Genomic DNA, 72089 nt, shown 5'->3' on the forward strand with positions numbered 1-72089 from the left:
AATGAAGTGATATTTTTTTTATCCGTTGGCACGAGCTACAATTTACGGTTTAGAGCTGGTCAACACAAGATCATATGACGAGATTCTCTACACAGACAGATGCATCTAAAACTGAGACCGTTGTCGGCTATTTTGTAACAACTTCAAAGTATCATTCAGAAGTTCTGCTTTCCATAATCCACCTCTATCAACACATGAGAGCTGTACGTCATCCTACAAACATTTAAAGGCTTATGTAACCAAACTAAAGCCAAAAACACTAAAATATGTACATATTCGATGTCCCCCATCCACTCGATTAAAAATATATATTCCGAACATCCATTAGTTCATGCCATACATGAAGCATGTACAAACATGAGACAAACTGTCTCACTTCTTCTGAGATAAACATAACGTTTATCTGGATTTCTTCACACGGCATTTTAAGTAATAAGACTGCTGATACTACTGCAACAGAAGCAATTACGACCAAATCAGACATTAAATCTGTTCAACTAGCATCAGATCTAAAACCACTTTTTTGGTCCCAAATGAAAAAGTTCTGGCAAAACCAATGGAAGAATTCAACCTCAAAATTACACAAAATACAACCTATCATCGAAACCTTTTAGCTATCTTACTTAAGTGGAAAAGACAAATTAATCGTTCGCAGGTTAATAATTGGCCACACACGGCTGACACATGGACACCTGATGGCTTCTGAGAAATCACCTGTTTGTGAAAAGTGTAGTGATTCATTAACCGTTTACCATATTCTTACACAGTGCCTCAAATACAAGCAAGAACAAAAAAAAATCTATATACAAGGTCTTACAAATGTTATCCTAAGCCAATTAGAACTTGTTCAGAATGTATTTTTGAACTTTCTGAATTTCCTTCGAGAAACGAACTTGTGTTACACAATTTAGTGTCTTCTTTTTATACTATTTTTTCTTTCACAAATTCTCATTATTGTAAATTATACCTAATGTAATGTAAAATGTATAGTAACAAAATTGACCCAGTGTCAATAACCTTGTAGTTGAGACACAATAAACTAAATAAAAAAATTATAGTTTACATGCTAATATGATATAAATTTCTTTAAATAAATCTTTTTAACATAAAAAACAATAAAAACATGTAACATATCATTTTTATTTTGTTTAGCACTTGACTTTTTTTCAGGAATTTGGTCCTTGTTGATTTGGTCTGTGCTGTTAAGGATCTCTTTGAAGATAGTAGCGATACCGAGTCGTTGGCGTATTTTGGCAAAAAAAGAGCATTTGATAAGTATATGTCTGATTCGGAGAGTCGTATTACAGTGCTGAAATTTTGGATGTGAAAATTATGTCATCATATAGCCATGTTATGTCTTATACGCAATCTCTGTATGATTGCCATATCTTTAAGAGATAAGTTGGGATAGGCAAGTAGGTTCGCTGAGGGTTTAATTTCGTGCAGCGCTGAAGTAACTTTATTCCAGTGAATCTGCCAGGTGAATAAATTAGCATTTAGATTGTTACGTATTTGTATATTGTTGGTGTCCATGATTGATGCGGCTTTTTTGGCAAGGCGATCGGCTTTTTCGTTATAGAATAGAATAGAAATAGATATGTTTTATTGTCACTAAAAATTGTACATCATTATGGACAAAGCTTATAAAAGTTAAAAAAAAGTAATAACAACAATAACAATTAAATTTTACTAAAACTACATAAATCATCAATATCACAGAATAAAACATTATAAAGTATACAATTATAAAGTACAAACATTATAAAGTATCCATTGCAAAATTTCGCTATATTGCAAATTGCATAACAAAACTTTACGAACTAGTTTACGAATAAGTTTAAGCTGCTGCATGTGATACCTAAGTATAAATTAAAATACTTTGTTGCTTGTACCTAAACGTACTGTACTTTCTTAATTATTCGTTAAGAAACTCTTTCACTGAATAATAAGGTCTTTCAGATAGATAGGCTTTTGACAATTTACTAAACTTAAGGAAAGAAGTTGTAGATTTAAGTTGTAAAGGGAGATGATTGTATAATTTTTTTGCCGAATATAATATAGATTTCTTTACTACCTCAGTGAAGGGTATCGGTAAATACACGTCAAAGCTTAAATTTCTCGTGGAGTAGTCATGAATAGGTTTTGCTGGAAAAACATGTAGGTGTTTACGAATTAAGCAAACTGTTTCTAGCATATATAGAGAGCGAAGAGTTAAAATCCCGTGATTTTTTAAGTAGCTTTTGCAATGTGTTATTCTACTGAGGCCAAAAAGATATCGTATTGCTCTTTTTTGTAGTGGCTGAGGCTAGTTTCTTACTTAAAAATCGATATGAAGGGACCATTTAAGGTTGCTATCAATTGCCATTAAGAAGCAAGTGTTGAAGATCTCCGTTATAGGATAATGCTACTGTCTTATCCACGTTAAAAGAGAGTAAATTAGAGTCAGACCAGGTTTTTATTTTAAGTAGATCAGAAGTTATAATTGCATGAAGAGTTGAAATATTAGAGTTCTCCAGGTAATACTTTTATCATTAGCAAAAAGAAAAATTTTTCCATCGATTTTTAAGTTGGTGATGTCATTTATAAAGATCAGGAAAAGTATAGGACCCAGTACTAAACCTTGTGGTACTCCAAATTTAATGCTTTTGTGACTAGAGTCAGTATCATTTGCTCTAACTAGTTTAATATTCCTCAAGTAATATTGGAACCAATTCAAAGAAATACCTTGAATTCCGTAGAAATTTAGTTTTTTTACCAAATTTCGTGATTTACACAATCAAAAGCTTTGGCATTGTCACAAAAAACAGTGGCTGTATAAAGATTACTGCTTAGTGCTTGATAGACCTCATGTAGTACAGAAAACATAGCATCGCTGGTACATTTATTAGATAAAAAGCCGAACTGACTTTGTGATAAAATGTTGTTTTTAACGAGAAAGGACATAAGTCGGGCTTTTATAAGTCTCTTAATAATTTTGGATAGGACAGTTAGTAATGCAATAGGTCTATAGTTGCAGACATTAGATTTATCACCACCCTTATGAAGAGCAACAATAATGGCTGTCTTTAGGCACTCTGGAAATATACCTTTTTCAAAGGAATCGTTAATTAGTGATACCAGGACTTCCAACACATAATTTGTGAGATTTAAGAACATTTTTATGGATAGTCCATTAGTACCACAGAAAGATTTGCTTTTTATACTACTGATTGTTTGGATCAGTTCAGATTTATCAACTGATCTTATAAAGAATGAATTCGAGACCTTTTTTTAAATTGGGAAGATAGAAAATAGGATCTTGTTGTGGCAAAATAGCTGATGTTATATTTTATTCATATTAACGAAGTATTCAGTTAGATTTTTAGGGTTTGGAAGGGAAAATGTTTGAGCTGTGTTAGTTTTATTTTGAAGATCGTTTATTATGGACCAAGTATCCCTTGCAACATTTTTAGAGCTTTCCAGACCATTCTCATAGTACATTTTTTTAGCTGTTTTAATAAGTTTTAGATAGGTTCCTCTGTACTTGGAGATATATTCAGTGACAAAGAAATTGTAAGTAAAGTTCTTGATGTACCGTAGTGAACGCATATTCTTGGCTGATATGCGGATACCCTTTATAGTCCAGGGTTTGTAATGTTTGGCTTAATTGTTATTAAAGGCAATGCCTTATTGAAAATACAGACAAGCTTATCTAAAAAATTACCAAAATTATAGTCCACGTCCACAGAGGGAAAGTGCCATCCAGAAGTCAAGCACAAATTTTGGAATTTACGAAAGTTCTGGGCTGAAAAAATCATACCTAAACGTTGGGTTTTCGAGGATTATTTGTTAAGAATGTTAAACTTGGTATATACCGCTTCATGGTAAAAGAATTTAAACTATTAATTGTAGAACGGACATCAAGGGGTGAGAAATCTGCGACCATATAATTACATATGGTAGATGCTGTTTTTGTTATTCTTGTAGGAGAATTAATGTGCATTGTAAAACCATACGATTCGAATATTTTGACCAAGGATACTTGGGTAGCACAAGCAACAGCGTAATTAATATTCAAGTCACCGCATGAAATCTTTCTGCTTTTATCGAGCAGATCGTATAACACATTTAACAGGTTCTAAAAAATAGTTCCGTTTAAGAGTTAGGTGATAAATTCAAAGAATGTTAAGATTAATATTCTTGTTATAAACCAATGAAAACTCAAAAAAGGATTCATTCAACAGAAAGTCATTTTGTTATAGAAGAGAAATCATTATTTGTAGAAAGAATTAGGGTGCCACCATGAGCTGAACTTGGACGATCATACCTAGCAATTGTGGTATATTTTTCTACAAAAAAGGCTCGTTAACTTCAAGCGAGTGTTCAGTAACCACAACTATCAGGAGAAATCCTAATTCCTCTAGAAACAAAAATAATTTATCTGTTTTATATCTTATATAAGAATATTAATCAAAACCATGCTAAAGTTGTCATCACTATAAAAATGTAAGGTTTCAAGTCCCACAGAATACGTCATTATTAAAGAGGCAACGAAATAGTAGTTTTGGTGACTTTCCCTTGATTTGTAAAGGTAAATAATTCTTTCCGAAGTGAGTAAGTACCTAAAAGCAGCAAGGTCAGCTTCTACCTCAGTTTTACTAATTCCATAGGCATCGTTAAATTCCAGAAGGATTTTTCGTAGATCGTCAGTCTTAGTAGGAAGTCCTTCGGAAGCCAAAAAGAGGTTAACGCTTGTGCTGGTGAACCCTTCATAACATACTGAACTAGGTTGGTCGTGTAGGAAAGCAAAATCTAGTTTAATGGATTTCAAGATATCCGGTTCCCTTAATCTTGCTAGAAGATATCGACTGTTCGAGTTATTGGTTAATCTAACTATTGGTGGGGTCAAAGGATCCAGATTTATCGATGGTTTCAAAGTATCCTTCTTAATGAAAATCATATGAGAATGAAAAGCATTCTTCGATTTGAAAATTTCGACCACTAATCCCGACATGGGATGGGAACTATATCAGAATGACTGCTGCATTTTGGTTTGCAAGAAGCTAATGTATGTCATGAATACCTTGGACGAGAGGATGGTTGGTGGATATAGCATTAATGGAGAGTATAGAGGAAACTTAATCAGTGCATATGGCTATGTGTCTATTTGGATATTGTTGGGCATATTTAAAAGCACGTGACATAACTAGTAGTTTACCAGTGTGAATATTACACCAACGAGAAATTGTATGTAGTTTGATTGGCTGTACAGTGCTTACAGAATGTCTAATACCACTTTCACTCTTTGACGTCAGTGTAAAAAACTATATTTTTATGTATTTATTTTTGTTTATAAGTTCTAGAAAGAGAATTCTTAATGTATTAACACTGGTATCTTTCTTGTTAAATCTGGTGATGAAAATATCATGATGGGGGCGTATGTTGGTCTGATAGGGATTATTGGAAATTGGTAGAGTTCTAAGTTCCGGTTTCAGACAAATTTATATGTTTTAATACCGGCTGTAGAAGACTAAGAAAGAATGTTTTTTTAAGATACATATGGGGTGGTTATGGGGTTGGTGTGATGATGTAGTTAACGGATATACTGGATTAGAGGGATAACTTCTCGATTTTCCCGGACAACAGTTCTTTTTCTTATTCCTTTTACTGCCTTCTGGATTTCTTTAATTTCATTTTTTGTTTCGACCTTATCCTTTTGTAAAGTTCTCTCCAGTTTCCATTCCACCTTCTCTATTCCTTCTTGTATTTCTTTGCGTGTCTGATCTTCCGCAGTTTTTATTTCCTTCCTCTGACTCTCTAGTTTCATTTTTGTTTCTTCCGCTATTTTATCCACTACTTTTTGTATTTGTTGTTGATAGCCCTTCATTTCATATTCGTATTTCTCCAATTTGTTTTTTTATTTAAAAAAAAATGCTGCTCTTGTTTTTATTTAAATTTTCTATTTTCCTCTTGTAGGCTTATCATCAACTTTTTATTTTTTTCTCTATTTTCTTGTTGTAATTTCATTATTGATTGCTGTGTATTTATCATTGTTTTCTGCTGTGCTTGTATTAATGTTTTATTTCTTCCTGTTGGACCTCCATTACCATCATTAATTTTTTTGTTTCTTGTTGGTCCTCAACTACAGTATCATTCTGTTCACTATCTGATCCTTCTTCCAAATTTACTTCTTCAACTTTGTTATCTTTCTTTCTTTCCTGCATAGAAGTGAAAGCAAACCTTTCACTTCGATTCAAGTTTTCTCAAATGTTATCAAATATTTGTAAGCATACTAACTCCCTTTAAATAAATCTGTAGAATACTGTTGTAAATTTACCTGTATGACTTGTTTTAAAATATAGAGAAAAAAAACATATTAAATTATAATATAATGCTTCTACTTCTGTTTTATCTTAGACTATTTTCTAGGTATTTCTTCCCAACCCTCTACGTTGGGAGACAATTTATTATGGTAACTTAATTTTGAAATTCCATACACAAAATCAAATTAAGTGTAATCTAATTAGCAAATTAAAACAAAACAATTTATTTAACCTTTGTATTGTCTGTGGGTACGCCTGGACCCAGTAGTAAAATTCAAATGTTTTTATATTTATTATGTTTAAATTATGTATTATATTTAGTAAATTTGAAACGTGATGTTTCAAGATATCCTTAAGATAAGGTTTATCTACAATTTAAGGCTATTTTATCGGTGCACCAAAACCTAGGGACAGTGTTTTCTCTGTTATTTACCGACAAAATATCTCGAAATTTGGACACGTTATTCGAAATTATGTTGCCTTTCAAATGATGGTTTTACTTTTTTTTTATTTTTTTGAAACTTCTGTTGAGAAATTGGATTATACTGTTTAACGTTCTATTATAACCAAACTTTTTAGGCCCATCACGTGATAGAGTTTGTTTTTATGTAGTTGTTGATTTTTTTTTTTTTCACATTACCGTGTCCAGTAATAATCAAGAAAAGGGTGTTCCAACTTTGAAGAAAATTGCTAAAAAATACTAAAATCTAATAGTGAAACGTGTTACTCATCATTGGCCCTAAGTTTCATATAGTCCTAAAAAGGGTAAATCTGTTATTCTTTTGTCCTCGATGCATTTAGATGACCAGGTGTCATTGCAAGAACATAAGAAACCAGACATTATTTTAAAATACAATAGAACCAACAACAACCAATAGATACAACAGATAAATTTGCTTATACCTGCAAAAGAGGAACTAGAAGGTGGCCACTTTGCTTATTTTATAAAATTTTAGATTTTGTGGTGATAAAATGACATAAAAGAAGGCTTTTTATAAAAGAATTGGCATATAATGAATGACAACAAACATTCCACAAAAAATCCAAATAAATTTACATGCAGTAGCTGGAACAAGTGGAAATCCAAATGAAAGTCCAAAACGTGTAAGGTGTAAAGACTGCGGATGGGAAAAAGACAGAAAATCTCGTACAAGATGTCAAGCATGTAAGAGGTTTATTTGTCCTGATCATTCAAATATCTTTTGTAAAAGTTGCATTGAATAAATATATAATTTTAATTGAATATAAAGTTTTATTATATTTTTTATTACAAAAAAAATGTTTTTAGTTTTGATACATCGATAACATGAAACTACAAAAGCTTCTACAAATTAATAAAAAAAATTGGAATTTAATTCACAACAAGTATGAATTTTATCCACAGGGTCCATCCGTACCCATAGACAAAGAATGTAACATTTACTTTGGGAGAGTAGGAAGGTTAATGAATTTTAATGTAGACACCAGATTAATAAATCTATGTTTTTCTTATCTCAGGGTTCTTAATTGAGTTTAAAGACATTACCTTTTCTTTTAATAGTGGTTGACAAAAAAGGTAAGTAGAAGGAAATAAATAAAAGAAATCAATTGGTCCAATAAATTCAAAATATATTGACCAAATACCTTTGTAGATTTTCATACCCTAAATAAATATGTTATAAATAAATATTTCCATAAATTATTCTGTTGTATATACAATTAACCACAAAACAATTCAAATTAAATATAGTTCAATCAATGTCTCGTTTCCACAATTTAACTCTGTATTTTTCTAAACGGATTTACTTTAATTAGTTCCCTATCGAACAAACACTTTCCGGGTTCTGCTTATAAAAAAAAACTGTCGACAAACTCCTAACAATGTTTATTTCTTCTATTGGAAGACCAAAATTCTCCTTAGCTATGCTTCTCTCCAAGAATAGTAAATTATTGTACTTACAAATACTGCAACTACAGCTTTCAATACTTTCTTTGCACTACCTTTTGCCACAATAATTTTTCTTTCACGGTTTAAAAAAACAAACTATCATTTCATTTTGTCTTCACTCGCTTCAAGTCTAACAGCAGATGATCCTCCTTGCTCTTGACGTGACAACGTCTTAAATTAGGTTGTGGCTCGGAGTCATTTAAGAAAAAGTGTAACGCCCGCTCACGTCTGTTACAGTGAGTCACCGAACGAGAGAGAGGCCCGCCGGACCGGCGAATGCCTTGCGTCTGTCTCCCACTCAAACATGATCGGTCCGCTGCGCGCGGCACTAGAGAATTAGGCGCGTTGAATCGCTAAAGTTGAAAATCGTTGAAAGTATCGTCAGCTGTGTCTGTAGTGAAAATGTGGAGTGCTTAGTGCTTAGATTCGTTATTTACAACAACTACAACAATAAAGGTAAATAATTGTACACTAATATTTCATTATCGTAAACTATGATTGATTGATTAATTGTTAGATTGACACAAAAGTTGAGAAACTGAGTTTATAGGTTATGTCATACTATTGACAAATGTTGATAGTGTTAAGTAAATTATTAGTTTAAATCACTCTGCAATCAATCGTAATTCAGTCGATTGAGAAGAAACAGCGCGTATTGCTAGTCAAACATTTAAAATAACAAATTATAACTTCTAACCTGTCAAAACAGGGCGACCAAACAAACGAACTAAACCGACCAATCACCACGCGCGGAGTTAGAATTTAACTGTGTTTAGCAAGAATTTCAAATTCCAATTTTAGTAAATGTTTTAATTTTCAACTTTACCATTTACATTTACAAATTTTAATTAATTTCAAATTTATTTAGCAAAAATTTGAACCTTCGATCTGAATAAGTGTTTTGATTTTCAAATTGATTCTTTAAAATTAAAAATATTAAAATATATATAATCAGAAGTGAACGTCACATAACATTATCTGTACTTATTATTATTTAATATGTAGGCAAATACATGTGACCATACTTGGTAGACACAATTGGAAATAGTAATTTTTTATAACTGAAAAAAGACGTTGTCACGTAAAATCTTCGCCCGTAAAACCGACTTTACAGGCAACCGATTTTTTTTCAATCTAATTCCCTTCTGTCTATCCCTTTCATAATTACTTCTAACCAATCAAAACATTCTTTCTTTGCATTTAACAAAATTCCAAAACTCTCCAAATTCTTAAAACTCAACTAATTTCAAATTTCCGTAATTATGTACAAATCATACAAGACAATAACTTTCTACTTTCTCTTTTATCGTTAATGACCGCTTTTAAGATAACAGAAATGAATCCCTAAAAACGGCAGGTAGATATCATATTTCAATGCAACCTATTATTTACAAACTACTCTTAAATCTATTGATTTCCATAATTTAAAAAGGCCCAGTTCAAACATAAATCTAAAATTGATAAATTCTTCATTTTAGCATTTTACCAATACTATAAAATTAAAACCGTATATCTAGAATATGCTATAACATAATTTTACAAATTTGCTTGTCTTCTTTTTTTTCCCTATAAATTTTTACATATAATGCGTATAATATTATGTAATAACACCAATATAATTTTTTAGTTGTATTAATTATATTTAATTTTGGAATTACCGTATGCACTACTATTTATATCAAGCAAGTTTTCAGACCATGTATATATCGCCGCCTTATTTAAATATTTATATGCGTGATTGATATCATTACATTAAAATTTGCGGCACACGTTATTTGCATTATCTTTGGCCATAAGTTTTACGCTGTACTCGGCTCTGACGCTAGAACGGCCAATGTTAATGTTTAAGGAACATCATTAAAGTTCGTTTAAGCTTAAATATGACGCAATCAGCTACATAGTATCACCAACATGATCAAAACCGACCTAAAAGAGATAATGATACCGTAAACTTTGAAACTTTCAAGAAACTTTCATGATTACTCATTAAAAAGTTAATTAAGATGCAACTTTGTGATGGTGTGCAGACATGGGTCTTCACTGAGGAACCATTCAAAAAACTTTATCCAAAAAGTATGGAGTATTTACCTAAATATTTTAACGCTTGCATGCAGAAACGGCACCTTAGTTTAACCCTATAAAAAGTTAAAAATTCTAATTATTCAATAATTTTTGCACTTTTCGCATATATATGAACATATTTTATATGCTAACGACTTTCCACTACAAAACTAATTTAAAAAGGGATAACAGTGCTTGGAAAATGTAAATTATAAAACACGTTATAGTGTATGAATTTTATACAAACAAACTCAAAGTACAAAGAAACTAACGAAAATTAATATTACTAGAATATCTATTGACTCAAGATTGTACGATAAATTATATTTATTGTTTTAAATATAATAATTTTAAGTTATCCCTAGTTCTGACAATAATCGTAGTTTGGTAAATAGGTACAGGTTTGACAGAGTTTGCTTATCAAATTTATATATCTGTACCTCGGAAGGATGCAACACTAAGTTAATTTTTTTCAAGTTTGACATTTTTACACAATAATAATCAACTTTTATTACTTTATTTAACCCTGCTGTCGGTCTGTAAAAAATTGCAAAACTTTTGACTATTCTTTCAATAAGCAATATCATTTTTTGTTAGAATCTTTTAATACATTAGAATTGGAATTTGCCTTAAAAAATCGAAATAGTACTAGTCCAGGTTTAGATAACATTAAATATCCAATGTTACTATATCTTCCCAAAAGTGCCAAAATTTTACTATTGGAAATATTTAATAATATAATCATGAATAATTCAGTAATAGCTCAATTTCAAGATGTAATCATTAGCCCTATACTCAAACAAGGGAAAGATCCTAATTCCATTCACTCATATAGAACTATCTCACTTATGTCTTATGTACTGAAAACTTTGGAACGGATGATTAAACATAGATTGGAATGGTGGTTGGATAAAAAGAAGTTACTTCCAGATTTGCAGTTTGGGTACAAAAAGGGTTGTGGTACCATAGATGCACTTGCCACATTGGTAACGGACATTCAGAACTCCTTCTCAAGTAATATTTATTTACCGACAATAGTATTAGATATAGAAGGAGCATATGATAGTGTTTGTCTCGATATTTTAATGGAAAAATTATTAAAAAAATTTCATATACCACCACAATTGGTAAACACTATTCTTAACTTTTATTCGTGCAGAAAAATTTACCTGAGAACAAACAATAATAAACTTATAGGTCCTCGTTATAATAAACAGGGACTACCGCAGGGATAATATACAGTATGCTGATGACTTTCTTATGTATTCTTCTACCAAAAAATACAAAAACTGCATTCAAACTTTATAAAAAATACATGATAGATCCAAAAATTGGTTCAAACACAATGGGTTTGAAATTGCATCAAGTAAATCAAGTATTACTATTTTCACTCAGCACAATATCCCAAAACTAAATCAGATAAAATTGAATGATTATGATTTTAATTTCAGTTCTTCAATTAAATATTTGGGAATGATTCTCGATCGCAAGTTAACTTGGAAACTTCACGTTGAGTTTATGTTGGATAGATGTAAAAAGGGTCTAAATTTCCTCAAATCAATTACAAAAACATGGTGGGGTGCAGATGTGGAAACTTCTTTGCTTTTCTTCCGATCTTATATTAGATCAATTATCGATTATGGATGCATATTATATGGTTCAGCAAGTAAACATATTCTGAAAACAATATATGTGTTTCAAAATGCAGCATTTCGTATTTGTTTGGGTGCCATGAAATCGACGCCTATTAATGCTCTACATGTTGAAGCTCTAGAAAATCCCTTGGGCTATAGAAGAGAATACCTCAGTCAAAAGTTTGTTATTAATATACAATATCGTAACACTACTCTCTACTCAAATATCAGAAAACTGAACGAAGAAGATTTAACTAATCGATATTGGAGACTTAAGAACTCACCTCCACTTTGTGAGGCTTTTAGAAGCCTGACAAATTTTGATTATGACTTTAAATCAGAGGATAATCTTAACATCGAACATTTTTATTCGTACTTGCAACCCATTATTGTGATACAATCGATATACCATGTAAATTCTTCTGTTAGCTCGAATATTTTGAGGTCCTGTTTATCTAGCCTGTCAGACTCTTTAGTTATTTATACGGATGCCTCAAAGTCTATTGTTGGTACTGGGTGTGCTTTCTACATTTCATCAACTAATACAGAAAAACTTTGTCGACTAAATCCTAGTTTTTAAATCTTTAGTGCTGAAGCTGTAGCAATATATGAAGCATTAAGATACTTTGAAAACACTCAGAATACATCTGTTACAATAGTATCTGACTCATTGTCTGTTATGTTAGCCATTGAATCTTTAAATTTTCCTAGTTATAACTCAAATATTAATCTTTATATAGTCTTTCAAATTAAAAAACTTGTTTATGACCTTTATAAAAACCGAAGAGTTGTTCATTTTTTGTGGGTTAAAGCACCTATAGGTCTTAAATACAACGAACATGTTGACCTATTAGCTAAAAAGGCCATTGATACCGGAACGCAAGCTGATCACCAAATCTGTAGACAAGACGCATTAACAATAATTAAAAATAATATCAATAGTAAATGAAAACAATCTTGGCATATATATAGTAGGCAGTCTTCCTCGCAATATGCTTCTATACAGCCTTTAATCCCAAGTGATTATTGGTTTAAAAATTATTCTGTTCCACGAAGGTATTAAACATCCATAATTAGAATAAAATTTGGACACGCCTGCTATCCTAGTCATCTGTCCAAACTAAAAATCGTAAATTCAAATTTATGTCCAGACTGTCAAAAAGAAAGTGATCTAGATTACATTTTCTTTGAATGTAAAAAATACACAAAACAAACTGAAGATCTAATAAAAAATTTAGTCAATATCAAAATTTTTCCTCCGTACAATATGTGCTATCTGCTATCTCTAAATATAAGAGTTGTAAATGAATGTTTGATGGAGTTTATTTGCAAAAGTAAGCTTAATATTTAACTGTAATTAGAATCCTAACCTCTGTTTTACCCCATTTGTTATTACCTTTTATCCGTGACCCAATCTAGTTTGTCTTAAAAGCAATGTCTTGATGGGTCCCTAGACGAGAAACGAGTGTCCATGTTTTATCTCGATCCTATCCTTAATAATAATTTTAATGCTTAAAATTTGTAATGCTACTTAAGTTTGAAATTTATATTATCTTTTTATTCTTTCTGGGTAGAAAATTTTCATGTTGTGACTGGCTGTATGGCACTTGCCTATGCCACTAAAACAAAAAACAAAAAAACAAAAAACAACCCTGCTGTCGTCCTGTTCGGGTCTATTTGACCCAAAAAAAAAATTTATTTCTTATTTTGCAAATTATTACGCAGCGTAACGTTTTGGTGTTTCGTGTCTTTATTAACTAATATCGTCGGCTTGTAAATGTAACTACATTTTTTTCCGTTTTGAGATATCTATACCATTGAACTTACCTTAGTGAGTTCTATTGAGTGACACAAAACTTTTAGTGTCACAGAAATGTAAGTGCTGTTACATTTCTGTGATACTATGTTTTCGTACTATAAATAAGCTGATATTGAGTTACATTTTTGTGGCATAAATTTTATTATGAATATAAAACTGGTAGTTGGATTTGATAATTTGTTGATTATGTTTAGCAGGGTGGTCCGTTGTATTTGCAGGTCTGTTACAGCTATGAAACACGTGAATCAGTTGATAATTTTTTTATTATATTTAGCAGGGTGTTCCGTTGCATTTCCAGTTCTGTTACAACTGTGAGACGTAAACAAAGACGTAAACACGTGAATCAGTTTTAAGTTAATTGTTGTAGAGATTGTTATAATAATCGTTATAATACTGTTTTATAATTTTTTTATTACACAATAATGGATTCAAGAGGGAAAAAGTTTTTTATTTACCGCTTCACCTCTCTCATCACAAGTGACATATTCAGATAATGTTTCTACCAGTGAACCTACTATATTAGGCTATGAAAAATATGGGGATATATTTTTTGGTGACGATTCTGATGAAACACATATTGATAATTTACCGCTCTCATGACAATAAGTGATACATTCAAATAGTGTTTCGCATGTTTCTACCAGTGAACCTAATGAATCAGGATATGAACAATATGAAGATATATTTTTTGGTGACGATTCCATTGGTGACCCTCATTACATATCGTCAACTCCTGAATCTTCATCTGGGGAGTCTTTTATTTCTTCGTTTCAAAAACCGACAGCTAAGACAGAAATGAGGAATCAAGGAAGCATTGTGTTTGAGCCGAATGTGAGTGCAGTGGGTACCAGTGATGGTAGCGCAGTGGGTACCAGTGATGGTAGTGCACTGGGTAACAGTGATGGTAGTGCCAGTTCGCAATATAAAAGAGAAAGGAAAGCTTATCCGAGTAAGTGGAAGAACAATATACGCAAGAGGTTGACGTAAGTCCTATATTTCTATACGAGGCAACGAAGTTAGTGCAAGAAGTGTAAAACCAAAGGATTGTTCTAAATGCCCCAAAAAATGTAATAGTAAATTTAATGAAGATATAGGCAGCGCTGTCACTCTTCATTTTGGAATGAACTTAAAAACATTGAAAAGAAAAAACAGTATATTTGTTCTTTAGTTGAAGTAAAACCAAAAAGTTTAGTTGGATCAAAAGCTAAGAATCCACGACATTCAAATACCAGAGAATATTATTTAGTGAAAAAGGGTAACAATCCTATCTATTTTTCAAAATACTGACAAATAGATCGAATTGTCATGTTGTTCAGACTAGTAAAAGAAGTCGCCATCCCCCTGTAGTCGTAAGACCTGAAGACGCTAAGGAATTTATCAAAAGCATATTAGATCTTTTCCTACAGTCCCTTCACATTATTGTAGAAAGTCTTTAACCTATGAATATCTGCCACAGGACCTTAACGTAGTTGAGGAATGTGGAAGTTAACTTTTAGTCAACAGTTTATTTTTATTTAAAGGACAAAAGGTCTCAACAAAGTGGTATTGAAAATGAATTCTGGGAGTAGTAGTACCAATATCCATATTCAACAATATAAAACTAATATTTGTGACTTACCCTCTACAAGTAAAATTATTGTTAAACATGAATTGTTGGGTAATTTTTTAACTTCTTTTACTGTACCGGAAAGAAAAAATAAACGTAAGACGGAACGACTTCTTTTTGCTAGTACATCTGCACGATATCAAAAAATGTTACGAAAAAATGAGGAGTTGGAAGTAGAGCAAGAAAAACAAAAACAAGAAAGGAAACGGAAAAGAGAAGAAAAATTAACCAAAAACTAGTGTAGCCACAAAAAGAATTCAAAAAAAGTTAAATGTTCTATTTGTTCAAATGATATTCAATCGAATAAATTAAAATGCGATGACTGTAGTCTTTATTATCACGAATGTTGTATTCCTGTTAAGCATAGACAGCATATACCTAACAATGGTGATCTTTTTATATGTAATAACTGCTTCAATCTGCAGGATAGTGATTCCGATGCTAATAACAGTAACCAAGACAGTGAGGATAAAGACATTGACCAACTTTTCACTCAATACAAAGAAACACAGAAGCATTTGTAAAACTTAATTGTGTTAACTGTATATAGGTACCCTATACCGCACAGAAATCTTTGGTTTTTCTTGTAATTTTCATTTGTTTCTAGTTTTTTATTGTGTTAAAGCAGTTGTCCAATACCTAATTTTGAGTGTCCTGCAACTAAATAAACTGTCCAATAACTAATTTTTGTAACTATTTTTAATAAATATATATTGACAAAAAAGATTTAACACTATCTTTAAATCCTTTTAGCCATATTGTAATATTTACTGTTTAACTGTTATTTATAACTGTTTATTGTAAAGACTACGTTTTGTTAAATTTTAATTCAATCTGCAAAAAACAATGTGAATTGCGAATTTTTAAAGTTGAAATTTTTTTAAGTGTCCAATAACTGTATTGTTTACCCTATCCCATCTTATAAATTTCTTTATAATTTTTTTGTGTTTGTATTGATCCACAAAAACAGTGGTAGGGGTTTTTTGTAGTTCTTTGTCGTATATTCGTTATATGTAGAATAATATGTCCTTGGCTCTCTATTTTTTTTAATTTCTTGTATATTTACTGTGGAATAAATATGACAAATCACTACTCTAAAGAGTTTGTTTTGCTTTTTGTAATAAATAAGCATTAAATCATCAGCAATTTGACAAAATGCTTTACGTATATTAAAATTTTATTTGTCTTTGGTATACCTATGATATAAATAAATTATTTGTATATAATAAATAAAAAACATATTTCTTTACCAATTCCATTATAGAAAGAACGCTTACGGAAAATTCCTACATATATTTTCTATAAAAATATGCATTGAACACATCCCTAAAAAACTGAAAGTATCTCTTAACCGCACCGCAGCAACGAAATTATATTTTCTTGCCGCTGAGCACTGAGTGGAAAGATGGAAAATGTAGGAAAAGCATTTATTTTTTTGGAAAAGCAATTATCGGAAAAATCCTTAACATCATTAAAGTAACAAAGTAGGAGAAGGTTTTTATCGAGATCGAGTCTGGTATTGTATAAGAAGATAACGCAAGCTCATCCCATGTGTTGGAATCAAAGTGGGCGCATTAGGGAGCTCTCTGTAACGTTCATAGATTACATGTGTGTTGGGGGAGATAGGGATGTTACCGCTAAAGATGTCTTTCTAATTTTTGCGGTTTTTTGGCACTTTTAAAGAAAAAGTACGTGGAAAATTATTTTGCTCTTTTTGACAGTAAAATTGAAATAAACTAAAAGATTTTTTTGTCTTTTAGTGCTCCTCCAGTAACGAAAAGTAATATAAATTATGTCTCTTTATTTTTAGTTATTCTTATTTGTGTATCAGTCAAGATACCAATTTTAAGCAATTATGTTTGATGTCTTCAACAAAAACTTAGGTAATAACGATAGTAGGGTCGGGATCTGTTTTGAATTGGGCATTCTCCATAGGAGCCTATTTTTTTACAGGAATCATATCAGGATGTACCTTGTATTAATCATCACGATTATTAGTTACGATATGCGCTAAAGTCCTTTTACACCATGACGGCTGATATGCAATTATGATCAGTGGGCCTTAAACAGTGGGACGTTAATATTTAATTCCGATCGCTTGAAAAGTAAAAATATTTAATTTCCTGTATTTTATGTTCAGTAATAATATTGGATCTTACTGTATCAAAGGCAAATACAATAAATATTATATGTATATACAGGGCTTGTTAAAAGAAGTGGGACAAAATATTTCGAATATTCGAAATTATTTGTCGACATCAAATGTTCATCAAGGTCTCTGTAAGTTTCTATTTTGCGTAGAGTGAAAATTATACGAATGGTTTTGCATGCAGTAAAATTGGAAAATACTTGCCAAGTTGCTGGTATGTCCAAATTTGAATAAAATACATCCAAGACTTTGCTTTCTACACGCACTGTATTAAATATAACGTTGAAACAAATTGGCACTAAATCACTTCCGAATTTTCAGCAAAACAAAAGGTGTAAACACGTATAGTCCAGTAATTAATACCAAAACTATTGAGAGTATGCAGTCCAGTAATTAGACCGAAGGTAATTTATCGTTTAACTAAAACACACCTGTGTTGTGTAAAACACACAATCAAAACTTTTATTTTCTTCCAAAAACTTATTTTACTTTAAAGTACCGCTTTTCTACACTACTGTAAAAAAATAGGTCCTTATGTACAACTACTACACCCTAAAAAGGACGAGGGTTGTACAACAGACAAAACAATCGAACACAAATTATTTAACAGCTAATGCTAAACAAGCATAAACACTGCATTAATTGTGATTGAAAAAACCGTTCGCATGTTTTAAATAAGATTTTGCTGATTATTTATTTTGCTAAATTATTAAATAACACCAGTACAACCCACGACCATCACTTAATTTTTAAAAATAAACAGAAGTGTAATATGATGACACGTTTCAATTTGATCTACTTTGTCGATAGAACTAACAGTGTGGTTAACAGAAAGATATTTTTAAATAGCAGGAATCATTTTTCAATGATTGTGTCGATTTAAGAAATACATTACTAAACAAAGTCTTAAAGTGTGTATAAAGGAGATTACAATTATTATGACACATGCTACTCTTTATTTTTCAAATAATATGTTCGTGTAAAGGCATAACATTGATTATTGGGTCTACATTGTACGATACGTCAAAAGAAATTAAAAAAAAAATAACATGTTATAAATTCACTGTTTAAATAAATATTCCGTACTCGTACTATTGCAATAAAATATTAAAACCAATAAACGACAACTTGTAGAGCAGTGCTGATTGAAACAACAGAGCAGTAAAATGTTATTCATAAAGGTAGTGTAAAATATATTGCCGCTTATCTGGTCCACTAGTAATAAAGTTACCAGCATTTTATTGCAAAGAGGTCTTCTTATGTGAAAATTACTTTAGTCGCAAACCTTGTATTTAATTTTTTATTTTGCAAATGTAAAAAAATAAAAAATAGAGATATTGTTCATAGAAAAATTTTAGAAAGTAAAAATTTTTTTATTTAATTTTACATATGATTTGACTAGATAAAAATTTAAAATTTATTGGCTGTTCTTTAAAAATAGCGATATTCTGGAAAAAAGTGCAAATAACCGTGTTTTCCTTTAAAATTTTTCGACCCCTTCAGCATAACTCACAAGCTTTATATTCCTCCAAAAAAAAAAAACGTTATAATGTCTGAGAGAGATAGTAAATTTTGTTAGGATCGGTTAAAAAGTTTTTGCATTACAATTTTGCAATCCAAAATAAGCACTTTAAATAGTCTAACATTTTTTTCCTAATTAAAAAATGATTGAGTAAGCTTTAAACGCATTTTCAAAAATTAAAATTGATCAACAAGCACTGAATCATATATATAAAATCGTTCGCCCGCTACACAAAAAGGGCGATGAATTATAATGCAGAAACTATAGGGGAATAACCTCTCAAATACCTATATCGACTCCTTTAATTACACCTTTTTTTGTGTAACTAAAAAGTTTAGAATGTATAAGTCATAATTTTTGTCTAATAGGTTTTTACTTTCTATTAAGATATTTGCACTTGTTTAGGAGTTACATTCAATTCTAACTTTATTTTTACCTATGACGCTAATATTAACTATATTATGTGTTTTATTGTAGGTTCTGTATTTAGTATTAAACGTGCTGTTGCAATTTTGTGTAACTTACCAATGTTTACATCTTTATCTTGTAAATAAACAAAATATGGCCCTTGATCGCCTTGTGTATATTTATTTTTGTTATGTGTAGTTAACTACTGATTTACATTAATACTATTATTAGAACTATACTACATTAGTACTATTAGTACTAGATTTATATTAGTACTCCAATTAGTACTATACTATATATACTATAAGTTTCCTTAAGTAAAGATTAACTCGGTAAATTAGACCATTTTTCCAACCAGTATTGACAGCAGTACAATCAGATTCTATGACAATTAGATTTTCAAGAGAAATACTACGCTGAGACAAGTAATAAATTAGAGACTTACAGACAACATCTATAGAGCTTCCAGAATTTGAAGTAACGTAGTCTGCGTAGAGTGAGGTTCTCCTAACTGCTGCTGCTTAATTATTCTAGGAAACCTTTTTGAATGGACTTGCTCTATGACCAACATGTCGTTTATTATCTCACTGAACTTGATCAATTCTTGTAAAAATATATTACAGATAGAAGATTTAAATACTAATTATTTATCAAACATCAAAAATGCATAGAAATGTGAGATTTTGAATGTGAATGAAAACGGAATATTTATAGATTGTATTTTAGGACATAATAAACATTACGAAAATATCTAATTTAAAAATTTCAAATAATAAAATCACAAAAATGATGTTTTTTCATGTTTTGTCAAAATTTAAGGCCTATAAGAGATTGTAAGATGTTTTTGAATGATAATTTTTATATATATTTTTTTCTTTTTGTTTGTCTATAGAATTCATAACTTTTTTGCACTATTAAAACTTCGATATAAAAAAGGGTTTTTTTTGCCTACCGCATTATATATGTTATTTATACGTAGAACACAGGTTTTTTTGATAGACGGCGGATTATCACGCTGTTCAAAAAATTCAACGTTTTATCCATATCTCTAAGCACTACTTACTCTTTCACATTGAAGGTGGTAACTTTCCCATCCTATTTTTGCGGGATCGTACATAAAGACAAAAGCGTTAATAGCGGTTTTACCGCCGCCGATAAGAATGAAATGTGCGACACCTAGGGGCCATTCAGATAGAGATAAACCTGTTAAGACGTTGAAACCAATGAATTGAGATAGCGATACTGCCACAGCCACTGGCTAAGAGGATATACGGGTAAAATCTTTAGGAAAAATCGGAAAAGGGCTGTAAAAACGGGCACATAAAAACGCGGTAACTCAAAGCAACAGTCGAGGTAAAAATTAGGGAAGTGAAATAGTACAATAATGACAAGGGATTCCACAAAAAAGAAATAATTTATTTTTGTCTTTAAATAAAATACTTGAATACATGTTTTATTATTAAAATTGCATTGTAAATATTTGATTTATACAACGTAAATTATATTGTTCTAAATTATAAGTGTCGTTTCTTAGAAACGTGTGCTCTATTTTAGTGTATTTACTGACAATTCTGTGCAGGCTATTGCCTATGTAACAACTATTTCTTTTAATATCCAAGTTGTGTAGAGATTAGTACATTGTTTATAGGGTTTCTATGAGGTGTCCTGACATTGTTTACTCCTGAGGTTTCGTTTATAACTGAGGCGAATACTATCTGAAGGAATGTGGAAAAGGGGGTAAATGTGACTTTGTAGCATTATTCTTAAATAACGATGATATCTGTCGAGTATCTCTACTTCATGCAGCAGCTGTTGTGCATCTCGGAGTCTGTCGGTTTGTTCTAGGCGGTATTGAATTTTTTACTGCATTAGAGAAGAATTGTGTATTTCGTAGTGTTAGTTGTCACTTTTGTTTTGCTACAAAACTGTTGTTTCTGATTAAAACTAATCAGCTTTTTTTGAACTGCAACAGTTTTCGTAAAAATTCATACATAGTAGTGTAAAATTATTTTAAAACAATTGTGAGTCTTTAAACTGAATTAAACATACACACCTTATACTACACATATGTTAGTTACACTGCAATAAAAACTATCTATATGGAAAAAAAGTAAAAAGATTATCTGATATAAAATTACACAAGTGAATAAATCTCTGAGATCAAAATATTATACAGTGCTATGTTCTGTTTTTTAACCAGGAGGAGTAATTCAAATTTTCCGCGCCGTAATTCTTGTTTCTAATTGGTTCAACCGCAGGCAAGTTTACTCCACTAAATTATGACATTTTGACACTAATGACATTTGTGAAATTTTAAATTTCAAAATTTATATCGACGATTTTTTGTATTTTCTGCGTTATTCCTTACATTTTTTAAATTTTTCGTTTGTATTTATATAAAAACAGTTCTTTTCAGAACTATTTGGCGACATATTAGTGTTATTAAGATAACAATATGGATTCAATTAATTTTTCTCCACCAAAAAAACGCCGAGTAGATTTGGGTCATTTATCTATAAATGAGAAACAATGCATTATAAACATGTATAAACAAATCAAAAGTGATAATTCTGGAATGAAAATAACAGCCACGGTAGCACTAATAAAACAGGCAACAGGTTAGTTTTTCAGAATAGTTATAGTTAAAATCAAGACTTACTAAAGTAATGTGCCAATTTTAGGTATTGCGAATTCAACTATTTACCGAACAATTAAAGAATATAAGCAGACTGGAACAGTAAGATGTTCTAAAAATATTGGCGGTCGACCTTCTATTCTTGCAACATACGATGAAAAAGTTAAAACATCTATACGCCAGATAGTACGCAGCTTCTTTTTCAAGAATGAAATGCCTACATTAAATAAAATTTTAAGTGAAGTAAACAACCGCCTAGATCTTCCAAATATGTGTCGTTCATTATTATATAAATTCTTGAAGCAAATCAATTTTAAGTACGTAAATATAGGTTAGCGACAATTATATAGTAAATAAAACGTGCAACCCAAAAAATATATTATGTCTGAATTAGGGAATCGATTAGAAGATAAAGATCTTTAAAAATATTTAAAAATTACTGAAAATATCGATTTTTTTTCTATTTTCTTTGCTTTAAAACTATTCATTTTGGAGCAAAGCCGTACAAAAATAAAATAAAGGTAATGATTAAATTTCCTGTTATACGAATAGAGGTTAAAAATGTCTTAATTTATTTCCCTTGCTGCAAAATAGCAATAAATACCATTAATCCATTTCCATCAATCCATTAATACAATTAATCCTAAAGATGCTTTAATGTTGTTAAAAATAAATTAACAAAATATAACTACTTATTTTAACGCTTTAAATTGTCTCATTTGAAAGCTGTATAATTAGTTAAACAATCTTTGTTTAATTAAATAGTCTTTATTTGATCAAGGAAATATAAACACAGATGACATATTTTTCTGGGGCGAAATCAGAACCGCTGAAACTGATAAGTACCCCGCCAGGTAAAAAAAATTAACAAAAAAATTTAATTTGTTTAAACAAAGATTGTTTAAATAATTATACACCATTCAAATGAGAATATTTGTATTTATTACGTTAAAAAGTACACGTGTGGTAAGTTTTTGTAAAAAAAATTCCACAACGTAGGAAGAAATACCTATGTGGTTTTATTTTGTTATAAATAAATTAATTTATTACAACAAAACTAAAGCCTTTTTGGCATTTAGAAGTGCGTTAGTTAGGTAGTTGTGTGTTAGTTAGAAAAAAATTAATTTATTTATTATAATAAAATTAAAACATATTTGGAATTTGATAATGCGCTATTTAGCTGGCTCTACTCAAGTTACTTTGAATTAAAAAAAAATGAAGAAGATTGCTCGATTGGAAGCTGAGAAAATACATTTTTTTATGTATACCGATTTTAAACTTTGAAGTTAAACTTTCTTCAACCTATTTTTTTTTTATTTTTGGTATTTTTATACCAAAAAATCGCTCAATACCGATTGTTTTTTGTTGTGTACTGTGTATATAGTGTAGAATGAAATATATATTACTTGAAAACTACTTTATTTGAATATGTAAGTACAATACTAAAAACTATGAATCTTAACCTTAACCTTCTGCCATCCGGTTCTCTCCTTCTTTTCTTTTCTGTTACCATCTGTAATACAAACTTAAATATATGCATCAAATATAACATTTTCTTCCTTAACAATGAATTATTTTACAAATTCATTTTTACAATAGGTTAACTACATATTCTTGGAGATCTACGTAAGGTAGGTATAACTTTGGTATCAGAAATCGAAAATTGTCCAATAGATTTGTCAAATAAATTTTTATATTTTGTTAACAATTGTTGTAACTCCTTTTCTGCATTTGAGACAGTGTTCACATTGTGTAAATTTATATCTAATGAACGTATCCACTCTCTCCCAACCAATGAAGGACCTTCACCATCAACTATATATAATTTCAAGGATTTAGTTTTATTCTGATGCTCAACTGTCACCAAAGACATACCTAAAACATTCATTAATTAGTAATTCATTTTTACAGTAAGTAGCTAACTTTATATTAGTATTTTGTAATTGTAATTCAGTACAATTCTCATTAAATCCATTTTCGTTAATAATACTGACTACAGCATCTGAATTAATTTCAAACTGTATCGGTTTGTTATTTACTTTCAAACTAATAATAAATTTATCTTTTGAATTAGTTGAATGTACATTTAAAATTTCCTCAACAGCACTTATGTTTTTAGTTTTCAAACAAACTTTTTGTAAATGTCCTCTTTTCTTACAAAAATTACATACCAAATTTTTCTTTTTACATTGAGTGGCTAAATGAGAAGCATCCCCACAACGATAACATTTACCTGTTTTAGTGTTTGAACTAGAATGTGTAATATTTGTACTTGAATTTACATTTTAACTTGTATTAGTATGTTTTTTACTTTTGAGTTTTGAATATTTTGAGCAATGTGATCTAGATTTATTAGATTGTAAAAAATTAATTGAATTATTGTAATTTAATTGATTACTGTTCTTTTCTGATCGTTTCCAAACTACTGGCAATCTCTACCGCTCGATCCAAGTCTAGATTCCTTGTAGGATTTTAGACCTTGTTGAAAACAAGGAAACTGTCTTTTTCAGGTTCCAAAATAGCTTTTCTACAATACAATATTTCTTGTTCTTATATGTGCACTATTGTATCTATTTTCTTGATCATTACCTAAAAATATACATATATACATCTAGTGCACTGATTCTAAACATGCCAGTGGGGGATGGCTTCTATGCATTGTATTATAATCAGTGTATAAGAGAGAAAGTTTTTAAGTTCAACAACAATATCCATAATCTCCCTTCTATGACCAGAAAGAGCTACAATTCATTTAATGGAGCCTGAATAATGAAAATAAGTCTATACCTGTACATTTGAAAAATGGGCAATCCCATAAAAACTGCTTATATTCTTATAAAGTAGCATACAATATTTGTTGTTTAAGTTAATGCACTGAAGAAATATTGTAAAATTCGATTGGATTTTAGATATAATTTTATCACGAATATATGGCTTTCATATACGTTCCAGACGATTTTCTTCTACAATGTGATAAATAAACTCTAAAAATCCTTCAACTTCTTCATAACAGTCTAACATTTTTTTATTGTAATTAGAAAAACTAAATAATATATAGGTATTGGAAGTGAATTGGAAAAAATTATTATTCAAACATAAACAAACAAAATTAGGTTAGAATCGATGTGTGAGATTGTCCAATACTGATTACTGGATTACCGCAAGGCCGAGACAAGCAACCAAAAAAGAAGATGTATTTGGTGACTTTTCTAGTAACTTTCTTGGGTGTGAATCTGTCTTTTTAGTTTACTCCTCCTGGTTAAAAAACAGAGTATAGTTAAAAGTTTGTTCCCCCCTCGTATCTTTTGAACGGGTATTGTTATAATAGTGAAATTTGGAGGGAGGTAATAAACAGACGTACGCTTCTCAACTAGTCATAACAAGTGACATAATAGTGACAGATGACGTTACAGCGCCACTGTGACAGATAATTTTAAATGAGACCTTATGGCAAGTGATACCTCGTTTGAAAGGTATTAAAAATACCTATTTAACCATACTAATTTTATTTGGGTTTAAGCTCATTTTGATGGATAAATTAAATAAATACTACAATTGTAGCATCTCATTTAATTAATAAATATTTAACAGTGTTCTTATACTAAGTGTTCAAAATGTGCACCATCTACTTCCTGGCAGTAATTGCCCTACATTCTTCAACAATTCGTTTCATTCTTTTAAAATGTCAATATTGTCATGTACTGTAGCGTAAACTTTAGATTAAGTATCCCCACAGAAAAAAATTTAATGGTGTAAGATCCGGTAACCGAGCTGGCCATTCTATCGTACCCCGTCGTTTAATCCATCTACCATGATATTCCTCATCTAGGTAACGTCTTACTGCACCATAATGTTGCACCATCTTGTTGAAACGTTATTTCCAAGTTGCCGAATTCATCTTCATTATCCTTCAGAATTTCAAGTATTAACGGGTCAATTGCATTTTGTAATATCTTTAGATACACTTTACCGATTAAGCTAGTATTGAGAAAACAGGCCCAACTATGTGCTTTCCCAAAATATCTGCCCAAACATTTAGTTTTATTTGGAACTTGAGTATGTGTTTTACGAAAGACGTGAGGATTTGTGTGACTCCAATACCTCACATTATGTGTGTTAACATTTCCATTAGGAAAACAAGTACTTTCGTCACTAAAAATAAATTGTTTTTATGTAATCGGGCTGTTGGTTAATTTTATTGGACATATTTTCACAGAATTTTAGTCTTTGATCGGGGCCATCACCTGAAAGCTGGTGCACAATATTTAATTTGTATGAAGTTTGTTTTTAGCCAACACTAGGTGTACTGTATTTTTACAGATTCCTTAGATAGTTGCAGCTTGGGCTGTAAAAGAAGTAGGGTTCACTACTATTTCTGAAATAAAGTCAATTTTTTTGTTATCACTAATTGTTGGTCGACTAGATTGTTTGACATCTTAAACACTACCTGTTTGTTTAAACTTCTAAAGAAGCTACCTCAAATAAGCTCTGGATGTAGGGCGATTGGGGTACCTCTCATTAAAAAGACGTTCCGCTGCATGGAAATGATTTCCACATTCACAGGTACTATTCTGCCTTTATAATAATTTAAATATCTCGTTAAGCAATAATTAAACTAAATATTAACTAAGAACAACTAACTAAAAACAACTTGACTAAACTTGAATTGACTAAACTAAGCAGAAACAGAAACTAAATATTCAGGTATAAGCGCGTTTATAAACTAAAAATAACTAGAGAATTGACTAAACTAACAGAAACAAAAACTAAATATTGCAAACTAAAATCAACTAGAGAATTGACAAACGTCAATTTTTTGACAAATAACCTAAGGCAGACGTTAGGATTTTTATTAATTAAATGCCAAACTGGAATTTTAGAATTTATTTAATTTATTCGTCAAAATCATCATAAATCCAAACAAAATTAGTATGATTGAATAGGTATATTAAATTAATTATTGTAATTTCGCATTTAATTAATAAATATTCTAATGTTTACCTCTGATTAATTGTCAAAAAAGTTGACGTTGACGTAAAAATAATTAGAAAATTGAAAAAGGTCAACTCTTTGACAAGTAACCAGAGGCGGAGGTTTTAATATCTAATAATTAAATGCGAAACTACAATTTTAGTATTTATTTAATTTATTCATCAAAATGAGCTTAAACTCAAATAAAATTAGTCAGGTTAAATAGGTATTTTCAATACCTTTCAAACAAGGTATCACTTGCCATAAGGTCCTATTTAAAACTATCTGTCACAGTGGCGCTGTAAGTTCATCTGTCACAATTACGTCACTTGTTATGCTAGTTAAAAAGCCTACGTCTGTTTGTTATCTTCCTCCAAATTTCACTATTTTAAGTATATCCCTTCAAAAGATACGACGGGAGGAACGGACTTTTGACTAGCACTGTAATATATAAATCTTAAAATGAAACATCAAATATACCGGAGTTAGTTTCTAAAAAACATCAAGCGACGTAAACTATTCACCAAATTTATTAACAAACAAAAAAAAAGAAGAAAAATATGCCATAGATTAGGAAGATCAAAATAACTTTCCGATATTATTGGGTGAATTAAAAGAGCTAATAATAATAATACTGTAAGATCTCGAGCCCTCGACCAGATTATATACCTACTATTTTTTAAAAAAAAAGATCACCTTGCAATCTAAAGAATACTTACTTGGTATTTACAAGTACTTATTGGCATCTACAGCCTAATCTTCTTGAAAAAGTTATTTCCAATATCCTGAAGAAATTCAATATTAATCCTATTCATGATTAGGAATGATTTACAAAGTAAATCAAAATCAGATCCTAAAACATATAGTCCAATGAATCTTACGTATATTAGGGCAAAATAATAGAAAATATAATAAATAACAATCTCATGTAGTATCTGGAGAGATAGAGAGAGATAGATCTTTATTTAAATATAAAAACCTAATATACATACAATATAAAGAAACGTATTCAACAACGTTCTCTGCTGAACTGTTTGCGATACTAAAGGCACTTCTTCTTCTTTGTCAACCCTTTTCCATCCACTCCTGAATGTAGGTCTCTCCCAATTGCTTCCATCTTTCTCCATCTTGCGCCAATCTAATCCACTGTTTGCCTGCCACTGTTCTTGTGTCATCTACCCATCTTTTTTTAGGTCTTCTCATGCTTCTTGTTGTCGTCCTTGGTTTCCATTCTAGAATTTTCCGTGTCCACCTGTTGTCATTATATCGGGCTACGTGACCTGCCCAGCGCCATTTCATTTTTGCAATTTCTTCCACAATATCTCTAATCTTCGTTCTACGTCTTATCTCGGTGTTTCTAATCTTGTCTCTTAGTGATATTCCAAGCATGATTCGTTCCATTGCTCTTTGCGTTGTTTCTAATTTTTTAGCAGATTTTTTGGTAAGGGCTACTGTCTCCAAGCCGTAAGTACAAACTGGTAGTATGCATGTGTTGTACACCTTTTTCTTTAAGTTTACAGGAATGGAGGTGTTTTTCAAGATATATGCTAATTTGCCGAAAGCGCCCCATGCCAGTTGTGTTCTTCTTTTAATTTCAGCATCTTGATTTGGTTTTCCTAGTTTGATAACATGACCTAGATATACATAATGTTCAACATTTTCTATGGTATGATTTTGTATTGTTATATTTGTCTGGTCTCGGCTCAGTATTATTGTTTTGCTGTAGTTAAATCGGCTATTAAAACTATGTCATCTGCGAATCGCAAGTGGTTTAAGTATGATCCGTCGACGTTGATACCCTTATTGTTCCATTCTAGTTTCTTAAAAATGTCTTCTAGAGCAAGGGTAAATAGTTTGGGAGAGATGCTGTCTCCTTCTCTTACTCCCCGTTGTAGTTTTATGGGATTAGTTTTTGTGCTTTCATCCAGCTTTATCTGCATGGTGGCATTTTCATATATGTTTTTAATTATGTTAGTGTATCTTGAATCTATACGTGCATTTTCTAGAGATTCAAGCACTGCCCATAATTCGATGGAATCGAATGCTTTATGGAAATCGACGAACGCCATATGAATTGGAACATTATACTCGGTGCATTTTTCTATCAGTGTTCTTACGGTGTGCAAGTGGTCTATGGTACTAAAATGTTTTCTGAATCCAGCCTGCTCGATAGGTTGATAGAAATCGAGCTTATTTTAGGCGGTTGGTTATAATTTTAGTTAGTAATTTATACAGATGTGAGAGCAAGGATATTGGTCGGTAATTCTCGATGTTTGCTTTGTCTCCTTTCTTGAATAGTAAAATGACTTCGGAGTTGTACCATTCTTGAGGAATCTTTCCTTTATCAATTACTTTATTAAATAAAATAATTAATACCTGTTCTATTTTTCTTCCACCGATTTTTAACATTTCGACTGTAATTTTATCCTCTCCCGGACATTTATTCGTTTTTAGTTGATTTAGGGCCATTCTTATTTCATAGTCGGTTATGTCCGGTATTTCTTCTGAGCCGGTGTTAATTATTGTTCGTTCAGTACGTCGTTGTTGTGGTTGTGTATTTGCCGAGTATAATTTAGTGTAGAATTTTTCAATGGCCTCGCTTATTTCCTTTCTGTCTCGGACGGTGACGTTTCTCATTTTTTATTTCTATGATTTTTCTTGTGCCGTTTGAGTTTTTTGCTTTAAGTACTTTCATATTGCAGTTATCTTGTATTATATTTTTTATTACATTGTTAGTACAGTTTCTATGATCGTTCCTAATTTCTTTCTTCGCGTTTTTGTTTAAACTTTTGAAACTGTCCGAAGTTCGATCTGTTCTGTTTCGTCTTTCTTTTAGTAATTTAATTGTATTAGGTTGAAGTTTGGAAGTTTTGGCTGTTTTCGTGTTTGAGCATATTTTCTTAACCGATGTTGTTACAGTTACTTTTATTTTATTGGCTAGTCCGTTTATATCCATTTGTCTCAGTTTAGTCTTGTGCTTAGCTCTTTTTGGTATTCCGTTTGTTTGTTTCGTTCTACTCTCGTTTGTATTTTAATATTCGCTCTAACCAATCTATGGTCACTTCCGGTATAGAATTTGTTTAGTACTGTCACGTCGGTGCATATGTTTTTGTTATTGGAGAGTATATAGTCCATTTCGTTCTTAGTTTTCTTATCTGGGCTGATCCATGTCCATTTACGTTGTTTAGGTTTTTTAAAGAAAGTGTTGAGACAAAATAAATTTTCGTTGTTTAAGTAGTTGTACAACATCTCACCCCTTTCGTTCCTGTTATCCAGCCCAAAGCGACCGATATATTGCGTGTCGCCCTCTTCTTTTGTTCCAATGTGTGCATTAAAATCTACTGTGATTATTAAGAAGTGTGATTTTTCTTGGTTCCTTGCTGTTGTCAGATCCTCGTAAAATGATTCAGCTTCCTCGTCTGTTGAGTTTCTTGTCGGTGCATATCCATTTATTATTTGTAAGCTGTATCTGCTGTTCAAAGCGATGACAAGATATATGACTCTGTTTGATACTGCACAGAACTTGAGGCACAGAACTTAAGAACAGATACTATCAGAACTAAAGGCACTAGTATTTACAAAAATAAAAAGAGAAATATCATTATCTCTCAGCCCTATGATGACATTAAACTAACTTTACTGTGATTATTTACTACTTCATCTCATTAAAAAAGAAGAACTAAAACATGCAAAATATATGAATATTGAAGTTAATTTGGCATTTGGCAAGATATTAAACGAACAACTGTAATGCTAAAAATCTAGTATTGATAATATCTTAAAAAACTTGAAAAAATTTTTCGGCTAACTGCATTTAAATTGTCATTCGGGGACAAAACCTATTTTGGTTGTCTACACAAAGTAATATGACTGACTTTTGGTAGTAACGATATAAAAAACTCAAGTAGGTTTATAAAAAAGTATTTTATTTTTAAATACAAAATAATGTTTAAAAATAAATTCCACAAAAATGGCATTTTGGTTGGCAATTGGTTGTAACCAAGTTAGCGCAGGATCGTTGACCCAATTCGCCCCTGACAGTTCCACTAATAGTTTTGAGAGGCTCTAAAATTTTTTTGGTTTAATTTCATTTTAAAGTTCTACAACAGGTAAGTGTAAAGTCAAAAGCTTCTATCCACGTGTCAATAACGTTTAAAATAGTTAGGATCGATCATCATTTCTGTAAAAGAGCTCGGTTTTAAGCAAAAAATTGTTGTTTTTTCATCTCTTAATATTAATTTATTTATTTAACGCAGCTTCTATATTGTAAATAATCCAGTGCCTACCAAGTTGTTTAACTTCTTCCTTCTTGGATTAAATATTACAATATTGTGAAGATGTTTTTATTGTACTGTAGGATTGTGTCATTTTTTATATTTGCCCAAAAACACGGTCCGCTGGCAAATATGAATGTCCGAGTACCGAGAAAATAAGTACCACAGATTTAATACTTTGTGGGGCATCTCTGTTTAGCTATAGCACGAGCATATGTATCTTGTATGCATTTTAATTCTGCCCTGCACAACCATCTGCGAATAGTCGTAACTGTTTTATATCTGATTCAAATTCAGATTTATTCAGAAAATCTCGTAGAGCAGAATTTGTTTCTGCAGATCCCCTTTTTGCTTGATGTTCCATTAAGGTGTAGAAAACTGGCTTTTTAATATCCACATCGGTTACACAAAAACAATAGAAAGACAACTGCTAAGAGTAAAATGCATCTTGAATGGGCACTTTCGCTTAAGCTTGGATCAAAAGCTTGGGTCAAAACAGTAGGAAAAAATGTGTTCCGTTTTTTATTCATTACATTGAAAAATGGTTTGTCTATATTTTATGTACAAGTAGAGAAGTTCTTATTTTGTTGAAATTAACCAAATTTCAGTTTGCAAAGGCTAATAAAAGTTTGGGTCTAACACAAAAGCCACACACGTCAGTAGCAGGGCTTCAAAATGTAATATTAAAATGAATATTAAAGACCCTACTAAAATACTTGTAATTTACTTTCAAATTCTTAACGGTACTCTGATTCTACATATTCCATAAAATAGTCATATTATTTCCAGATTCTAGATAAATAAGCCGAGATTTAGCACGCCCGTAATGACTTAGGGAGATAGCTTGGGACTAAATATAAACACAAATAAAACAAAAGTAATGGCTGTTGCACGTGCACCAAATGTCGGCATTATTATTTGTATCTATAACAAACATATATAACCAGTACAAAGATTCCAGTATCTTGGTTGCTGGATAACAAACGATCTTGACCACGAGGTCGAGATACGTGCTCGTATAGAATATGCTAGGTCCGAATGAAAAAAATTCTAATAAACTCTACGTTACCGTTGGATATCCGATACCAATTTGTAAAAACGTTTATTTATTTCATATTGCTATACGGAATGGAAACATGGACTCTCCGAATTACAAGTATGAGGCGTATAAAAGCCTTTGAGATGTGGGTGTTTCGAAGGATGCTGAAGATCTCTTGGACAGAGCACGTGAACAACAACGAGGTGCTAAGAAGAATTGCTACTGAGAGAGGACTCCTAAATATTGTAGAAAAGAGAAAACCGAGTTATCTAGGACATATTTACAGAGGAGAAAAATACAACTTCCTACGACTTATAATGGAAGGGAAAGTGGAAGGAAGAAGAGGTCCAGGACGAAGAAAATGCTCCTGGTTGAAGAATGTAAGAGACTGGACAGGCATGGACACATATTCGATACTAAGAACAGCTCAAGATAGAGAGCAATTTGCTGTAGTTATAGCCAACCTTTAGTAATGGAGAAGGCACCTTAAGAAGTAATGACTTCCGTGTCCTTTCAAACTGGCTATAAATTTTTCCACAGCTTCAAATTTATTAACATTCCTGAAAGACCGTTTGCCTCTTCGACGCTTCTTAACAATACCACTGCCAGATTGCATTTTTTGAAAAATAGTATTTACGGGTCTCTGACTGACACTAAATATGGATAAAAAACTACTTACTTACTTACTTAGTCCTAAGCATTTCTACCGTTAGGTGTAAGGCAATAATGGATAAAACTAATTTCTGGCAAATGTAAATTTTTTTCTCATTCTTCGAAACCTAAAATAAAGAATATTACCTTCACCGTGTTGTTCATTGTCTTTTGCTGCCTATTCGTTACGAACATTGGCGATCATTTTGGCTATAATTATTTTATTAACTGATGCTTTATATAAATAAGTTGTTTTTGTGGAGAATTATTTCCTCAGGTTTTTTAACCGTGATATTTTTTTTCTCCCAATTCCGTGTTTTTCGAATACTTTGCCTTAAAGGATTATTTTTAGTAATCTGTATTTAGTGCTGTTTCTCATTAGGTATCCGAGATATTCTAACTTTCTCCTTTTAATCGTATACATCACTTCTCTTTCTTTCCCCATTCTTCGTAGTAGTCTCGTTGGTTATCTAGTATGTCCATGATATCCTTAGGATTCTTCTGTACATCCACATCTCAAAGTTTTTTCTCCATCGTTCCAGTGAGTGTCCAGGATTCAATTCCATAGTGTGATATCGAGAAGACATAACATCGTAGGTGCCTTACTTTTATCTTTAGATTAAGGTTGTGGCTTTTAAATAGTCTGGCCATGTTGTTGAATGCACTCTAGCCTTCTCTATTTTACATTTTACTTCTTGTGAGTGATCCCATTGTTCGTTTACTATTATTCCAAGATAGGTAAACTGTTTTACTCGGTCCACTGGTATATTCTTGATAAGTATTAAACGTCTTTAATATTATTTTTGGTAATGACCATAAATTTAGTTTTTGATATTGTTACGTAAAAATATGAGTCATAGTTTTAACCTGTAAACATGTTTTTATTCACATGCTTATGTTTTAGATTTTACGAGAGGCTTCTATTTACCTGAACGACCTTCCAGAAAAAGGTCGAACTGATGCGAGAATACCCGTTTGCCTTTGCCGTTATAATTTCGCCGCTAGTCGAGAAGTCTGTCGATGGTTCTAGCGTAACGGCAATGGCATATATTAACAGGACATTTTATTTGGAGAGGACAGTAAATTCTGAAGACGCGCTCGCAAATTTAATTGTTACGTACGGATATATATATATATATATATATATATATATATATATATATATATATATAAATTATTGTCAGATAAGTTAATATAAATAAAAAATAAATTAAATCCATAAGTGTTATAAATATTGAACCTTTTAATAAATTCACAACAATATATTTATTTGTAGTCCAAATCTTTCGCTTACTCCATTTACTCTGTTAATTAGTTGCTGTAAACTGTTTAGGCTGCCTGCAAAAATACAGGTGTGATCTGCATACCGGATGTTGTTTAGGCATTCTCCATTTAAAAGAATTCCATGTTCGCCATTTTTCAAGGCTTTACTAAATATTTTCTCTGAATATATTTGTCTTTATCAACTATTTGAGCTTTTGTTAGAACATCCATCATTTTTGGTGTTGAAGTGTGTTAACGCTTTTAACATTCTTTCTTTTAGTGATAATATAGCTATAGATATTGGTGACTACTTCTCCCTCTCATCAAAAATAAATTTCGTATGTAATATTTCTAGGTATTATCAATACTACGATTACCTCTTCTTTGTCATTAACAAGTTTACTTACTCTTCTGTTTTTACATTTGCCTATAATTTCTCTTACCTTTGTTGTAAAATATCTCAACAACCACCCTGGTCCTGATACTTCATTACAATGCGACAAGCGAGAGCTGGCGGGTGAGCTGCGCGAAAATAGAAAAGGACTTATTCTAAGAGAGATAGGAGAGATACCGCGGGTGTCACAAATGCGTAGTTGCCGTATCAAAAATTTAGTTGGGATCTGAAAATTATGTTAGTAGATAATGTACCGTGGTTATGTGGATGCGTGTGTCATAAACTTATTTACCACGAAAACAAAATAAAAATTATAATAATATTGAATAAAACGTAGAAAAAACTGTTAATAATATTTATTTTCGTAAAACGTAATTAATTCTCAAAGGGAAGTTATTTTTGTATGTATCGCGGACAGATACAAATTATGTCTTAATGCCTACTAAACTAAACACAACACAGAACACACGTTCTTTGTTTGTTTTTCTAAGCCAGACGATAAACTCAAGTATTATCGGCCTTTTATCTTGTGATATCATTGCTTACAATATCATATTTTGTTTCCCATTTATAAAAAATGCAACGTATCGAAATATGAAAGTGTCCAGCATATCTATAGTAAATAAACATATTGTAGAAACACATTTCGATTTTTATGTCATTTCTATTTCACATGTGTGTCACATTATTTACTGGTAATCTAATGCACTGTAATTTTTTATTTATTTATTGATTGTAACTTAACTTAAATTAAATTATTTTAGTCGGATAGTACAACAAAAATCCGTTCGATTAGGGTGAGTACAGGAAAAATGAACAAAATGTTTCAAATGACGATAATGATTTCAATGCCTTGAAAAGAGAATAATATTGAAATATTAACGACAACAACATAAGAACTTAAAATGCTGTTGGGTAAAAAATACCATAATACAAACATAATTTATAAATTATTAAAGCTTACCTAATATTGCTTTAACCTTCCGCTACCGGAGGGGGGTACAGATTGTACCCCAAATTTGATTTTTCATAAATAATTTTTAAAAATGTTGGAATTTTGTTTAACTGTTCTAGTTACTTCTCCATTGGGATGTGTAAAAGCATATCCAACCATTTGTTTTCAATTTGACATATTTTTACCTATGAAAAGTGCAGCACTGTGCTTGGGGTACAAGTTGTACCCCCTCCGTCAACCGCGGTACAGTTCATTGCGGTCGACGCCACTGACTAAACCAGACGTTTTGCGCACGGCATCAAACCTGTTGTTTGCAATAACACACAAATCAGTTCTGTGGATGACTTAGTGCTAACATACCGTTTTAGTTTATCCATTTGTGATACACGATTTACCGATATGTCGAAAAAACTAAAGTTAGACCTTCGGAAAGAACAGGATCGTGAAACTGCAGTGCAGTGGTTAGAGGAAAGTGATGATGATTACCTTTCTGAAAGAGATAGTTTATCGGATGATTCAGAAGTAGATGATAATTTAGAAGTAGCGGAATATGAGCCTGATATTCTGCAGGTAATTTTTCCTGATTCCACATTTATTTCCAAGAATGGTACAGTTTGGAAAAATCGTCCTTTACGACAAACTAGATGTCGCACAAAAAACTTGCTCGAAAAACCAGGGCTTACAGAAAAATCTAAAAATGTCGCTAAAATTAGTGATTGCTTCAAATTATTTGTAGATGAAAAAATTGTAGAGATCATCGTCAAATGTACACACCAGAAAGCGGAGAAATACTTTCAGGATTGGAATGGGAAAAATCCTAATAAAACAAGAACCTGGTTGCCCACTGATTCAGTGGAAATTTATGAGGTCTTGGGACTCTTGATTACGGCGGGTGCGCTAAAAGCCAATAGGGAACCAGTGCACTTTTTGTGGTGTCGAAACCCTTTGTGGTTGCTATGTCACGCGACCGATTTCTAGATTTAATTTCACTTATGCGATTCGATGATTTGAACACTAGAGAAGAACGTAGAAGTTCTGACAAACTAGCAGCTTTTAGGGAAGTGTTTGTTTACAAAGTTTGTAGAACAATGTAAAGAAAGATTTAAGTGCCACTCTCATCTAACTGTTGATGAACAACTTGTAAGTTTTAGAGGTAAGTGTCCATTTAGAGTCTACATTAAATCAAAACCAGCCAAGTATGGCATCAAAATATGGGCTCTAGTTGATGCAACAATCACCTATGCTGCTAACCTTCAGATTTATACTGGAAAAGATGGTAACAAACCAGAAAAAGACCAGGACAAAAGAGTAGTACTTGATTTGGTCTCATTTCTAAAAACTGGTTATGCCATCACTACTGATAATTTCTTTACCAGTGTTCCCTTGGCAAAACAACTTCTAGATCGACAAATAACATTATGTGCAACACTTCGAAAAAACAAGCAGGATATCCCTCCAGCCCTACCACCCAATATTTCTAGACAAGAAAAGTCCTCAGTTTTTGCCTTCACTGAGGAAATAACACTGGCGTCTTACGTTCCTAAAAAGAATAAGGCAGTAATTTTATTGAGTACAGAACATAACGACGATAAAATTTGCGGAGAAGAGACGGACTACAAGCCAGACATAATCTTGCATTACAATTCTACAAAAGGTGCCGTAGATACTATGGATAAGATGGTAAATGAATATTCTTGTAAAAGAGCCTCTAAGAGATGGCCATTTGTTTTGTTTCAAAATCTTCTAGACATTGCAGGTCTGAATGCATACGTACTGTGGACGACAAAGAATTCCATTCGTGCGTATGAAGCTTCTCACAGACGCAGAGAATTTTTACTAAACCTGGGTCAAGAACTTATAAAGCCCCATGTCGAGAATCGCGAAAACGACGCCACCATCTTGAAATCCTCAGGGCGATGTTTACTTTGTCCAATCAAAAAGGACCGCAAAAGCAGAAAAACGTGCAATTCTTGTAAATTCTTTGTTTGTGCTGAACATCAAACAACCACAACAATTCAAACAATAATATGTACAAAATGTAAAGATAATCAAAAAAGCGATAATTAATTTTTTCAAGACACCATATATTTTTTTATCGTTACTTATATCCAATAAAAAATACTTGCATTTGTTTTAATTATGTTTTAACTAAAATTATTGCATTATGTTAATATTTAATCTATAAAAATGCATGGGGTACATAATGTACCCCCTCCGTCAACTACAAAACAACTTGACCCTTCGGTAGCGAAAGGTTAATGCTCTTGAGAAAAGAGATATATTTTTCTTTTTTTACTACCACGATATGTATTACCAACTACATGATCTCCTGTCACAACTACACTCTTTATTTTGTACTATTTCGTTGAAAAACAGAAAAATAAACGCACACAAAACAAACTTAACAGTTGAGACACCAGCTATGTAACAACCGCCAACGACACACAAATGGCAATTAGTTCACGGCTCAAGGACAAACTTCGGTTAGTTCGTCTATCTTGGACATACAGCACATAGAAAGTCCAAGGTATTCATTTCATTTAATTTGCAAACAACAAAATGCATTTAGTAGTCTAAAACGTCTTTCGTAGTATAAAATGGTAGCTCTATATATCTAGTTTGCGGTGCCATCTTTGGCTGAAAATTCGAAAAAATGGACAAAATGCGTAAAGAAAGTCTGCTTCTCAAGTATCCCTCGGATTGGTCATACTTGACCAATTCTAGGTATGTATACACAAAATGTATAACATACCATCAACATTTAATAGTCCTCTTGAAGAAAAAAGCGATATAAAAAATATTTTCGCTTTTTTCGAAGACTGTAAGTTTTTATCAAAAATCTAGTATCCTAGTTTGCATAGATTTAGGGCTATTTCTAATTCTCTATTATTATTGTTAATATTCTTAAGTTAATATTGTTCAGTTCTTATTTTGTAACACAATCTATACATGCTAATAAACGTGCGTGGTTGATGCGTCATACAAGGAAAAAAATTAATCTTCCCGTATAACTTTGTGTTTAGTACTTTTGGATAACAAGCTAAAAACATTTTGATTAAATTTTGTGCAGCTTTGGCAAATTCCAAGGAAATTAGTAGTTGAAAGAGACCTGAATTGAGTAAACGTTCCGGTGGCATACTATTATAACCCCTGGAAATTAAGTCGAAAACAATTCGTTGCCTATTGTAAAGTGCAAATGAGAAAATAATTTGCAAGGAGGAACAACTCGAACTAAAAATAATTAATTTGTGGATTTAAATCGTTCTTGCGAAAACACGTTCTTCAATTATTTACCGTCTTTTGTTTTAAACTAACTAGATTTTCTCTTCGAAACGGGTATTCGTAACACGTCCCTCTTGAAGCTTTTGTTAAATTAAAACGAATTAATCTGAGAGTATGAGACGGCGCCGACCAACTTCAATTTGAGTTTTCCTATTTTTCTCTTGATATATTACCCGAATTAATCTCTTCTTTTTCTCTGTGTATGTGTTTGGAATACAATATTTATTATCTTCCGAGTTATATTTAATACATAAACAGGTACATCACAGATTGACTTTCGAAATATTTATACGAAAAGAATTGCTCTCAAATCTATATGAATTACGACTATTTTTTTATTTGAGAAGTAGTCACATCCACCTAATGGTTATTAGCGACGGAACAATACATATTAAAATTAATTAAAATATATGATATTAAAATCAATACGTTCTTGTGTACATTTTTTACATTATATGAGAATATGTCTGACAGTTAATTGTTTGTTAAGACTCACAAATAGGTGGTTCAGTTCTTGAGGAAAATAAAAGTTAGTAAGCCTGGTATGGCCTAGTAGTAGGCGGTTGAATACTATTCACTCAACTTTTATTAACTCTTTGAAGTACTCTGGTACATATTTTGTATCACTAAAAATTAGTTCTATGTTACACAAAGGTACATAAGACCATATAAAAAGTACCACCTAACAAAATAAATTTATCGTTCAGCACAGCGACGGCTAAAATGTACCACTAAACTGAACCGCGTCTTAAACATGTTTAAAACACGTGCCAGAAATATTTCCCATAAATTTGTCTTTAGATATCAGTTGCAATTCTAAAAACTTCTAGTGTACGTGTCTGTAAAACAAATTTTTACATCAGGATTTTCTTATTAAAAAGAAAATATTTTGTGTTGTTTATTATATTATATTAGATTAGTAGTGTATTTATTTAATCACTAGAACATAAAAAATACTATTTTTTATACAATCTTTATATTTTTAAATATTGTTACAATAAAAATCCTGGCCTAAAATAACTGCAAATATTATGACTAATTATGTTATGTTGTAGATTGTGCGAGGCCTGAACGGAAGCTTCCAAAAAAACAACATTTCGAAAGTTCGAGGCGAGTCGATGGGAAATCCAGTTTGCCCTTACCGTTTCGCCGTCGTCTACTCAAGAAGGTTTTAGACTTTTCGAGATAACGGCACTGGCATATATTAACAGGACATTTTATTTGGAAGGGACAGTTAATTCTGAAGACCCGCGGCCGCGACTTTAATTGTTACGCTCGCCTTTAAATAAATTATGTATTTTTAGTGATAAATAAATTAATATAAGTTATCGTGCTTTTTAATAAATTAAAATAAGAACCTTTTAATAAAGACATTATAAATTGAATAAAGACAACAGTTAAATAAATATCATCACAGTGGTGTAAGAAGTGAGATCGAACATAAATTAGACTTATAATAATAATACAAGTGAATATAAAATAAATTGTAAAAATGGCTACGATTTATGAGCTGACAGTGACTAATTTAAGAAGACATCTTGAAGACCGAGAATTAGCTTCTACCGGAAAAAAGGCTGAGTTAGTCCAACGACTAAAGAACGCTTTGCTAGAAGAAGGACTAGATCCAGAGACTTATATATTTGAAGATGCTGTCCTCTCGTCGATTTCGAAAGTTTCTGGTGATGTAGCCAAAGTTTCTGGTGATGTAGCCAAAGTTTCTGGTGACATCGCATCATTGGAGAACAAAGTTTCTGGTGACATCGCATCATTGGAGAACAAAGTTTCTAACGAGATTTCTTCTTTGGAAAGCAAAGTTTCTGCTAACATCTCTTTGGAAATCTCTAAAGTCACTTCTGAGATGTCTGCCCTCGACGATAAAATGTCGTCGTTAAAAAACCAAGTTGCTGCCGATATGTTGGCCTTCGAAGAAAAGATATGGAAAGAGATGGAAAAGAAGCTGGAGGAAACAGGGACAGCAGAGAGAGGAAACAATCCGATTACAGTGGAGATAAAAGAAGACGAGACGAAATGTAAGTTGGAGACACGGTTGAAACTTGAAGGAAGTGGAGGTTCTATTCATGTTAAAGTCCCAACTTTCGACGGAAAATCATCATGGAACAACTACATGAAACAGTTCGAATCAGCCGCAAGAGCGAATGGATGGTCTGAAAAAGAAAAGGCTGTAAACCTGACTATCGCTCTTCGAGGAGATGCCTTAGATGTGCTTCAGACCATAGCCGTAGAAGAGACGGATGATTTCGAACAACTTAAGAAGAGGTTAAATATGCGATATGGCCACGAACATTTGAAGCATGTATATCAGTCGCAGCCTAAAAATCGTAGACAGAAGAAAGAGGAGGCTCTTCAAGAATATGAGGTAGATATTGCCAGATTAGTACGATATGCTTATCCAACAGCTCCCGAAGACATGATGGAAAAGTTGGCCGTTCAAACGTTTATTGATGGTCTTCGTGATCATGAAATGCAGAGAACACTACGATTAGCTCGTCACAAGACGCTGGTTGATGTCTTATCCGCCGCCCTCGAATACGAGTCAGCTACGCAGGCCTCTGGCGGGTACAGTAAAGTTAGGACTGTAAAAGAGGAAGGAGATAAAGATAAACTTGACCAGCTCGTTAATATGATTAAGAGTATGACATACAAGAAAACGAAGACCATCAGATGCTGGAATTGTGGCGACATAGGACACGTACGAAGCTCCTGTAAGCACCCTAGGTACGACGCAAATCAAGAAACTCACCACCAGGAAAACTAGAACGGGTCAGCTTTAGGGGGGCAGCTTCGACCCAGAACTTTTCCAAAGACCCTCTCATACTAATAGCTTCTTTGAAATGTCGTGAAGATAGTGTATATGTAGATGGAGACATAAATGGTAAAAAGCATACGTTGTTGGGGGATACAGGAGCGACCAGAACCATTATACGCCCGACAGTTATAAACAGCCGAAAGAAACTGTTACCAACGAGGTTGCGACTTCGGACCGCTACAGGTGAAAATGCCAACATTCATCGAGAAATCCAGGTACAATTGGGAATTGGAGCAGAAAAGTTCGTCCATACAGTTATAGTTGCTGACATCGAAGAGGATGTTATATTAGGAATGGACGTAATAAATATGCATGGATTCCAATTGGATTTTAGGAATAAGGTAATCAAAGTTGGCAACGAGGAGGTATTTCTTCATCCACATAATAACAACACTGTGCAAGCAGCAATTAAAGAAGATACAGTCGTGCCTGCGAGAAGCGAAAAGGTTGTTCTCCCAAATTGCAGCAGTTTTGGGAAGGTCCATACCTCATTATGGAGAAGATCAACGATGTCATCTACCGAATAAGCAAGATTCCGAAGGGAAAACCGATGATAGTACACCATAACCGGCTGGCGTCTTTCGAAGGTGACCACGACGTAGATGAAGAAGTGGAAGTAAACCAAGTCCAAGACGTGTCTGACCTCACGTTTGAGGAATTCATGGGTGCCTATGGAGGTACCGGTAAAGCAAGACATGGTGTTACCACTGAAGAAAAGCAAGATCTACTCGCGCTCCCCGATGACTACTCGCTGGCCCTTACCATCCCGGCCAGTATCAAAGACGCACCAGGGTTGACATCCGTCTTTTGAAGGAAGTTTGGTCCAGTTGCAGAACTTCAATGCCAGGTGCCAGCTCCCGGTAAAACCTTGAAACTCCAAGATGCATCACGTTACCTTTTCTACCTGGTAACAAAAGACACTGCCCGTGACCAACCTACCTACCGAGATGTATGGGAAGCCTTAATTCAATTGAGAGAGCACGTACTAGAGTCCGACGTGCAAAAGTTAGCCATGCCAAAGTTGGAGTGCCGCCAATTAGATTGGAGGGTTTTCCAAAATATGGTGGAGGAGATCTTTAAAGACACCGAAGTCCAGGTGTTAGTCTGTTGCAATCCGCATAGTTACTGGTGCGGAGAGAAAACCGTCCCTTGTCATTTTTATACAACTGGAAGTTGTAAAAGAGGGTCCAGTTGCCGATACCAGCATACAGTTCCGGTTCCAGTCCCGACAAGGTTCCAGGAGGAACCATCTTTTAAGAGGGGGGCAATGTTACGATAAAAATCCTGGCCTAAAATAACTGTAAATATTATGACTAATTATGTTATGTTGTAGATTGTGCGAGGCCTGAACGGAAGTTTCCAAAAAAACAACATTTCGAAAGTTCGAGGCGAGTCGATGGGAAATCCAGTTTGCCCTTACCGTTTCGCCGTCGTCTACTCAAGAAGGTTTTAGACTTTTCGAGATAACGGCACTGGCATATATTAACAGGACATTTTATTTGAAAGGGACAGTTAATTCTGAAGACCCGCGGCCGCGACTTTAATTGTTACGCTCGCCTTTAAATAAATTATGTATTTTTAGTGATAAATAAATTAATATAAGTTATCGTGCTTTTTAATAAATTAAAATAAGAACCTTTTAATAAAGACATTATAAATTGAATAAAGCCAACAGTTAAATAAATATCATCACAATATATACGGCAATCCAAAATATTTACCAACGTGCAGCTATAGTATATTTGAAGAATAAGCTGGAATAAATTATCAAAAAAAAACTTAATTGTTAAGCATATTTTAGTATGAGTGCTTTTCGTACAACGTCAATATTTTCGCTTATTTTACGTTGGGTTTGACTATTTAGATAGAAATTCACATGTCACATGGACTATCGTAAAATTTAAATAGGTACCTGCTAGTGTTAGAACTGTGTAGGCTAGGGATTATTCAGCTGGTCTTAGAGGTACTTTAAGGGTATTACATTATTTGTTTCGATTTGTTAGATATTTAAACCATTTTTAAAGCATATTATATTTATATAAATCTGTTTATTTTAGTAACGTTATTTATGGTTATTTTTGTCGTTATGATAATGACCCATTAAATAACAAGAAATAAAGAAACTCTTAAAATACATAGGTATTTAGTTAATGGTCTTTTGATAGTTTAGATAGAAAAAGTCGATTAGCGAAAGATGGTTTCTGATAAATGTGGACGCTATCTTAAATAGTATAAATTTCGATTTTGTTTGGAAAACCAATGATTAATAAAATGGTTAATGGTCTTTAAATAGTCATTCATTAATATCAGAAAATTTTTGTTTAGTAGATTATAAGCGAGTGAAGAGATCTAACACAGTTGTTTTTGCAAGAGTGAATAGTGAGTTTATAGAATATGGAATTAACGTGTGATTATACACCAGTTAAAAAAAAGTTGAATCATTTATCACTTAACGAAAATAGTGTTATCCTTAATGTCTACAATTATTTTAAGCAACACAATCCTTCCAATACTGTTGATAGTATAGTTGAAAAGTAAATGGGATATTCAAAATCAACTGTATAATTATAACATTTTAAAAGAGGAAAAATCAGCTGGTATAACGCCATCCAAACCGAGACCAGGAAGATCAAAATTGTCGAAAGTGAATGTGGATGAATTTTTCAAAAATGCAATTCGAAGAATGGTCCACTCATTTTTTTTTTTTAACAAACAAATACCAACTTTAGATAAAGTTTTACAAGCCATTAGCGACGATCCCGATTTACCCACAATAAGTAGAGACAAACTTTGGAAAGTTTTGCATGAGTTAAACTTTAAGTACATTTATTAACATTTATTATTTAGATGAAACGTGGGTTAAAGAAGAGCATACTGTAGGGAGAGTTTGGAAAGACAAAACTATAAAAACATGTCGACAAGCATTTCTGGAAGGATATTCAACTGGTTTCAAGGAACCAACAGGTAAAGGTCGACGATTAATTGTTACCCATATAGGTAGTATGAATGGATTTCTTAAGGATGGTTTACTTTTTTTTTAATCAAAAAAGACCTGTGATTATCACGAATAGATGAACGGAGACGTGTTGGAAGAATATTTCGAACAGATGATTGAATTCATACCTAAAAATTCAGATATTTTGATGGACAATGCAAGTTACCACTCTAGATTAGTTGAACGTTTACCAACTACTCAATGGAGGAAAGATGAAATTGCAATGTGGTTAACTTCTAAGAATTTAATCTTTGACGATACAATGACAAAAGCAGAATTATTAGAGCTTGCTAAAATTAATAAACAAAATTATAAAAAATATGAGGAGATAGCCAAAAAAACGAGGAATTGAAATACTTCGCATACCACCGTATCATTGCGAGCTAAATCCGATTGAATTAGTATGGGCCGAAGTTAAAGGTAATGTTGCTCAAAAGAATACAACTTTTAAATTGTCAGATGTTACTATTTTTTTCATAAATCAATATCCGAGGTAACGACTGAACATTGGCAAAAATGTATTAATCACGTTATAAATATTGAGAAAAATATGTGGGAGCTTGATCATATCATAGATAGCAGTATATAACCTATAATAATTCATCCCGGATCAGATAACATTTCGTCTGAAACAGAATATGAGGAAGCTTAACTTTAAACTGTAGCTCAGAATTTTTTTTTACATTTGAACTAATTACCGTCAACTTCATTGTTTATTTTTTATTTAATTTTTATTGCTAATATAATTTTCATTCTTATTTATAATATTATTATTATTAAGAATATTATTATTTATTAATAGGAATATAGAAAAAACTTACAGTTTTTGTGTATGTATATTACGTTTTAGTATAATTTATTGTATTTTATTATTTTATATTAACTGTATGTTTCACAATTATTAAAATTTTTATTCTTTTTATGTGTATCTTTTTATTTTAAACCAGTATTGGATTGGATTAATTTCTTTGTTCTAAATATCCAAATAAATTTAACGTAAACTTTTCTATTAAGATTACGTTTTAGTTAGAAGATGTGCACGCCTATGTATTTCGAGGTTCGAAGTTGAGTATTCTGAGAATTTACTCCAGCTTATTCTTCAAATATACTATAACAGTTGGTCTGTGTCGTCTTAACTGACAAGAACCACTTGTTAGAAACCGAGCAGAGAGACATGTAGTTCCTCAAGTAATAATTTATCCATTGTCATCGACCTAGAGTCAACACATAATTTAAGTTTGGAAAGATGTAACCCATATATGGATGTCATAGAAATCTAATTTCATTGTTAGCTTCAAGTACATAAGGCACTGAAGATGATCTGATTAGATCGAAAACGTTATGCTGCTACTGTATAAATTTTGACGACACTTGTAAAAGTTTTAAAAAGTTTTAACTACATGTTTATTTTATATACTTAAATACAATGGTGAAGTGTTTTAACTTCTGTATGTTTTTTTAAACGATGGTATACAGCCAACTACTGGGATTTTCCCATTAATTTTATATAACATTTTCCTTTGTAGGAATAAATGGAGTCCAGTAATAATAGGAGGAAGCCATTACCTTTCAGGTTAGTAGGGATAACAGAGGAAGAATTGTACCCGGTGTTTGAGAAAATTCTCAAAAATCTCATTTGTAATAAATAGTTTTAAAAAGTCGTATGGAGTCTGCTCATATCTATCATAGAATTCAGATTTTATTCCAATATCAACACTAGAGAAATCAAACGTTCTTAGTAAAGTACCATTAACGGGTCCTCATACTATTTGAGTATCCTGGGTAGTGTTATTTTCTTCATCGGCGTCTTCGGATATATTTCGAGCTATCATATCTTCAATAGTTTGATCAATCTGTAACAAAATAACCGCTGTGATTAAAAAATTTTTCAGTTGATTTATAATAGCAATGTCGTCAACAAAAAAGAAAGGTCTGAACTAAGCTTACTCACCATACTGTCGTCGTATTCAGTTGTAAGTTCACTTATACATTCAACTCACGTGGATTGAGCAAGTTTTCTTTCAAGATTGATCGCCTCAGTGGTTTCAAATTTTTTTGCACGTTTTGTAGGAATTTCTTCATTACTACAGGTTGCGTCACTACTATCAGGTACATACTCAGCGGATAAATAAACGTCCCCAAATTCACATTTGATCGTTTTCATCAGATAACAATTCATTCCACAATGTTTGCAGCCTACGTTGCTCTTGTTCATAATCACCCTTAGCCATGCTGCTCTCTTGATGTTTCGACTTAGAATGATGAAATGTACGTAGCCAATGAAATCAGAAACACACAATCAACTTGTTGACATGCGCAAAGTGTGACATCACATTCATGTCTTGTCGTTTCTGTAGGCCGATATTGTCGGAAAGACGGCGAGGCAATAATGTGATGTCACGAGAAAAATGATAAAAAATACGTAAAATTTTGCAATATTGAAACTGAACTATATGTCAGCAATACATATTGAGCATTCTATTTACCAAAAATAAAAATCATCTCCCGTCCATGCAGAACTTTTTTTACTTAGTACACCCGTGCTTAACTTGTTAAAATAAATTTTTGAATACTAAAATAATAAATTAATTTAAAATTGTTACGTTTATTTTTGATGACGTCAACAGAAGAGGATGATTTAATTACGACATTAATAAGAAGATTGTGTAATATTTTATAAGTGCAACGTCTTGCAGTTTACAGCAAAAGGTTGAGTGATTTTGGAAGCGCGAAGATATCCTTTACAGCATAAATCAAAAAGATGCCGCATAACATATTTTACAATTTAAAGTTGCGATCCAATAGCAAAGTTTCGATACCATTACAGATATTGGAAAGTCAGAACTACACCAAAAACAATAAAATATTGTTGCAAGCCAGCATTCAAGTCAGTAACTATACATCGAAAGAAAAGTGGAAAACTCGAGCGAAATAAATCCAAATCTTTCTATCTAATCAAATTGGCCTTAAAAAGTGTATTCGTAGTTTAGCATCGTCAACAAAATGGGAGAAAGACAAGAAAGTTGATCGAAGCAACAAACATAACAAAACAAACACTCACGACTTTCATTTCCTGAAATAAACAGCTACGACATGGCATGGGTCCGACGACGGCGGACGTGGATGGGGCTCGAGACGCCGCCGTCAAGACGCTTTATTTCTGCGAGACAATGGCGTCGATTTTTATTATTTTTGATTTTTACGTCTAAAAAGAAATATTTTTTGCGATTGATAGTCCGCAGCATGAAGAATATTTTCATGGGGTATTACAAATTTAAACAAACTTCGGGCAAAAAAATTTGGTTTTCATAATGAAATATTTTAACCCTAGAATACTTAGGTTTTTTAACTAGAATACGTAAATCATAACTATACGTAAATTTTACGTACTCACCGATTTAGGTCTAGTATTTTCTTTTTATTTCATGTCTAATTAAAAGAAAATGGTTTAATTTCAAGAGAAGTTTATTTAGAAACGATACAAATAATAGTTATTTACTGTACAAGACGATAAACTGTACTTGCTCTTCGAGAGTGTTTTTTAGCGTCTAGACGTCAGTAGAGACGCTAATTATGCTCGAGAAGATAATGCGATTTTATCGTCGTGTGCAATACAACATTTTTTTCTATAGCAAGACTTCAAGTTCAGGTGAAAAATAGAATTTCAAAGACTATTTCACTCATCTTAAAATTTTCACATAATCTGACCAATCACAAACCAAAGACAGCTTGTGTTATTGCGAAAACACCACCTGTCTTTCAATTCTGATTGGTCTATCAGCTTCGTGTTTTCAACGACGTAACCATGGATACCGATCGCAAAGCAAAGTTTGACGTTTGCCAAAAAAATTATTGTACCTGTATACGTCAAAATGAGTCGTTTCGGTAGTACTTCAAACGAAGTTATAAACCAAAACATTGAAGAAAATATACCGAGTAACACAAGAAAATCTAAATCTTATATATGAAGACAATTTATGATGTTCTGTGTGGATCTCAACTACAAATTAGATGCAGAAAATAACAACGAAAGACTAGTATTCATTCTAAAAGACTGGGCCTTCAACATGCGAAAAATTGATGGTAGTGATTACAAGGACAGTGTTATTAAAACCATATGTAACACTACTGCATAATTGTTACAAGAAAAATATTTCTGTGAGTATCAGAGACATATTGATCCCTTCAAAGATATAACCTTCAAGGAAGCGAGAGCGGATCGTAATAGTAAGAGAAAATTGTTGCAAACTGTACCCGATAAAAGGAAAATGAGTTCTGTCGCTATGATTTCGGATGAATATAAAAATATGTGCTTACAATGGGACGAAGACACGCCAGAGGGACTTCAAAAGAAGTTTTTTCATATAGCTGCCGTAGAATTAGCTTGGAGAGGTAACGAGGCAAGTTTTTCCATGTTACATTTTTTCAAGGAAGAGACTAACAACAAAGGCTGTTTAACAAACAGAATTGCATATAACCCGATATTCTCCAAAACCCGCCAAGGTGGTGATAAAAACTGTGCAGATAATAAATGGCTTACTCAAAATTTGAAGAATCCTGAAATGTGTCCTGTGAGATTATACCGGAAACTTATATCGAAAAGGGAAACTATTACCAATGATAGACTTTTTCTGACTGTGAATGGCAAGTGGAATAAATATAATAATAGTAATTGGTACAAGAATTGTTCTATTGGTATTAATACAATATCCAAATGGACAAAAATGTCTGCAGAAAAGATAGGATTAGACACTAAAAAAGTGAAAATAACGAATCACTCTAATCGTGCCACTGCAGTTAGTCAGTTACTACAATCTGGAGTTAGTGAACAACAAGCTATGAAAATTACTGGACATGGAAGTTTGAACTCGATGAAACCGTATTTACATCTTAGTGCCGAACATCATCAGAACATAGTGAATACTCTTAGGAATACTCCGAGTACATCAAGTAATAATAGCAACAATACATTGTATCCACCTAATAACGGTCATACTATTCAAAATTTTTACAATTGCACCGTTTATAATAATTGTGGTCGAGAATAATGTATTTTTTTCGTGTACAAATTATTTATTGTTATAGGTAAAAAATAATTATAACAAATTATTGTAAAATATTCAAAAAATGGGTAGATTTGGGTTACCTAGATCAAATGTATTATTATTAAATTCCTTCCTCTCATTCTACTGAATTTTTGACCTATCATTTTGTTCATGAAATAGTCTAATAAAATACCACTCGTGATTTAATTTAGCTCATAAGTCTGTCTTTTATTTCTAAACTCAACTGAGTTTCTTAAAGAAAACGAGTCCGTAGGACTCGTGGTGTTTTCAAGCAACTCAGTTTCGTTTAGAAGTCTTATCGCGAAAATTAAATCACTAGTGGTATTACTATTGACTATTGTAATTTTTCGCACAAAAATCGCAATTGTGTTGCTCCGTTGCTAGGGATATGAATTACTCTGTCAACAAATGTCAAACAAATTTTACGTTTTGGTTTTTGCAAAGGAATATTGTTGCGTTTTGTGTACAAAGTGAATAAATACGAAATGGACGGAAAAGAATTAATCCAGTGCCTCGAATCAAGTGTTTAAGCAAACGAGTACAAGTTGTGATGTTCCAAAAATAGATATTTCTAATAATGTTAATTGTAAAATTTCAGTTGTTTTTAATTCTTAATGTGTTTGAATTTGTAAATTTTATTAAATAAAAAAAATAAAACATTTTATCTACTCTTGCTGTTAAAGTGTCACTTTATCTACCCTTGCGGTTACTTTATCTACTCAAAACAGTTGTTATAGCAAGACTTTAACATTAGCTATGGAAAAAAAAACATTGAAATATTAGTAATCCAAACATAAACAACATAAAATAGATACTTTTCACATAGAACAGAATCTTGTAATAATATGTACACAATAAACCTGTGCATATAATAAACATTACAAATATAGAAACAATAACCTTCTATTGATGTACACATTCCATACACATTTTTATTTGATGCTCTCCACACAAGGCACTCCCACACTTGTAACATTTGGTAGTTTTCACATGTTTCATTGCTGTAAAGCATAAACTAGAGTAAGTCCGTTTTCCTTTCCCTTGGAGACCTCGGCGGTCTTCAGCAACATGCGTTAAATTCAAAAGCATGAAAAGAGTCTCTTTGATACTACTTGATAAGGTTGGTTCTTTTTGGAGTCTTATTTGTTGCCACGGCTTCGTTAATTGTTCGTGAAGTTTCAGCATAAAATTTAATGTTGATTATGGCTTCTGTTTGTTTTTAGTTTCATTGTGATGGTAGATTACAAAAGCGTTAACTCCTGCAATATTCATCATATTGTAAAATATGCGTAGCGGCCATCTTCTAGTCTTCCTATTACAGCAAATGTTCTGAGACATTTGCTCAAACGTATTTATAGCCCCTTTTTTTCTTCTTCTTGTGGTGCCTATCCATTACGGATATTGGCTACTAGCATGGCAATTCTAACTTTATTGACCGCAGCTCGAAATAGTCCTGAAGTGGTCAAGGAAAACCATTTTCGTAAGTTCTAGAGCCAAGATATTCTTCTTCTTTCTGGTTCCCTCTTTCCGTAGACCTTACCCTGTAATATAAGTTGCAGCAGCTTATATTCATGATCGTTTCGCATTATATGTCCAAGATATTTTAGCTTGCGCTGTTTCTTTGTGAATATAATTTCACATGTTTAATCATCCGACGTAGAACCTCCATGTTTGTTATTCGGTCCACCCAGGATATCCTCAGTATCCGTCTATAACACCACACCTCAAACGCCTCGAGTTTTCCCACGGATGCCTCGGTTAGTGTTCATGATTCGACCCGAGATAGAGCAGCACTGTAAATACGTAGCATCCCAATACACACATTTTTGTTTTTAAGGGTAGGTCGGGTATATCTTAAATATCTTGCTCATTCTGACAAATGCTGACTTGGCTTTTTCAATTAGTTGTTTTATCTCAACTAAGTGATCCCATTAATCGTTTATGGTGGTTGTAATTGACTAGGTGGAATATGCTTCTTACTGACGACCATGTACTTTGTTTTCTTGATGTTAAAATCAAGCCCTAATTCATGACTGATTCTCCACAATTGCGTTACTAGTGTCTGTAAACCTTCTAAACTGTCTGCAAAGAGGATGGTGTCGTCTGAATATCTGATGTTATTCAGGCGCTCACCATTTATGAGAATACCCTCTTCGATATGCTCTAAGGCCTGGCTCATGACGTGTTCCGAATAGACGTTAAATAATAGGGGAGAGAGTATGCAGCCCTGTCGTACTCCTCTCTTTATTGCAACTTCTTCTGTTAGTTGGTCTTTCACCCGAATGGTTGCTGATTGATTGTAGTATATGTTCTTGATTACTCGAAGGTCTTTGTTATCCAGATCAGTTGCCTTTAGTATACCCATGAGCTTATCGTGCTCGGTTGTGTCGAAGGCTTTCTGGTAGTCGATGAAGCATACATAAATATCGCAGTTGACGTCTCTGCACCTTTTAAATAATACCTGAACCGCGAAGAAGGCTTCTCTTGTACCTAACGCATCTCTGAATCCAAACTGCGTTAGTGAGATCTGTGACTCGCATTTCTGATAAATTCTTCTGTATATTATCTTTAAGAAGGTCTTAAGAATGTGGCTCATTAGACTGATAATACGATGCTCTTCGCATTTTTTTGAATTAGGTTTCTTATGTATAGCAATAAATGTAGATTTTAACCAGCTCTCTGGGATTTTTCCCGAGTAATAGATTTTATTGAACGTTGTCGTAAGCCTTTCTCTTCCTTTTTTAGCAGCTCCTTTAGTTAAATTATATGTATGGATTATTTCGGGTTTTGTTGTTTTATGAATAATGTTTCCAGAAAAATGCATAGTTGAAAGTAGAAGAACTGTCTTATTTTGCTTAGGTTTATAAGATAATAAAGTCATGTTTTCATCCTACACAAACCGCACTTCCAAGTTTTTTTATCAAGCAATTCAGGAGGTATTTCTCCTCTATTTTTCCAAAGTATTCCGACCATTGTCAAATTGTAAGAGGAAGATAATAATTTATTCGCAAGAGGGATGCTGAGAAACCAGTTCTCCATTGTCACATTAGGTCTACTTCCATGTAAAGGTCTCATCAGGCTTGTGACAAAATGTTCTGCTAAAGGAATGCCGTTGGTTACAGTAGAATTACCCAGATACGGTGTTGCATTTATTACATATTTTGTAGCCATATGACAAACCATAAGTATTTTTATGCCGTATTTACTAAGTTTGTATGGCATATACATGCGAAATGGACACCTGCCACAAAATCCTAAGAGTTCTTCGTTGATTGTCACATATGAACTAGCTTTATAATTTTTGACACAGTTGTTAATAAACAAGTAAGTTCCAAATGTAACATATTGGAGCAAAACTACTTTCTTTTTTACGTTCTTCTCTTGTCAAGTCGTAAAGAATTAATCAAAAAGTTAAACCCTTCTTTACTCATCAAGTGCTATCAAACAAAACGTCAGCTGAGAGGTGAGTATTTTTTAAAGCCGCAGATAAAAATAACAAACCTAACAGTGTTTTCAGTTCAGGCAATGTCGTTTCTAAAACAGTAGCTTTTTTTTCTGGTACTTCTCTCGTAACTCTGCAATTTTTTCGTTTGTACGTAGCAAAACTTCTTTCAGAATCTGATCTGTAGAAATAAATTAAAAATATCTTTAGCTAAGTTGGTTGGACCTGGACGGATATTAACAATATTTCGGGATGCGACTGTACGACTCCCATCATTTATTGGTAAATTACTCCACTTGTAACCGTTTTTAGCCACCAAACACTGATTATTCCATATTATAACAGACGATTTTAGTTCAATACGGTTATCAGTATTATGTTGATTCTGATGAGGGCTGCTGTGTAATTTTTAATTCTTTTACGAGAGCATGTATTGCGAGTTTCTTTGTGAGATTCTGCTTTGTGAGTTTCTGCTGTCCAGGTGTTAGCTAGTTTTGTGTAGATATTTTCTTTGTCCTGTATAGGATCATAGTCTCTATCTTCGATACTATCTTCGCTGTCAAATGGATTTTCTAACTTCTCTAGATCATCTTCTGTATCACTTAAATCACTGTAGTACATTTATTTATAATTTCCTCCAATTTTGTCTTAGGAACAGGACGCTTTAGATTAACATTTGAATTTGCAGACATTTATACGTTAACAATTTATACGTTAACAGTTAACACAATTACGTACACGTACGTATTAACCTTTTGCTCAACCCCTCAATCTTTAAAGGACCATTTCCCCTGCTCTCGTTTGCCCTGACTCTGCTTCTCACTAGGGTTGATTACAACAATCTTCAACAGAGTTCCTTAGGATACCGAAGTTCACCGGTAGTGACACTAACAGAATAGTGCGTCATATTTTGCGCATCACTACCCCACCTAAACCTCTCTTGGATCTTTAAGTCAGTTAATATAAATTGTATTCGTTTTTGTGCCAATAAAGCATTGTTCGGGCTTAATTATATTAACTGAGCTGCCACACTTTTATCATAAGTCACAAATTCGTTTTTCATTAAAGGTTTATTAGTTACGTCCAATTTTTTTCAGACCTCTGAGTGCTGTTGAAATTGTTTTCATATTAGATTTCCTTTTTTAGTAATTGGCACTTTAGGTGTTGGCGCTTCAAAGGCAAAAGTTCTTGACATTAGACTTTCATCTCTTGTTGACCCGGGTATTGACCTGTCGACACTAGCATAGGTTGAAGAATGGTACTGATCACTAAAATCCGATACATCATTTGTTGTGGATATTTCGAGCTGTAAACAGCAAAATATAATAAAATTAGGCAGTGGCAAAATATTGCTTGTTAAGGCTATTTTTATTTTTAGGTACCCGCAAACCATATGCAAAGGACAGTGATTGAAAATTGGCAAAGGTGGAATTCTCTACGCTGCTATGGAGTACTTGATGCCAAGCATTTTGGTATTAACGCGCCTGCAAAATATGTTAGCGAGTATTTTAATTACAAACTTGCCAACAGTATTAGTATGTTGGAAATTGTGGACTACAACTATTGTTTTACGTATATAAATGTTGGATGCACTGGCAGGCAATCAAATGGTGGAGTATTCGAAAATTAATCGTTATATAAAGCTTTAGAAAAGGATTTACTACCAGCCGATGAGTTTTCTCTTAAAAAAATACCAGTTTTAAAACCATATTTACGCACATCACTTTCAAAGAACAGATAATTTTCAATTTTCGTTTGTCCAGAGTGCGACGTACAGTTGAACATTCATTCGGAATCCTTGTCAATAGATTTGGTGTTTTCATTGTTAATCTTATTATATGTTGTTTGCAGTTGTTCATAAAATTCATCCTTCTCATCTTGCTTGTTTCTATTTGTAGGAGCATATACATTTACTACTCTAATGTTATTGTATATTGTCTTTAGTCTCGTCCAAATAATCCTTTTTGAGACTGGTTCCCACTCTTCTCTTTTGGACTAGCAGTATTTTCACTTCCTTTTCATGTTAATCACATACGTCTGTGTTCTAAGAATTTATTATTAGTTATTGGTCTCCTACTTAAGTTAATCCAGTGCCATTCTATCGAATTTCACTTAGTCCAACAATGTCTAACTTGTACTTGTCAACATCCTGGTTTACTTGCTCCAATTTTCCAGTTTTGTAAACGGTTCTTACAATCCATGCTCCTATGAATATGTCGTCTCTTCTAACTGTTTCGGGTTTATCTTTTCTTTTCGCTCTTTTCCTATGTTTAACCCTGCTAGATTCTTTTTCTTTGCTTTGTCCTAACTTTTAAATTCCACTAAATTAGACGTTTATACAATGCTAGTAGCTAAATTTGCACACCTACTTTAGTGACTTGCTTTTGCTACTGGAACTGTATAAATTTGATTTTAATAAATAGACCTGCGATTTACCAGAAAATCAAAAGCTTTGAAAAATAAGCCTGGATGGACGGTAGGTCAAGATTATACCTCTTGTAGGCCAGAACTAGGTACTTACAAAATTACAAAGGATACGAAAAGAGCTGTTTTCCTCGTCGTTGCATAGACGGTACCTTGTTTAATTTAGCACGCCAAATGTAGAAATTCAGTGTTAGACCATTAATGACATATGCCTCAGAAACAAGACCAAAACAGCCACAATGCCACAAAGGCTACTGAAAACGGCAGAGATGAGAGTATTGAGAAGAATTACAGGAAATACGCTAAGAGATCAAAAGAGAAGTGACGACATTAGAAGAAAATGTAACGTACAGTGCATAAATGAATGGACAAAAAATAGAAAAATGAATGGAATAACCACATAAGCAGAATGAAGGAGACCTGTATCGTGAAAATAGCAAGAGATAAGTCATCAATTGGCAAAAGAAATATCGGAAGACCGTGCAAAAGATGGAGTGACAACCTTCTATAGGGGTAATAATCCGCCAATGAACAAGCAGAATTGCTTATAAAGAGAAAGAAGAAGATGCAGAAGAAGCAAATCTAGATATCTTTTAAGTCTACAGTGTTAAGTTAGGACACTGACCGCTAAAGAACTTCTAATACAGCTAGCGGTAGAAGTTAATTTGTAAAATTCTTGGGAGAGCCGGCTAGATACATGGAGCTTGATTTGTTTCATACCTTCACCAAAATTCTAAATATCTTGAAATCTTCACATGAGAAGCTCTCTGAAGACATTGCTGTTTTTTTTTGGTGTAATACATATTATAGAAACAAGGTGCTCAATTTAATGATTTTTTTAAGGAATCAGCTGGCAAACTAAGCATATGACATTTTATAAAAATTTAATTCCGCAAGAAAATAATTTGTCCAAAATTAAATTTGTGTCAGATATTGATTCACGAAATATACATATTTGCACAATTATTGCGTTTATTCGAGAACACTCCATAAATATGAAATAACGCAATAATGCATTAGAGTAGACGCCAGGGATCCATTCTGAATGTGCTTTTGATAACCATCCAATTAGTTTAATGGCAGAATCGAACAGGTTCATATTAACGGTTGTATTCGAAACCGTTCGATGTTCCAAATACGTAGCCTAGTTATTTTCTAATACAAGGTAACATCCCAAATCAACATAATCCTATTAAGTTTCGGCTGAAATTTGGGTTAAAGCTCAAAATAAAAATCGAATAATCATCTAAATGCGCAGTATTATTTTTTTTATCGATGCACAGCTTCATCCATTAGAAAATATTTAATATAATAAAAGTTAAAATGTTATTATACTATACATTTAGGTATGCGATTCTATCTTTTATAAAAAAACGTGGTAGTAATCATTATTATGAGGAATCATCATACAGTCTTGGCTTATGTTCACACTCGGACATAAACTCCTCATCAATGTTTTCTTATTTATTTCTCTTGATATCATCTAACCAGCGGATGAAAGGTCTACCTTATTGAAGATCACGCAATCGTGGTACATGCCCTACTCATCTCCATTTAAGCCTTTTATTTTATTCGAAAACGTCATCTAACTTGGACTTTTTACGTATCTCCTCGTTTCTTACCCTATCTCTCTGTGCTAGGGTTGTAACATTTAAGTATCAAAACGGAAAATGGTCTTAGATTATAATAGAAAGAATTAATTAAAAAATATAAAGAGAAACATGTTAATATTCATTTATCCGCATTGAACGTACGGTTGTCGGCAGTGGCTCGCTCCGGTTAATAAACAATAACATCTAAGCTGTCATTGGAAAGAAACAAGTATTTAGATATATATATATATATATATATATATATATATATATATATATATATATATATATATATATATATATATATATATATATATATATATATATATAGGCATTAACCTAAAGTACTGAGTACTGCCAAATAATTAACAATCAGTAACAACATCATTGTGTGCCACATCTCAATGTTAGTCCAAACGTTAAGCATTCCATTTTTCTTAGGCTTATTTCTCACTGTCTGGATATTTTTTTGGTAAGGGTATCTTTCGGCAAGCAAACAAGCAATAGTTTAACCCAGCCGGAGAGACTTTAAGATCCCTTAAGTATCACATTAGCGATTATTGGGACGAGGAAGATTAACTCGTGTAATCAGCAATCACTCGACCCTGTCCCAATGCTCTAGATAATCCACTTCACCACCGATAACGCTCTGATGCGATATAAAGGCTCTCTTATCAGCAAAGTGCTTATCGTGTCCTGCGTACAATGCCTCCCATACGAAATCTTACCCCGAGGAATGCAAGCCAGGGTAAGGGTATTCCCGGTATTTCTAAGGACGCATCATCTATCTGTATTGCTTGTTCGGACCTCGAATCCCCGCTCTGAGGTACGCCCAGTTCGGTGACTCGGCGCTCAATGATGTAGGCCCCTCTTGCTCGTTTTTGGGTTTTGTTAGTATTTTTCATGGCTTGCAACTTTTGTTAGTGTTTTGTTTGTTTTTTGGTGGCCGAAGCCGTTTTTTATGCTTTTTGTAGGCTTTGTTCAAACTGTCTGAAACATATAAAATCAACATTAGTAAATACATTGCCATACCAAAGGTGAACGCGTTGTCTTCTTATGATAGAGCTACGATTATCTAGACTTTATTATATGTTTGCTAATGTTTGCTGTTTGGGTCTTTTGTGATTCCATTTATGGTACACATCATACCTTAATATCTTCCGCAGGATCCAGTTTGGGTGGTCTTCTAACTCAGCGAATTTTGTCCTGGATTTTTTCTTTTCATATCTAGTACCCTTATTTGTTTTAGGTCTCTGCATAGAAACCGTTTAGCGACGTATCTGTACACGTTTGTAGCTTTTCTAAGGCAGTCGTTGTGTGCTGTTTAAATTTTCTTATTGTTGTTGGGACATATGTGTCCCACCAGTATGTCCCATATTATTGATAATATGATGCTGTTTATCAGACTTAATTTTGTTTTCATAGCTAATTTGCTTCTTCTTCCTGTGAGTTCTCTTATTGCAGCTCTGGCGATTTCTGTTTTCTGGACTATCGCGGTAACATGTAGTATAAATGTTAGACCGTGGTTCATTGTGACTTCTAAGCATTTAGCTTCGTTTTACCATTCAAAAGATCTGTCTTGCATTGTTAGCTGTTTTTCTGGGTTATGCATATCGTCTCTTGTTGAAGATAACGGCTTGGATCTTTTCTTGATTTATTGCTATTTTCGATTGGATACTCCATTCTTCTAACATATTCAATACCGTATGTAGATTTCTTACAGCCATATCCAGGTTCCTATGTTTTCTTCTGCATAAAGGCTAATTAGTGTTCCAGGTATTCTTGAAACATGTGCTGTATAAATTCTATACAGGTGTGATGTGAATAAGACTGCTCCCTGTGGTACTCCAGCTTCTAGAATATCCGTGTTAAGATAGAACTGGTCATATCTGGACCCTAAATCTCAGGTCGCTTAGGTAGGAATATATGAGTTTCTTCACGACCCCGTTGTATCCAAAATCTCTTATTTGGTATGACAGTCCTTCATGACACACTTTGTCGAAAAATTTGTTTACATTCAGGAAGGCTGCTTCTATATATCGCTTGTTGTTGAATTCAGCTGCTATGTTTTCTGTAAGTCTGAGTGCTTGTAGTTTCTTGGGATGAGCTCTGAATCCGAGTTGTGCTTTTGGGAATATCCCTAGCCTGTCTGTCTCTAAATAAAGTCTGGTTTTGATGATTTGCTCTACTATCTTACTGACTGCTGGGTGTAAACTAATCGGCCTGTAATTTTGCGGAAATATGTGGTTCTTTCCTGACTTTGGTATCATGACTATATAGGCTTTCTTTCATCTGACATATTTGTCAGATGTACAATTGCTTTCAAAGAAAAATCCTTTAGAGCTTTGGTAGTGATTTCATCTGGATCAGTTGCTTTCTTTGTTAAACTTTTTATGATCAGTTCATTATTCTCTTGGTGATGTACGATTTATAATTTCTTTTTGTTCTTTTTGCCTGACAACTTTTAAATACTTGCACTAGAGAGATGTTTTCTATGGTGTAAGTCTTTAACATTTTCTAGGTTCTTATCCACTACCAAACTAACTAAAGGATATAATAATTTTAGATAGACTATCAATGTAGCATCGAAACAATTTTAACACTGTTAGTAGTTTATCTAGTGTTAGTTTTTTTGTGTAAATGTATTTAATATTTATAACATTTATTGGCGTGCTAAACAGTTAACATTTTTGACGAAATGCCCCTGAAGATGCTTTTAGAGCGAAAGTACTTGGGCAAGATTTAATAAAAGAACTGTGCTCGATATCTGTACATCGATTAAAGTTGTAAAGTTCATTTATTGGAGCATTCAACCATATTATATTATCATATTATCTGAATTATTTCATACCTATTTAAAAAATATAAATTAAACAAGCTGCATTTAAACCACGAAGTCACTAACCAAGTACTCTCTAAAACTACTTACATAAGGTCAGGTTATCACAGAAAGGTTAAGACCTCTGTGATATTTAATAACTTAGCAGCATCTGACACGAACTAGAAATATGGTCTTTTCCATAAATTTCTCAACATAATCCGGCGCAAAACGACTTTTTAATAACATGCTGGGCATTATAAACTTTCGTGTAATCAAGGAAAATACAGGAAACAAACACGGAATTATAAATATCTGCCTCTCTAGGGATCCGTGCTCGTACCGTCTCTATTTTTTATGTAGGGTAGGGTAGGGTCGCCTATATTGAACCAGCTCCTTAATTGGACTTTCGCAGATTTAAGTGAACCGACAAGTTGTGCTGTCCAGTAGTATCATATAGAACTACACATTCCTAATCCTATTTACAATATATTTATTTCTTAAGATTCATTAAACAGGCCATAGTTTAGGAAATATTTTCGTGACCTAACCTCTAAATTGGTAAAACCCGTTGTGGATGAAATTTAATATTGTTTAGCTTTAGAACAAGGTTTCCCAAATTGGACCAAAAGTTAACTTGTAATTTGCACCGGTTCAATTTAGGCAACCGTAAATTAAACCAGTCCTATGTTTGAACTAACTTATTTTTTTGTCTTATAAAAAGTCAAAATAAGTCATATACATGACAAGTGAGCTTCACGCTCACCTGCGACTAATGGTGGTTTATTTAACCATGCGACCAATGCAGGGTTAAATAGTTTATATGTTAAATTGTAATAAAAAAATAACTGTACACTAAATAAATATAGAAATAAAAATAATACATACAATAACATTCAAATAGCTATAATAATAACCAAAAAAAAGAGAGAAGACACCTGACGTAGAAAAAAACTTGTTTCTTTTAGTTTTGTAACAGGTAATAAATTTATAAAAAAAAACAATATTAAATTTGGATGCACATATCTAACTTTAAAATTTATAAAAATTCAATAACATACCTACCTTGCCTTCAAACTTCTAAAATAAACCTAACTCTCTAGATTGCGAAACGCAGAGAGAAAATTCTGAGCATTTCGTAGTATTTCCGCAGAAAGCATACCGTCTGTGCAAGAGAAAACATTTTGTCTTTGACTGTTGCTCTCGATAAAGACATTTTAACGAGAAGCAGTATAGATTCAAGTAGATTTCGTGAATACTGAATGTAGTTCTGCCTGAAATTGAATTGCTGGGTATAAATTTCAACAAAGTTTCTCTCTTTCGCTGCCTCTGTGTCTGAATGTGGAATAAAAAATAATTGCATTAGGTTTATATATACGACTTGCTTTTCGAATGTCTCTACCTTGTTTCTGTATGGTTTATGTTAATAAATTGTACAAATTGAATTTTGGTACGAATATTTGAATAAATTAAATTATATTCTTTGCTTCGCAAAATTAAATTTTGAAATTGCGCTTTATTTCTTACGGAATACAAAAATGTGAAATTTTTATTTACAGTTAAGGTTATTTCTTCCTTAATATAATAGTTTTTTTAATTAATTTCACCAATTAATGTTTTTTAAATGATAAGAATACACCTAATCTACAATATTATCCAGCATTTTTTCCTTAACCTAAGTTTCCTAAGATTCTTTGTAAACTAGATATCACCTGGTCCATTCTAGGTTTTTTTTACATAAAATGCCCACGATTTTAATGTGGCTTCACAGCACAATACTGACTTTGCGCTTCACTAACTGCTGACGTCCTTTTTATGGCTACAATACACAATACTAACTAAGCCTTGCACAACTTCACACATTGCACAAGTTTGAACTGTTCAGTCCTCTTGAGCCTTCGCATTGGTTGACAAGAAGATGAAGTACTTTATCACCGGGATGCTTATGGAGCCTCTCTTTATGCCGCCTGGCAATTTTGCTAATTTAATTTGGAATATATTCGACTTTAAGGTCTCTATATAAATCGCCATTCCGAATATACCAAGGAGCACCTACAATAATCCTTAGAATTCGGTTCTGGAGCATTTCTTAATTTCTCTAATTGCTTTGTTTGGTACAGCCTAATAATTGTAGGTTATAGGTACACACCGGTTTTAATATCTGTTAGTAAAAGAGTTCTTTATTTTGGATGGAAAATTGAGAGTACCTACCCATCAGCCAATACATATTTTTGTACTTTATCTTCAACTTTTCAGTCAATTTTCTTTTGAAATTGCTCCTTCCATTTGAGTTTGACGTCCAGATTTAAACCCAGATATTTCACTGTTTTTTGCTGTTGTTTAAGATAATTGAGAGATAATTGTTTTTCTTGTTAGTAAAGTCAATATGAATTGATTTCTGTTTAACTCCGCCTGCAGTTTTGTTGGGTGGATCGAGCAGCTTGACAGAACTATTGCCGGTGCCAAGCCTGGATCTACAGTTAGGTTAGCACCCTACTGATAGACTTTCAAGGATTATGCCTCGGAACAAGAATGATTTCAATAAGACAACTAACGCGAGAAAGAGAACAACGAATTTATGAAAAACGAGAAATATACTTCGCATCAGTACTTGGAACGAGAAGTATATAAACACAAGAGAGCAGGAAATTAAAAAAGAGCGTTTTAGAAAAAAATATAGACATATCAGCACTACAAGAGATGAAGAAAAAAGGAAAGAGTCAAATTGTGCTACATGACTATCTGATGATTCACAGTGGTGTTGCGAAAGAAACCAAGGCCAAAAAAGGAGTCACCCGGTTAGTACACAGAAAATTTTTACTGTAAGTACAAGAATGTAAATATACCTCTTAAAAAAATGTAAGCGTAAAAGTTAAACTGGATATCAAACTTGTGAATGTAATAGCAATCTATGCATCAGAGAACAACAGAGATACCACCATAAGGGAAAACTTTTACGAACACTTTCAGACTGTAGTAAACGAGACCTCAAACGATAAATATTTAATCATTGTGGGTGATTTTAACACCCGTATTGGCAATGTTATAGTTTTAGGAATAAAACAGCGATATAATGAAAATATCAGAAATGAAAACGGAGACTTTCTGACGGACCTCTGCAGCATAAACGAAATACGTATTAATACTACATTTTTCCTCAGAACACTACAGATAAACTTTTGAAAGCAGTAGTGGAAATCTATAATAGACTATATTCTGTCGAATGAGAGTTATAACCCTCTTAAATCTTAGGTGTAAAAGCACTAAGATCAGCAGAAATAGGAATCAATCATAAATTGGTATTGTGCAAAATTCCAATGAAAACACATATATGTGATAACAAAACACCAGGATAACCAGACACATAAAAGTCGAAAGCTTACAGGATGACTCCACAAGATACCTTTTCCAAAAAAGAATAACCGAAAAAAGCCAAAACACATATATCACAGAAAGGGATAAAGTCGAAGAAAGCTGGGCAAAAATGAAGTCTAATATCTTAGCCTCGGCCATGGAAGTTTTTAATGAAAGAAATATAAATAAATATAAATCGTTTTCAAGGCAAAGAACTCCATGGTTTTGTAGAGAAGTGAAGGAAAAATGTAAAAATAAAGAAAAAAGCTTACCTGAAATACATGTCAACCAAAACACAAAAGGCATACCATAATAACAAGATAATTAGAAACGAAGCACATGCACTTGTAGGAAAAATAAAAAATGTTCACTGGAATCGGTTTTCGAAAGAAATGGAACATGCTTTTTACGGTCTGCAAACGGAAATATGGCGCTTCATAAGAGGTCAAAGAACGGAGTTAAAGAAACTAATTGAACTAAAGCACATAGAAAAGGATACGTGGATTGACTACCTAAAAAATCTCTATGCAGAGAAAGAACAAACGACGCAAGTACCGGAAACACCAGAAGTTACCATAAATGAAGAAATTAACAAAAATGTACAGGAAGTTCGGAAAATACTAGAAAACCTGAAGAACAGAAAAGCAGCAGCTAAAGACGGGATACCAAACGAATTACTGAAATATTGTGGAGAAGCAATGGAACAAATAACAACATTAATTAATAAAATTATAAAACCGAATAAAATACCGAAAGAATGGAGAACGAGCGAACTAATTCTGCTATTCAAAAAGGAGATAAAAAACAACCAGAAAACTACGGAGGTATACACTTTTTAAATACTACGCTTAAACTTATAACTAAAATTTTACAAGTGCTAATAAATCAGAGAATAAGTTTAGTAGATAAACAACAGGGTTTTCGTAGTGGAAGATCGTGTACAGATGCAATATTTGGTATAAAGCAAATTACTGAAAAATCACTAGAGTATAATAGATCAGCATTTGTGTGTCTGGTTGACCCAAAGAAATTGTTTGGCAGAGTAAGACTCAAAGATGTAATCCATCTTCTGTAGAATAGAGAAGTTCCCCTAAATATTATAAAAACTGTCAAAAACATCTACCAAAACAACAAAATGAAAGTCAGAATAAATGGACAACTTACAGAACCTGTAGAAATAGGTAGCGGAAAAAGATAAGGAGATTTATTAAGTCCCATACTCTTCAATTTAATCATGGATGAAATCATCAAAAGCGTTAACAAAGTCAGAGGATACACAATGGAAAACAAAGAAATAAAAATACTCTATTTCACAGACGACGCAATATTGATAGCCCAAGATGAAAATAGTCTACAAAGACTGGTCCAAAGATTTATATAAGAGTAAAACAATTTAATATGACAATTCCATCTCAGAAAACTAAAACAATAATAGTCAGCAAAGAACCAACCAGACGTAAAATAGACATTAATCGCATCAGTATTGAACAAGTAATGGAAATAAATTACCTGGAAATTGCACTATCTAGCTATGGAGACCTGGAAAAAGAGTGAGAGATCAAGTGAAAAAGCAAACAGACTGATAGGATGCCTTAATAACTCTATATGGCGAAACAGACACATTAACACTAAGACAAACTCAAGAAATTATAGAGCCAGTGTAAGGCCAATATTGACATATGCCTCAAAACAAAACCCAACAATGCTACAACGTAAGACTACTGGAAACGACAGAGATGAGAGTACTGAGAAGAATTACAAGAAATACGCTGAGATATCGAAAGAGAATTGAAGACATTAGAAGAAAATGTAACATTCAGTGTAAAAATGAATGGACACAAAATAGGAAAAAAGAATGGAATAGCGACATAAGCAGAATGGAGGAGACCTGTGTCGTCAAAATAGCAAGTGATAAGTCACCAATCGGCATAAGAAGTATTCAACGACCGCGCAAAAGCTGTAGTGACAACCTCCCATAGAGGTATTAATCCGCCAATGAACAAGCATAATTGCTTATAAAGAGAAAGAAGAAGAATAAGAAGAAAAAGATTTTGTAAGTTAACCGTAAATTCTTCCTAAGACAGAAAAGATTTATTTTCACTTTCAGAGCGACTGTAAATATCTGTCTCTGATGATCCCTATTAGGGTGAAATACGTATAAGCTGATACACAGATGCCCTGTACGTGAAACGAAATCTTAACTGACTTTTTACTTTTATTCCGATATACTCTGTACGAGTACTAGAAACCAAATGTTTCACGAATGACTGTAAGTATCTCAATCTCTAGAAATTATTTAAAACGATATAAAAGAAAAAGAGCTCCTAAGTACACACCACCTCAGTTTCAAAAAACCTAGATGTTGTCGTGCACTAAGACGTATTCATTTTCCTGGTAAAATTATCAGTATTGATGATGAAAAGTATTTTACTTTCTCCAATTCAGAAATAAATGATTTTATACACGCAATGTACAAGATGCACCGAACGAAGTTAACGGAAAAGTGAATTTTGCCGATAAAGTTTTGGTATGGTGTGTCATCTCAAGCTGGTGTTTCACAGTCGTTTGTGGGGCGTGTTCGCGGTGAAGCTTTCAATGCGTTGATAGGTGTCTTACAAAGCTTGTTCAATTTATAAATTCTCATCACCCCAATGATAAAATCATATTTTGGCCCGACCTAGCGTCATGCCATTACGCCAGGAGAACAACATATTGGTTAACTGCTTAAAATATATATTTTGTTCCCAAGCGCGACAACCCTCCAAATGTGCCTCAGGCGAGGCCTATAGAAGAATTTTGGGCTGTTTTGTGTCAAATGATGTGTAATAATGGCTAGGAAGCCCAAAATAAAGATCAACTAAGGTAGGGAATTTTGAAACAAATTTTATAAGATCGACGAATTCCGAAATGAAGGGCAACGACGGATTATATACACGCAATGTACAAGATTCATTGAACGATGTTAAGTTTAACCCATTTAGCAATACTTGTAGAAAACGTAATAAAACCCATGATTTTTATTAAATATATTTTTAATTAAACACAAATAAAGATAATTTAAAAGCTACATGAACAAAAAAAACTACACGTCCTTTTTTTAACGTTGCGTTAACGCAACATTGGGACTTTTTTTATAACATAAAAATATTTTTATTTTCACTTGTGGTAGTCTTTGAAACAATGTGGATGCAATGGTATATTACATTTTTTAGACATAAAAACAGTTGTACTTTTACATGGCCTACAATGCCTTTTCCAGTTTTCATTATTGCGTTTAATCTTGTGGCTCACATTATCCAAACGCGAGGTAGATGGTAAGGATGAACTAGAGCCACGACCTCTAACAGATTTTATGCTACTTTTGTTAACACTAATAAGGCTTCGCACAAGTTCTGACCTAAAATCTAACTGCGGAATTAGATTTTCCTCATGTACAATTTTGTACAGTTTCCAGGCACTGACGACAGCAGAGTCTAACATGGTTATAAATAACGGGGACCACCATGTTTTCTCACTGATATTAATTCTAGAATTAGCCACTCCATTGTCATGTAAGTCCACTTCCTCCATGTATTTATTATATTTAGTTATCATGTTGGGTTGTGGGATAGCGATATCTTTTCTTACCTTGCGATTGTGTCGTTTTACGGGAAGACCAGGCTCTACTGGATCACAATTGGTTGCCACCGTCACCACAGAGTTATCGTTCCAACGCACAACACTTATTTTATTGGTTTGATCGTAACGACAATCAATAGTGCCGCGACCTTTTTTTCCAATGGATTTTGTGTTTTCCAACGGACAATTTATCAGCCTGTTTTCACGTATTGTTCCATTGGCAAAGTATCCAAAAAATACCGATAACAGTAGTATAGATATTCGATACGACTAATAAACTGAGCATACGCAAGACAAAATAACAAACACCACGTGTTTATCAGGTGAGTCAGGTTTACACAAGAAATTAATCACTTCTATGTATTATTCTATAATAGTCTCCCGTTTTATACCGCTTCGCGGCTTTGGCATTATAGCGGGGTAGTCTGCTATATCTAGGGCCTACGGTATACATGGAAGGTAACATGGCCAGTGCCGCCTATTATTACCGCCTATTATTACCGCTGGTTTTACCCAAGGTACTCATTTTATTCAGGCTGAGTCGACCTGGGGCCTATAGACATTTTTAAAAATGTCTAGTTGTTCTTGCCGGCGGTAGGATTCGAACTCCGGACCACCAGCGTGCGAGGCAAGCATCCTACCGCTTGCGCTACGCAGGCTTATGTATTATTCTTATTGTCCCATAGTTGCGTTAACGCCATGTTGTTATTCAAAGTCCTGAAACGACATTATTTTCTATAAACAAATAAATTTTACGTTTAGAATATTACTACTTGTCCCTAAGCCATAAAAATATCTTGTAAATGATAAAATAATAATACCTAAATATTTTAAATCATATTTTGAGAATGTACCTCACTTGTAAAAATTTCTGTAGTTATTTTGCTATTTTTAAGGCTATTCCGAATTATATTTTTTTGCGTGGAAATTTTTTTTCTGAATTGTTAAATCTTTTTTAACACAACAATATCCGCAATTTATAAAAAAAACTTCAGTATGAATGTAAAAATGGGTTACTGTGGACCTAAATGGGTTTAGGGAAAAGTGAAATCTTCCGATAAAATTTTGGTATGGTGTGTAGTCTCAAAAGCTGGTATTTCACAGCCGTTTATTAAGCAGTGAAGCTCTCAATGCTGACAATTACGTTGACAGGTGTGTTACAAACTTGTTCAATTTATAAATACTCATCACCCCAATGATGACATTATATTTTGGCCCGACCTAGCGTCATGCCATTATGCCAGGAGAACGACAGATTGCTTAACTGCTAAAAATATAAATTTTGTTCTTAAGCGCGATATCCCTCAAAATGTGCCTCAGGCGAGGCCTATAAAAGAGTTTTGGACTATTTCGAGACGAATAGTGTGTAATTATGGCTGAGAAGCCCAAAATAAAGATCAACTAAGGCGAAGAATTTTGCAAAAATTTCGTGAGTTTGACTTACTCATAAGGCTCCAAAGGCTTATTGCACATGCAAGACCAAATTTACGTGCCATCTAAGATCACGGACCTCTTTCTGTTCTATAAAATTACATTATAACCAAATACGTAGACTGAATTTCCTGAATTTAGTTAATAAAAGAAATCTTAATTTACTATTAGAAAATATAAATTTATTTTTTCCAAAAACTTTAGGGACATGCGTTATCCCAAAAATCCTGACAGATATGCCATTCGCATTCAAACGTTTACAGTTTTCGGCGCGACCCCGTTTCGCGTTTACTATTAAAAAAATTTAATCTGTAAATTTAATATAAGTATTTATGTATTTTAAAAATAATGTAGTGAAGCTGGAAAACAGTTTCATATTGTGAAACCGTCAAGTACACAAAGTTATATTAAATTTTTTATGTTTCTACTTTGCCTTATTGCCTGAATTGTATATATACATTCATCCTTTTATATTTTTTATTTTATTCTATCGTATAAAAATATAAAAATTTCATTTTAAAAATCTGTATAACGCACTTCATAAAAATTTAATATTTTTCTAATAAACAGAAACAAACACGGCAACTTTAGCCCTTCTGTGTAAGGATTTAAATTCCATATAAAGTCGGCAAGGAAAGTCAAAATTCAATATTGAGCTTGAAGTTGTTGGTAAATATCTTGCGGAAGACCTGTTGCCACTTGGAATTCGTGGAGGGTCTCACTCGAATATCACGTAGCCCTTTTATTGGAGCCATCTTTGCTCGAGACGAGTCCGGGCTGGAAAGCAACCAGTCGCCATGCGGCGTCGTGGCGCGTTCTCCGGGATACGACCGACGTTGGCAATCTACAAAATAGACTACAAAGCGCCACGAGAAGAATCGCTAAAAATAAAACGCTTATTTTTGCTTCTGTAAATAGTCTTTATAGACCAGGCAATTACAGTCTGTATTAAATGTTTATATTGCAATATAGAAAGATAAAAAATATTATTGAATATATGTATATTTATTATATGTATATATAATACGCCTTTTATATTTAACAATATTTATTAATTTGCATGAGTTGTCATTACTTACACTACCTCTACTAAGTTCTAACTTAACAGTAGTTAAAAATCATAAGAAATGAAATAAAGTCCACACAAAATATAAAATTATGAAGTAAAAGATGGCCATAAGAGATTTTGTTTTAAAATATTTAAAAATAGATGACGATGAGTTTTTCAATTAAAAAATGATTGATTGTTATACATATTTATTAAAATCCCTTTTATGTTCTGCTATTCGTTATTAAAATTTCTACCAGTTTGACCGATATAAGTTTTTGAGCAGTCGCCACATTTAAGTTTGTACAAACCACTATGTAAGTGTTTTTTATTTTGGCTCTTGTTGTTTTTAATATATTTGCCTAGGTTGTTATTTGTTCTGAAAGCTGGTTTTATTCCTTTCTTTTTTATGTGTTTTACTATTTTTGTTGATATTTTGCCTGTATACGTAATCGATCAGAAGGTACTAGGTTTTTTCTTTGGTGGTGGAAATACTAATTTCAGGGCTTTCTTGTGTAGTTTTTACGAAGTTTTTAAGAAGACGAAAGAGACGAAAAGAAGAAATGATTTGACTTGTCAGTGAGCGTGACGTCACTCGAACACCTGAACAGGTGCAAACATCAAAGGATGCCGCTTTTTCCCACGATCGGTAAAATTTTCTATGTATATTAACCTTTCAATAACTAATCCTTTTTTCTTATACGGATGACCAACGGGGGTCAAAATTGCCTCCCGGTCAAACACGACGAATGACAAAAAAATTAAGTTGTTTTTAGTTAAAACACATTTTAAATTAATTACAGCTGAACATAAACAGGTTATATCATTTTCAACTTTTTTCACTCATTTACAAACAATTTTTTTAACTTTGGCTAGTGGCGTCACTGTGTGAGAGACCGGGTAGACGTTTTTTTTCTGTTTTTTAATGTTGGTATTTAACAGATTATTGTAAGGAATCGGATGTTTCAGCATCCTCATGTACTATTGTGACTGACGATTAGTCGTCGTGTGACCATTAGAGTGTAGTAGTGTGGTGTGCTTGAGAGAGTGGTTGGGTTGCAGCTCATTAGAATTATTCAGAAGCGCGGCCAATAAAATTAGGATAGCGATGATGATTTCCAACCTCCGATAGGAGAAGGAACCTGAAGAAGAAGTGTGGTGTCGTATAGTAAACGAGCTTTCGGGTGTCTCAGACCGCGGCCACTAATATCGTTACAAAAATATTCCGAGGTAAGCTATTAGATATTTGTACATTTCTCTAATTCTAATTAAAAGATTGTTAGATTTTAGCGATGGGGGATTACGAGCACGGCAAGCTTACTTGGATAAACTTTTAGAAAAAGTAGGACTAGATAATAGTTATATTAAATCAGGGGTATGCGAAGATGAATCAGAGGAAGAGGAGGAGGACATTGAAGGAGATATAAATCCTGACAGTGAATCAGAACAGGAGATATCCGATGCAAATGAAACAGTTGCGGTTCGTCAGTCTGCCCTTCTTTTCTATATAGGTATGTTAAAAAACTAGAATATTGTATTAGCAAGTCATGCTAAATTTTTATTGTTTAAGGCAAGAACCGTACAACTCACTGAAAGAAGAATACTCTAAACCTAAAACCTACTAGAATAAGACAGGTCAAAGGTACTTGACCTGTCTTATTCTAGGCTACTATAAATGGTATCATTGTGGAAAATACAAATAAATACATAGCCTTTATTCAAAAAAACTATTTGCAAAAGCGAGATGATAATCTCACTAATGAAATAGAAATTCGTACTTTTATAGGATTCTTGTATTTATCTGGGCTGAGTTACTGTAATCGTGCCAGCGCAAAAGATATTTTGAGGAGCGATGGTCATGGTATAGAAATTTTTTATCTTGCGATGACTCTACAAAGGTTCCCATTTCTTTTTCGTTGCGTTAGGTTTGATGATAGCAAAACACGCGCAGAGCGATCAAAAATTTACAAGCTAGCTCCCATCCGTGTGGTGTTTAACCAGTTTGTAAAAAATTGTCAAAACGGTTATAATCATTCAGCATTTGTTACCATTGATAAGATGCTTCCTGCTTTTAGAGGGAAATGTTGGTTCCGTCAGTACATTCCCTCAAAACCTAATAAATATGGACTCAAGATATTTGAAGTTTATGATTCAAAAGTATTTTACACTTCAAAAATGGAAGTCTACGTGGGATCCCAACCCGATGGACCATATAAATTGTCTAACAAACCTAGTGATGTGGTTTAAAGATTGTTTTTTTTTCTTGTTTTTATCCACCTGTTAATATTTTGAATTTTGCATTGTTCGTGTATACTTCTGTTAGTTTGTCTGTCTCTTAATGATATGCCCGCTATTGATCTTAATACTTTCATTTCGATATTGTTGATTTGTTGTTTCGTCTTTCTTGTATCGGTCCTTGTCTCCGCTGCATATGCTAGAATTGGTCTTACTGTTGTCTTGTATACTTTCATTTTGCTTTCCTTGGTCAGATATTTGTTTCTCCATATGGTTTCTCAGAGGCAACCACTTACTCTTGCCGCTTTTGATGCTTGCCTTGCGGTCTTTGTTCTTATATCCCTGTC

This window comes from Diabrotica undecimpunctata, chromosome 7 (genome assembly GCF_040954645.1).
Source record: "Diabrotica undecimpunctata isolate CICGRU chromosome 7, icDiaUnde3, whole genome shotgun sequence".
Lineage (NCBI taxonomy): Eukaryota > Metazoa > Arthropoda > Insecta > Coleoptera > Chrysomelidae > Diabrotica > Diabrotica undecimpunctata.